Genomic DNA, 67,698 nt, shown 5'->3' with positions numbered 1-67,698 from the left:
CTGGAGTCGGCGGTATGCGCACCCAGTTACTTCTGCAGTGGCTATAGGCAACCAGAAACAGAACGATCTTACTGTGAGGCAACACTCATAAATGAAACCCCAGTTACTTCTGCAGTAGCTATAGGCAAACAGAATGATCTTACTGTGAGGCAATACTCATAAACAAGGCCCCACTTACTTCTGCAGTAACTATAGGCAAGCAGTACGATCTTACTGTGAGGCAACACTCATAAATGAGACCCCAGTTACTTCTGCAGTGGCTATAGGCAAGCAGTACGATCTTACTGGGAGGCAACACTCATAAATGAGGCCCCAGTTACTTCTGCAGTAGCTATAAGAAACCAGAACAATCTTACTGTGAGGCAATACTCATAAATGATAACCAAGTTAATTCTACAGTGGCTATAGGCAACCAGAACGATCTTACTGTGAGGCAACACTCATAAATGAGGTCCCGGGTACTTCTGCAGTGTCTATAGGCAACCAAAACGATCTTACTGTGAGGCAATGCTCATAAATGAGGCCCCAGTTACTTCTGCAGTGGCTATAGGTAACCAGAAACAGAACGATTTTACTGTGAGGCAACACTTATAAATGATACCCCAGTTACTTCTGCAGTAGCTATAGGGAAGCAGTACGATCGTACTGTGAGGTAACACTCATAAATGAGGCCCCAGTTACTTCTGCAGTAGCTATAGGCAACCAGAACGGTCTTACTGTGAGGCAACACTCATAAATGAGGTCCCGGTTACTTCTGCAGTGTCTATAGGCAACCAGAACGATCTTACTGTGAGGCAATGTTCATAAATGAGGCCCCAGTTACTTCTGCAGTAGCTATAGGCAACCAGAACGGTCTTACTGTGAGGCAACACTCATAAATGAGGTCCCGGTTACTTCTGCAGTGTCTATAGGCAACCAGAACGATCTTACTGTGAGGCAATGTTCATAAATGAGGCCCCAGTTACTCCTGCAGTTGCTATAGGCAACCAGAACGATCTTACTGGGAGGCAATTCTCATAAATGAGGCCCTAGTTTCTTCTGCAGTGGCTATAGACAACCAGAATGATCTTACTGTGAGGTAACACTCATAAATGAGGCCCCAGTTACTTCCGCAGTGGCTATAGGCAACTAGAATGATTTTACTGTGAGGCAACACTCATAAATGAGATCCCAGTTACTCCTGCAGTGGCTATAGGCAACCAGAACAATCTTACTGTGAGGCAATACTCATAAATGATGCCCCAGATACTTCTGCAGTGGCTGTAGGTAACCATAATGATCTTACTGGAAGGCAATATCCTTAATTGAGGCCCCAGTTACTCCTGCAGTGGCTATAGGCAACTGGAATGATCTTACTGTGAGGTAACACTCATAAATGAGATCCCAGTTACTCCTGCAGTGGCTATAGGCAACCAGAACAATCTTACTGTGAGGCAATACTCATAAATGATGCCCCAGATACTTCTGCAGTGGCTGTAGGTAACCATAATGATCTTACTGGAAGGCAATATCCTTAATTGAGGCCCCAGTTACTCCTGCAGTGGCTATAGGCAACTGGAATGATCTTACTGTGAGGTAACACTCAAAAATGAGGCCCTAGTTACTCCTGCAGTAGCTATAGGCAACCAGAACGGTTTTACTGTGAGGCAACACTCATAAATGATGTACTATATAGTGGATATATATTTTTTTTTAAGTGAATTGCTCTTAACTAGAATCTCCAGATTGTCAGGACTGGATTGTAGCTGTGTAATCAGCTAATTAGTAACAGGATGGGGAAATCTGCTTTAGGGAATTGCTTTTAAAGCAATTTCCTCGTCTATGATTGTTATTCACTCTCAGGAGCTATTCCCTGCGGATTCCCCTCTCATAGTCAATACAAATGGGTTAAAGGGTAACTAAACTTCTAAATAAGTCTCATATGTTCAGTAGTATTTATCAGCGGGGGTCCAGATCCCGAGACCCCCACCAATCACTCAGATCAGGGGGCAGTATCACTCCGCTAATCCTAAATTGTGTCCAGCAGGGAGTCCAAACCCAATGACTTTCTATTGCCCTCTCTCTGCTGAAGAATGAGCTGAGATATTCCGCCCCTAGTTTTTGCAGGGAGCTCAGGATCCGGACCCCCCACCGAAAAACCAGAAAGAACATAGAGATACAATGTATCAAGCGTTATTTAAAAGTCTAATTTTAAATTCAATTTAAATAAATAATAATAATAAATTTAAATTTAATTAATAAATATTAATAATAAAAAATAAATAATATTAAATTTAAATAAATAATAATAAATAATAAAAAATGTAAATAATAATAAAAATAAAAAATAATATGTAAATAATAAATAATAAATAAATAATACATTTAAATGTAAATAATAAATAATAGTAATAGTAAAAGTAAAAATAATGAAAAATAAATAATAAATGTAAATGTAAATAATAAAAAAATAAATAATAATAAAAAATGTAAATGTAAATAATAATAAATAATAATAAATTTAAATTTAAATAAATAATAATAATAAATAATATTAATAAATGTAAATAATAATTAATAATAATAAATGTAAATAATAATAAATAAATAAATAATAAATGTAAATAATAATAAATAATAGTAATAATAATAATGAAAAATAAATAATAATAAATGTAAATGTAAATAATAATAATACAACTAAATAATAATAATAAAAAATGTAAATGTAAATAAATAATAATGATAAATAAATAAATGTAAATAATAATAATAATTAATAATAATAAATTTCAATTTAATAATAATAAATAATAATAATAAATTTAATTACATCTTAAAGGGACAGAAAAACAATCAATCTGACTAAGCTGCAATTCCAGACTCAACCTGTGATCAGAGGTGGCGCTTTTTTAGAAAAAAAAATGTTGTTTTTTCTTTTTTTAAATGGAATGGAATGGAAATGGCCATATGTGGGGTCCGGCTTCCAGCTCTGAATGATCCATAACAGCAGTGATTCACCGCATTAATACCCAGAGTCCTGCGCTCTGCACAGAATGTATACAGCGTCTTCAGATGTTTACTTTTCCCTATACCGGGAATCGTCCTGCGCCTGTGACACGAGCACATTGCATGGGTTCAGGAGATTCCAAAAGACATAACATAGAGTTGTGAGACTCGCCCGGGCGGGGGGGGGGGGGGGGAGGACGAGTGATGCCTCCTAATCCCAAACACGAGGCATAAAACCAACTGCAGGATCCTAATCCGAGGAGACAGTCCGAAATCCCAAATACTGGAGGGGGAGGGCCTCCGAAAAAGTATGTAGGCAGAGGAATCATCGATCCCATGGGCCCACCACAGATAAAGCAGAAGAATCATCAATCCCATGGGTCTACCACTGCTACAGCAGAGGAATCATCGATCCCATGGGCCCACCACTGATATGGCAGAGGAACCATTGATCTCATGGGCCCCCACTGCCATGGCAGAGGAATCATCTTTGCCATGGGCCCACCACTGCTACGGCAGAGGAATCCTCATACCCATGGATCAACAACTGCTACGGCAGAGGAATCATCTTTCCCATGGGCCCACCACTGCTACGGCAGAGGAATCATCGATCTCATGGGTCTACCACTGCTACGGCAGAGGAATCATCGATCTCATGGGTCTACCACTGCTACGGCAGAGGAATCATCAATCCCATGGGTCTACCACTGCTACGGCAGAGGAATCATCTTTCCCATGGGCCCACCACTGCTACGGCAGAGGAATCATCGATCTCATGGGCCCACCACTGCTACGGCAGAGGAATCATCGATCTCATGGGTCTACCACTGCTACGGCAGAGGAATCATCGATCTCATGGGTCTACCACTGCTACGGCAGAGGAATCATCGATCTCATGGGTCTACCACTGCTACGGCAGAGGAATCATCGATCCCATGAGCCCACCACTGCTACGGCAGAGGAATCATCAATCCCATGGACCAACAACTGCTACAGCAGAGGAATCATCGATCCCATGAGCCCACCACAGATAAAGCAGAAGAATCATTAATCCCATGGGTCTACCATTGCTATGGCAGAGGAATCATCGATCCCATGGACCCATCACTGCTACGGCAGAGAAATCATTGATCCCAAGGGCCCACCACTGGTACGGCAGAGGAATCATCAATCTCATGGGCCCACCAGTCCTACGGCAGAGGAATCCTCATATCCATGGACCAACAACTGCTACAGCAGTGGAACCATTGATCCCATGGTCCCATCACTGCTACAGCAGAGGAATCATCAATCCCATGGGCTGGCTCACCACTGGACAGCAGAACATGCAAAAGTGCTTGACTTTACAAGCAGTATCTAATGACACTTCTGTATGAAGATGGAAATAACACTTTAAGACATCTCAAATATAACGATATTTTCTACAGAACCAATGAAGATTTTAGATGGAGAGCGAGGGTCAGAAGCCCTTGTGCCGCCAGCTAGGCCCCGGAGCAGTCACGAGGCGGCCATGGCTTCAGTTACGCCCTTGGCTCCCGCTCAGGTTTCCAATAAATGTCCAAAATTTATGTTTCAGAAATCCTGCCAACACGGCACAAAATCACAAAGAAAACAGCCCGAGCGCAGGGAGGGATTGACTCCAGGCTGATGATTTTTTGGACAGTCACCCTTTCTTGGCACAGACGTCCTGCTGACCGTGCTTGTCCGTCAGTCATCTCATTACTGTGCCAGCCGTGGGCGAACACCGTACACCACGGCCTCACAGGAGGTTATATATACATTGTGCTACGTTATATATCCCCCCCAAAAAAACTTGAGTAGCCCATTCTTCAGGTGAGACTGTGCGGAGCAACCAGAGGAGACCATTACTTCTCCTTCCCTGGAGGCTTCAGTGGAAAAAATGACTAGTTGGGCTCTGTTAACACCTGATGGGACAATCTACAGTGATAGTGTCATGGGTGTGTCAGACAGTCATGTGATTTCTGGCAATAGAAGGTCACAGCGTTTGGCTATGCAAAATTCATTGTATTAGGTAGCTTTCTTATTGGGTTTTCTTCTCTTCCCCTTTAGGACCCAGCAGAGCTCTCCTTCCACCTAGCTGCTGATTATCAGTATTCCCTTTGTGCTTAAATACTCCCATCTTCCTTGGACTGGTGCTGGTGATATTATTCTGTTCCTTCACAAGCTCTGGTTGCAAGCAGGTGGCTTGTACTCCTCTGTGGTGAAACTTTGCTGAACTTCTCCCTGAGTCATCTAATAATAAGTAGTGCATGCTTTTTCCCCCTGTATGTCCTCCTTGTGTCTTCTTTAGTGTGTAGAGGGGTTGACGAAGAGTTCATCCCACCCATTCCCTTCTTAGGGCCCAGCATTAGGGATACCTAGGGTCAGGTATCCGACTCGGCACATAGGTGCGGAACCTATCTAGGGTGGTGAGGAACTCCAGGGATCAACAGTAGGTTCGGTCAGGGGGAACCATCCCCCCCCCTTCCCTAGACTCAGGGTTTCCCTTAAGTTTTGCTACTCGCTTGGTACTTCCCCATACCTAGCGTGACAGATAGTGATGCTGTAAAAAATGCTGAAATTCCCCCCAAAAATTCCCGTAAGGATCCACTAACATAAATACTAGTTGTCAACTTTCTAGCGGGCCTGTTCGGTTGGGTAGAATATCCGATCATTGCCATGTCCGTGTAAGAAACTCCAAGGGGTTTCAGAAGGCTACATGGGCATTTAACCAAACCCTTCCAGAAGTTGAGGAAATCTCATTTTTTTGGGGGATTGACCCGGTTATTTTGAAGAGTTGATGAGTATGTACGTCAATTAGTCTTGGGCTAGTAAACCACCTCCTTGGTAAGGGAACCAGACCAGGGTAAGACATTTTATTGGCTGTGCTCCCTGGGAATAACCTCTTCAAAGATGAAGAAAACGAGGTCCCTAGTGCCCCCTATTGGGGCTGACACCCTCAAGTCAAGAGACTTGACCCACGACCAAGTCATAGTCTTCTTCAAAAGGAAAATACTTCCATTTGCAAGAAGCTGTTTAATACTCCATGACTATCATCGACGACTTGTTGGCCAGATGAGGTCGTCTTTGATGTAGGTCTTCTCATTGAGGAGAACGTCAACTTGAGAGCTTTCTCTCTTCCTATTCGAAGAGCCTATTTCCATAATTCTCTACCAGGGAGCATTTCCAGGCTTATAAACCTCTTCGACAAGGAGGATCATTATCCCTAGACCTCCATCATGGCTTTACTCCACCAACCAATGTCCTACTTTGCAGTGGTGAGGTTCAGGAACCCTGAACAGCCGTCTCCAAATGGAGATATTTTTCTTTTAAAGAAGGTGTGGGTTTGTAGTGATGGCAGGTCCACCTCTTTTGGGTCTTAAATGGATCCCTTAAATATTTGTTCCCAAGCTAGTGAATATATATTAATGGTAAAATCACTCCCATACCGATGTGGACCATATATTGGCAGCCATATTGTGTAATTTCACCCCAACGACTCTCACATATGTTGACATTAAGGAGCAAAATTACCAACAACCTTAAATACGCAGACGATACAACATCGATGGCAACAAGCGTAGATGGAATGAAGGACGTTATATGGATGGAAAGCTCAAACATGGGATTCCTACTCAATACAAAAAAGACAAAGATATTGACTACTGCCAGGTACGACCGCGACATATTGAGATGGATGACGACAAACTAGAAGATATAAAGGACTTCAACCTGCTCAAGATCACTGAAAGACGACACCGGAGGTCAGTAGGAGAATAGCTGTGGGCAAACTAACGATGAAGTCACTCGACAAGGTCCTCAAATCGAAGAAAATTTCACTTGTGACGAAGACACGACTCGGACATAGTCTGGTCTTGGCTCGTACATAGTTTGGTCTTGGCATGTACATAGTCTGGTCTGGGCTCATACATAGTCTAGTCGCGGCTTGTACATTGTCTGGCCTCAGCTCGTACATAGTCTTGTCTCAGCTCATACGTAGAATTAGAAACAAGGCACTCTCAAATGGTGATACAAATGAAGAATTAATTCCATAAGTCTTAAAGCAACATGTGACGTTTCGGCCAGGTGGCCTTCATCAGACAATTTGTTATTAATACTGTCAGGGTAATGGTAAAGGCAGGGGTATCCACCGCTATGCTGGTACCCCTGCCTTTACCATTACCCTGACAGTCTTAATAACAAGTGTCTGATGAAGGCCACCTGGCCGAAACGTCACATGTTGCTTTAAGACTAATGGAATAAATTCTTCGTTTGTATCACCACTTGAGAGTGCCTTGTGTCTAATTCTCTGGACATATGGTGTGGAAACCTATAAGTGCACCTCAACATCTCTTGGAGTAGACCCTGGTAGATCTATCTAGGTGGAGAAGACTCTGATGGACCTATCTAGGCGGAGAAGACCCTGGTGGACCTATCTAGGTTGAAAAGACCCTGGTGGACCTATCTAGGTGGAAAAGACCCTGGTGGAACTATCTAGGTGGAAAAGACCCTGGTGGACCTATCTAGGTGGAAAAGACGCTGGTGGACCTATCTAGGTGGAAAAGACCCTGGTGGACCTATCTAGGTGGAAAAGACCCTGGTGGACCTATCTAGGTGGAAAAGACCCTGGTGTACCTATCTAGGTGGAAAAGACCCTGGTGGACCTATCTAGGTGGAAAAGACCCTGGTGGACCTATCTAGGTGGAAAAGACCCTGGTGGACCTATCTAGGTGGAAAAAACCCTGGTGGACCTATCTAGGTGGAAAAGAACCTGGTGGACCTCTCTAGGTAGAAAAGACCCTGGTGGACCTATCTAGATGGAAAATACCCTGGTGGACCTATCTAGGTGGAAAAGACCCTAGTGGACCTATCTAGGTGGAAAAGACCCTGGTGGACCTATCTAGGTGGAAAAGACCCTGGTGGACCTATCTAGGTGGAAAAGACCCTGGTGGACCTATCTAGGTGGAAGAGACCCTGGTGGACCTATCTAGGTGGAAAAGACCCTGGTGGACCTATCTAGGCGGAGAAGACCCTGTTGGACTATCTAGGCTGCACAAGATTGATCTTCCTAGAGAGTGTTCATCCATCGACTCACCATGACTGAAGATTTAGCTGAAGAATGTTAAATAATAACAATTAGACTCTTACTTCTTTGACTATATGGTTCTTTTAAAAGGTTGTCCACATCTTTTATTTTCAGGAGTGCACAGCTCCTCTGCCTCCCAGATCCCTGCTTGTTGTGCTCCTTCCTGTTGATTAATATTTTGGACCATCAGCAAGGTCTGAATTGTGCACTCTCCAAAGCTGCTAACAGAGGTAACGTTACCTCTGCAGCATCCGTGGAGATGAAGGGCAATGAAGCTGGGTGGAATTCAGGATCCAGGACAGCTTCAGAGCAGCACTTACAAGCTCTATAGTAAAGAGCTTGTAAGCGCTTCTCTCCTTGTCTTGGAAAGTGGCTGGAAACATAGGCACTGAGCAGTACAGTATAGAAATATAATAAAATTCCTCCGTTCTTGACACCAGAGAGGATTTTTAATAAGAAGTTAAGAGAATGCGGCCTGGTTTCTGGTGTCGCCGCTGTTGTTTCTAGCTTTAGTCATAGGCTCCGCTGATAAAAGGGGTTATTTCTGGATCCTCCTGGGACCCCCACAGCCTGAAAACAGAAAAAGGAAATGAAGGCTGTAACAGAGCACGCTGAGAGGGGAAGACACCCGGGGACAGGCAGAGAGGGGAGGAAAGGACTGACACACGGACCGCGAGACTTCTCCAGTGGAAAAGTTCTGTCCCAGTTTGGAGCAAAGTGAAATGGGAATTGGGAGAATAGAGGGAAAGAAGCCAGAGGACAGCCGAGCGCTGATTACAGGGGGCCGATACTGCGAACATGTCTCCCCCTCCAGGATCACAGGGCAGGGGGATGTGCCCAGAAACAATTTCACATGACTATTTATAGCCTCCACCAAAAAGAAAAACTTCACTCATTACACAAAGGAATCGCAGAAATGTTCACACATAATGGAGCGGGACGGGAGGGCGGGGGCCCGCAGCACCCGGGAGGGCGGGGGCCCGCAGCACCCAGCAAGCAGCAACCACCGGGAGCTGCACTCTATAGATCTGACTTCGTGCTCAATTTTTCCCTATATGCAGCAATCATTCTAAAGAAGCAGAGCTGCAGTATAAAGCATAAGGGACATTCAATCTGCCCTCAGTAACAGTGCCCCCCACACTTTCATAGTGCCCTCAGTAACAGTGCCCCCCACACTTTCATACTGCCCTCAGTAATAGTGCCCCCCACACTTTCATACTGCCCTCAGTAATAGTGCCCCCCTCACTTTCATACTGCCCTCAGTAACAGTGCCCCCCACACTTTCATACTGCCCTCAGTAATAGTGCCTCCCACACTTTCATAGTGCCCTCAGTAATAGTGCCCCCCTCACTTTCATACTGCCCTCAGTAATAGTGCCCCCCACACTTTCATACTGCCCTCAGTAACAGTGCCCCCCACACTTTCATACTGCCCTCAGTAATAGTGCCCCCCACACTTTCATAGTGCCCTCAGTAATAGTGCCCCCCACACTCTCATACTGCCCTCAGTAATAGTGCCCCCTCACTTTCATACTGCCCTCAGTAATAGTGCCCCCACACTTTCATAGTGCCCTCAGTAATAGTGCCCCCCACACTCTCATACTGCCCTCAGTAATAGTGCCCCCCACACTTTCATAGTGCCCTCAGTAATAGTGCCCCCCACACTTCCATAGTGCCCTCAGTAATAGTGCCCCCCACACTTTCATAGTGCCCTCAGTAATAGTGCCCCCACACTTTCATAGTGCCCTCAGTAATAGTGCCCCCACACTTTCATAGTGCCCTCACTAATAGTGCCCCCCACACTTTCATACTACCCTCAGTAATAGTGCCCCCCACACTTTCATACTGCCCTCAGTAATAGTGCCCCCCTCACTTTCATACTGCCCTCAGTAACAGTGCCCCCCACACTTTCATACTGCCCTCAGTAATAGTGCCCCCCACACTTTCATAGTGCCCTCAGTAATAGTGCCCCCCACACTTTCATACTGCCCTCAGTAACAGTGCCCCCCACACTTTCATACTGCCCTCAGTAATAGTGCCCCCCACACTTTCATAGTGCCCTCAGTAATAGTGCCCCCCACACTCTCATACTGCCCTCAGTAATAGTGCCCCCTCACTTTCATACTGCCCTCAGTAATAGTGCCCCCCACACTTTCATAGTGCCCTCAGTAATAGTGCCCCCCACACTTCCATAGTGCCCTCAGTAATAGTGCCCCCCACACTTTCATAGTGCCCTCAGTAATAGTGCCCCCACACTTTCATAGTGCCCTCAGTAATAGTGCCCCCCACACTTTCATACTGCCCTCAGTAATAGTGCCCCCCTCACTTTCATAGTGCACTTAGTAATAGTGCCCCCCACACTTTCATACTACCCTCAGTAATAGTGCCCCCCACACTTTCATACTGCCCTCAGTAATAGTGCCCCCCTCACTTTCATACTGCCCTCAGTAATAGTGCCCCCCACACTTTCATACTGCCCTCAGTAATAGTGCCCCCCTCACTTTCATAGTGCACTTAGTAATAGTGCCCCCCACACTTTCATACTGCCCTCAGTAATAGTGCCCCCCACACTTTCATACTGCCCTCAGTAATAGTGCCCCCCTCACTTTCATACTGCCCTCAGTAATAGTGCCCCCCACACTTTCATACTGCCCTCAGTAATAGTGCCCCCCACACTTTCATACTGCCCTCAGTAATAGTGCCCCTCACACTTTCATAGTGCCCTCAGTAATAGTGCCCCTCACACTTTCATAACTCCCTCAGTAATAGTGCCCCCCTCACTTTCATACTGCCTCAGTAATAGTGCCCCCCTCACTTTCATAGTGCCCTCAGTAATAGTGCCCCCCACACTTTCATTAGTGCCCTCAGTAATAATGCCCCCTCACTTTCATAGTGTCCTCAGTAATAGTGCCCCCCACACTTCCATAGTGCCCTCAGTAATAGCGCCCCCCACACTTTCATAGTGCCCTCGGTAATAGTGCCCCCACACTTTCATAGTGCCCTCAGTAATAGTGCCCCCACACTTTCATAGTGCCCTCAGTAATAGTGCCCCCCACACTTTCATACTACCCTCAGTAACAGTGCCCCCCTCACTTTCATACTACCCTCAGTAATAGTGCCCCCCACACTTTCATACTTCCCTCAGTAATAGTGCCCCCCACACTTTCATAGTGCCCTCAGTAATAGTGCCCCCCACACTTTCATAGTGCCCTCAGTAATAGTGCCCCCCACACTTTCATAGTGCCCTCAGTAATAGTGCCCCCACACTTCCATAGTGCCCTCAGTAATAGTGCCCCCCACACTTTCATAGTGCCCTCAGTAATAGTGCCCCCCACACTTTCATACTGCCCTCAGTAATAGTGCCCCCCACACTTTCATACTGCCTCAGTAATAATGCCCCCTCACTTTCATACTGCCCTCAGTAATAGTGCCCCCCACACTTTCATAGTGCCCTCAGTAATAGTGCCCCCACACTTTTATACTGCCCTCAGTAATAGTGCCCCCCACACTTTCATACTGCCTCAGTAATAATGCCCCCTCACTTTCATACTGCCCTCAGTAATAGTGCCCCCCACACTTTCATAGTGCCCTCAGTAATAGTGCCCCCACACTTTTATACTGCCCTCAGTAATAGTGCCCCCCTCACTTTCATAGTGCCCTCAGTAATAGTGCCCCCCACACTTTCATAGTGCCCTCAGGAATAGTGCCCCCCAAACTTTCATAGTGCCCTCAGTAATAGTGCCCCCCTCACTTTCATAGTGCCCTCAGGAATAGTGCCCCCCAAACTTTCATAGTGCCCTCAGTAATAGTGCCCCCCACACTTTCATAGTGCTGTCAGTAATAGTGCCCCCCACACTTTCATAGTGCCCTCAGTAATAGTGACCCCCACACTTTCATAGTGCCCTCAGTAATAGTGCCCCCCTCACTTTCATAGCGCCCTCAGTAATAGTGCCCCCCACACTTTCATACTGCCCTCAGTAATAGTGCCCCCCACACTTTCATACTGCCCTCAGTAATAGTGCCCCCCACACTTTCATACTGCCCTCAGTAATAGTGCCCCCCACACTTTTATACTGCCCTCAGTAATAGTGCCCCCCACACTTTCATAGTGCCCTCAGTAATAGTGCCCCCACACTTTCATACTGCCCTCAGTAATAGTGCCCCCCTCACTTTCATAGTGCCCTCAGTAATAGTGCCCCCCTCACTTTCATAGCGCCCTCAGTAATAGTGCCCCCCACACTTTCATACTGCCCTCAGTAATAGTGCCCCCCACACTTTCATACTGCCCTCAGTAATAGTGCCCCCCACACTTTCATACTGCCCTCAGTAATAGTGCCCCCCTCACTTTCATAGTGCCCTCAGTAATAGTGCCCCCCACACTTTCATAACTCCCTCAGTAATAGTGCCCCCCACACTTTCATAGTGCCCTCAGTAATAGTGCCCCCCACACTTTCATAGTGCCCTCAGTAATAGTGCCCCCCACACTTTCATAGTGCCCTCAGTAATAGTGCCCCCCACACTTTCATAACTCCCTCAGTAATAGTGCCCCCCACACTTTCATACTGCCCTCAGTAATAGTGCCCCCCACACTTTCATAGTGCCGTCAGTAATAGTGCCCCCCACACTTTCATAGTGCCCTCAGTAATAGTGCCCCCCACACTTTCATACTGCCCTCAGTAATAGTGCCCCCCACACTTTCATACTGCCCTCAGTAATAGTGCCCCCCTCACTTTCATAGTGCCCTCAGTAATAGTGCCCCCCACACTTTCATACTGCCCTCAGTAATAGTGCCCCCCTCACTTTCATAGTGCACTTAGTAATAGTGCCCCCCACACTTTCATACTGCCCTCAGTAATAGTGCCCCCCACACTTTCATACTGCCCTCAGTAATAGTGCCCCCCTCACTTTCATACTGCCCTCAGTAATAGTGCCCCCCACACTTTCATACTGCCCTCAGTAATAGTGCCCCCCACACTTTCATACTGCCCTCAGTAATAGTGCCCCTCACACTTTCATAGTGCCCTCAGTAATAGTGCCCCTCACACTTTCATAACTCCCTCAGTAATAGTGCCCCCCTCACTTTCATACTGCCTCAGTAATAGTGCCCCCCTCACTTTCATAGTGCCCTCAGTAATAGTGCCCCCCACACTTTCATTAGTGCCCTCAGTAATAATGCCCCCTCACTTTCATAGTGTCCTCAGTAATAGTGCCCCCCACACTTCCATAGTGCCCTCAGTAATAGCGCCCCCCACACTTTCATAGTGCCCTCAGTAATAGTGCCCCCACACTTTCATAGTGCCCTCAGTAATAGTGCCCCCACACTTTCATAGTGCCCTCAGTAATAGTGCCCCCCACACTTTCATACTACCCTCAGTAACAGTGCCCCCCTCACTTTCATACTACCCTCAGTAATAGTGCCCCCCACACTTTCATACTACCCTCAGTAATAGTGCCCCCCACACTTTCATAGTGCCCTCAGTAATAGTGCCCCCCACACTTTCATAGTGCCCTCAGTAATAGTGCCCCCCACACTTTCATAGTGCCCTCAGTAATAGTGCCCCCACACTTCCATAGTGCCCTCAGTAATAGTGCCCCCCACACTTTCATAGTGCCCTCAGTAATAGTGCCCCCCTCACTTTCATACTGCCCTCAGTAATAGTGCCCCCCACACTTTCATACTGCCTCAGTAATAATGCCCCCTCACTTTCATACTGCCCTCAGTAATAGTGCCCCCCACACTTTCATAGTGCCCTCAGTAATAGTGCCCCCACACTTTTATACTGCCCTCAGTAATAGTGCCCCCCACACTTTCATAGTGCCCTCAGTAATAGTGCCCCCACACTTTTATACTGCCCTCAGTAATAGTGCCCCCTCACTTTCATACTGCCCTCAGTAATAATGCCCCCTCACTTTCATACTGCCCTCAGTAATAGTGCCCCCACACTTTTATACTGCCCTCAGTAATAGTGCCCCCCACACTTTCATACTGCCTCAGTAATAATGCCCCCTCACTTTCATACTGCCCTCAGTAATAGTGCCCCCCACACTTTCATAGTGCCCTCAGTAATAGTGCCCCCACACTTTTATACTGCCCTCAGTAATAGTGCCCCCCTCACTTTCATAGTGCCCTCAGTAATAGTGCCCCCCACACTTTCATAGTGCCCTCAGGAATAGTGCCCCCCAAACTTTCATAGTGCCCTCAGTAATAGTGCCCCCCTCACTTTCATAGTGCCCTCAGGAATAGTGCCCCCCAAACTTTCATAGTGCCCTCAGTAATAGTGCCCCCCACACTTTCATAGTGCTGTCAGTAATAGTGCCCCCCACACTTTCATAGTGCCCTCAGTAATAGTGACCCCCACACTTTCATAGTGCCCTCAGTAATAGTGCCCCCCTCACTTTCATAGCGCCCTCAGTAATAGTGCCCCCCACACTTTCATACTGCCCTCAGTAATAGTGCCCCCCACACTTTCATACTGCCCTCAGTAATAGTGCCCCCCACACTTTCATACTGCCCACAGTAATAGTGCCCCCCTCACTTTCATAGTGCCCTCAGTAATAGTGCCCCCCACACTTTCATACTGCCCTCAGTAATAGTGCCCCCCTCACTTTCATAGTGCCCTCAGTAATAGTGCCCCCCACACTTTCATAACTCCCTCAGTAATAGTGCCCCCCACACTTTCATAGTGCCCTCAGTAATAGTGCCCCCCACACTTTCATAGTGCCCTCAGTAATAGTGCCCCCCACACTTTCATAGTGCCCTCAGTAATAGTGCCCCCCACACTTTCATAACTCCCTCAGTAATAGTGCCCCCCACACTTTCATACTGCCCTCAGTAATAGTGCCCCCCACACTTTCATCGTGCCGTCAGTAATAGTGCCCCCACACTTTCATAGTGCCCTCAGTAATAGAGCCCCCCACACTTTCATAGCTTCCTCAGTAATAGTGCCCCCCACACTTTCATACTGCCCTCAGTAACAGTGCCCCCCACACTTTCATACTGCCCTCAGTAATAGTGCCCCCCACACTTTCATACTGCCCTCAGTAATAGTGCCCCCCTCACTTTCATAGTGCACTTAGTAATAGTGCCCCCCACACTTTCATACTGCCCTCAGTAATAGTGCCCCCCACACTTTCATACTGCCCTCAGTAATAGTGCCCCCCTCACTTTCATACTGCCCTCAGTAATAGTGCCCCTCACACTTTCATACTGCCCTCAGTAATAGTGCCCCCCACACTTTCATACTGCCCTCAGTAATAGTGCCCCCCTCACTTTCATACTGCCCTCAGTAATAGTGCCCCCCACACTTTCATACTGCCCTCAGTAATAGTGCCCCCCACACTTTCATACTGCCCTCAGTAATAGTGCCCCCCTCACTTTCATAGTGCACTTAGTAATAGTGCCCCCCACACTTTCATACTGCCCTCAGTAATAGTGCCCCCCACACTTTCATACTGCCCTCAGTAATAGTGCCCCCCTCACTTTCATACTGCCCTCAGTAATAGTGCCCCCCACACTTTCATACTGCCCTCAGTAATAGTGCCCCCCACACTTTCATACTGCCCTCAGTAATAGTGCCCCTCACACTTTCATAGTGCCCTCAGTAATAGTGCCCCTCACACTTTCATAACTCCCTCAGTAATAGTGCCCCCCTCACTTTCATACTGCCTCAGTAATAGTGCCCCCCTCACTTTCATAGTGCCCTCAGTAATAGTGCCCCCCACACTTTCATTAGTGCCCTCAGTAATAATGCCCCCTCACTTTCATAGTGTCCTCAGTAATAGTGCCCCCCACACTTCCATAGTGCCCTCAGTAATAGCGCCCCCCACACTTTCATAGTGCCCTCAGTAATAGTGCCCCCACACTTTCATAGTGCCCTCAGTAATAGTGCCCCCACACTTTCATAGTGCCCTCAGTAATAGTGCCCCCCACACTTTCATACTACCCTCAGTAACAGTGCCCCCCTCACTTTCATACTACCCTCAGTAATAGTGCCCCCCACACTTTCATACTACCCTCAGTAATAGTGCCCCCCACACTTTCATAGTGCCCTCAGTAATAGTGCCCCCCACACTTTCATAGTGCCCTCAGTAATAGTGCCCCCCACACTTTCATAGTGCCCTCAGTAATAGTGCCCCCACACTTCCATAGTGCCCTCAGTAATAGTGCCCCCCACACTTTCATAGTGCCCTCAGTAATAGTGCCCCCCTCACTTTCATACTGCCCTCAGTAATAGTGCCCCCCACACTTTCATACTGCCTCAGTAATAATGCCCCCTCACTTTCATACTGCCCTCAGTAATAGTGCCCCCCACACTTTCATAGTGCCCTCAGTAATAGTGCCCCCACACTTTTATACTGCCCTCAGTAATAGTGCCCCCCACACTTTCATAGTGCCCTCAGTAATAGTGCCCCCACACTTTTATACTGCCCTCAGTAATAGTGCCCCCTCACTTTCATACTGCCCTCAGTAATAATGCCCCCTCACTTTCATACTGCCCTCAGTAATAGTGCCCCCACACTTTTATACTGCCCTCAGTAATAGTGCCCCCCACACTTTCATACTGCCTCAGTAATAATGCCCCCTCACTTTCATACTGCCCTCAGTAATAGTGCCCCCCACACTTTCATAGTGCCCTCAGTAATAGTGCCCCCACACTTTTATACTGCCCTCAGTAATAGTGCCCCCCTCACTTTCATAGTGCCCTCAGTAATAGTGCCCCCCACACTTTCATACTACCCTCAGTAATAGTGCCCCCCACACTTTCATAGTGCCCTCAGGAATAGTGCCCCCCAAACTTTCATAGTGCCCTCAGTAATAGTGCCCCCCTCACTTTCATAGTGCCCTCAGGAATAGTGCCCCCCAAACTTTCATAGTGCCCTCAGTAATAGTGCCCCCCACACTTTCATAGTGCTGTCAGTAATAGTGCCCCCCACACTTTCATAGTGCCCTCAGTAATAGTGACCCCCACACTTTCATAGTGCCCTCAGTAATAGTGCCCCCCTCACTTTCATAGCGCCCTCAGTAATAGTGCCCCCCACACTTTCATACTGCCCTCAGTAATAGTGCCCCCCACACTTTCATACTGCCCTCAGTAATAGTGCCCCCCACACTTTCATACTGCCCTCAGTAATAGTGCCCCCCTCACTTTCATAGTGCCCTCAGTAATAGTGCCCCCCACACTTTCATACTGCCCTCAGTAATAGTGCCCCCCTCACTTTCATAGTGCCCTCAGTAATAGTGCCCCCCACACTTTCATAACTCCCTCAGTAATAGTGCCCCCCACACTTTCATAGTGCCCTCAGTAATAGTGCCCCCCACACTTTCATAGTGCCCTCAGTAATAGTGCCCCCCACACTTTCATAGTGCCCTCAGTAATAGTGCCCCCCACACTTTCATAACTCCCTCAGTAATAGTGCCCCCCACACTTTCATACTGCCCTCAGTAATAGTGCCCCCCACACTTTCATAGTGCCGTCAGTAATAGTGCCCCCCACACTTTCATAGTGCCCTCAGTAATAGTGCCCCCCACACTTTCATACTGCCCTCAGTAATAGTGCCCCCCACACTTTCATAGTGCCCTCAGTAATAGTGCCCCCCACACTTTCATACTGCCCTCAGTAATAGTGCCCCCCACACTTTCATAGTGCCGTCAGTAATAGTGCCCCCCTCACTTTCATAGTGCCCTCAGTAATAGTGCCCCCCACACTTTCATAGTGCCCTCAGTAATAGTGCCCCCCACACTTTCATAGTGCCCTCAGTAATAGTGCCCCCCACACTTTCATAGTGCCCTCAGTAATAGCGCCTCCACACTTTCATAGTGCCCTCAGTAATAGTGCCCCCCACACTTTCATACTGCCCTCAGTAATAGTGCCCCCCTCACTTTCATACTGCCCTCAGTAATAGTGCCCCCCACACTTTCATACTGCCCTCAGTAATAGTGCCCCCCACACTTTCATACTGCCCTCAGTAATAGTGCCCCCCACACTCTCATACTGCCCTCAGTAATAGTGCCCCCCACACTTTCATACTGCCCTCAGTAATAGTGCGCCCACACTTTCATAGTGCCCTCAGTAATAGTGCGCCCACACTTTCATAGTGCCCTCAGTAATAGAGCCCCCCACACTTTCATAGTGCTCTCAGGAATAGTGCCCCCCACACTTTCATAGCTTCCTCAGTAATAGTGCCCCCTCACTTTCATAGTGTCCTCAGTAATAGTGGCCCCACCTCAGTATTGTTGTTCCTTTAGTAAGTGCCCCAAGTTTAGTTACCCCTTTTGATAACTAATATTATGTAATAAAAAACATTCTCACTAACTAAATAATAGTAAATTGATAAATATTATAAAAAATAAATAATTCTCAATACATAATGACAAATACTATAAGTAATAAGTGATATATAAAATAAATAATTGTAAAGAAAGAAAAAAATAATATTAATTAAATATATAGCAAATAAAAAAAATCTCAATAAATAATAGTAAATAAATAAATAATAAATCATATATAAAATAAAGAATTCTCAATAAATAAATAATGGTAAATAAATAATATATAAAATAAATAATTCTCAATATATCATGACAAATAAATAAGTGATCGATAAAATAAATAATTGTAAAGAAAGAAAAAAATAATATTAATTAAATTCTATATCAAATGAAAAAAATCTCAAGAAATAATAGTAAATAAATAATAAATCATATATAAAATAAAGAATTCTCAATAAATAAGTAATGGTAAATAAATAATATGTAAAATTAATAATTCTCAATATATCATGACAAATAAATAATAAGTGATGTATAAAATAAATAATTGTAGAGAAAGAAAAAAATAATATTAATTAAATTATGTATCAAATAAAAAAAATCTCAATAAATAATAGTAAATAAATAAATAAATCAATAAATTCATAAATAATAAATCATACGGTATATAAAATAAAGAATTCTCAATAAATAAATAATGGTAAAGAAATAGTAAATAATATATAAAATAAATAATTCTCAATATATCATGACAAATAAATAATAAGTGATAGATAAAATATTAATAGTAAAGAAAGAAAAAAAAATAATAGTAATTAAATTCTATATCAAATAAAAAAAATCTCAATAAATAATAGTAAATAAATAAATAAATAATAAATCATATATAAAATAAAGAATTCTCAATAAATAAGTAATGGTAAATAAATAAATAATATGTAAAATAAATAATTCTCAATATATCATGACAAATAAATAAAAAGTGATATATAAAATAAATAATTGTAGAGAAAGAAAAAAATAATATTAATTAAATTATGTATCAAATAAAAAAAATCTCAATAAATAATAGTAAATAAATAAATAAATAAATAATAAATCATATATAAAATAAAGAATTCTCAATAAATAAGTAATGGTAAATAAATAATAAATAATATGTAAAATAAATAATTCTCAATATATCATGACAAATAAATAATAAGTGATATATAAAATAAATAATTGTAGAGAAAGAAAAAAATAATATTAATTAAATTATGTATCAAATAAAAAAATTCAATAAATAATAGTAAATAAATAAATAAATCAATAAATTAATAAATAATAAATCATATATAAAATAAAGAATTCTCAATAAATAAATAATGGTAAATAAATAATAAATTATATATAAAATAGATAATTTTCAATAAATAAATAATAAAAAAAAAATAATAATTTAGTTAGTATCATGAGCTACTAACGGGTAACAGAAGCTATACATACAGTAGACAGTTTTTCTACTGCGGCTGACTAATATAATTATGGTATACAGCGCAGTCAGAAGTGCAGTGTATTCTGTATCGCCCTCTGGTGGTGATATAATAGAATGCATTCTCGTTATGTCACTTTTTTTTTCTTTTTCACCACTTTCCGGCATGACCCATGTTACTCAGTGTTATTTCCTGTTCTTGAATTTAACTTCTTTTGTCTTCTTGCACCATCATGCTGATTCTACCTATAATTATTGTGTTTATTGTTTTTAAGTTTCACAGCATCTTAAACTTGCAAATCTGCTCTAATCCAGAAAAAAGAGGGCGGTAGTTACTCCATAAGACTGTGTTCACATGTGATGAAAGCGTCGACCCACAGGCTTAGACAGGTTTGCAAGAGTTAATCTTTGCTGGTCTGCTTGTTAGTCTCCTTTGATCACATGCTGTATGGGAGCCAGTCACATTTGCTCCCCTCCTATATATGCTGGCTGGACTATTCCATTAATGCCGGCTATAGCTTCTCTATACTGGTCTAGTGAGGTGTTGTAATCCAGACTTAATAGTGGCTGTTTGGCATTATTGCTGTGGTGTCTTTTTGTTGCTGCTTCCTGCTCTTGCTTTTCTCCTTAGTCTCTAATTGTTTATTCTTGTCTGTTTGCAGTGTGTCTGAGTTTTGATTTTCCCCTGCCTGTCTTCTTGAGGAGTCATCAGATTGGTGGGGTCCTTACTCATTGGTGAAAAAAAGCCAAAAAAGTGCATATATGTATCATTAATATTTACAAGCCCAGACATTCTATTTTGTATTTGAAACTAAAGAATAGCAAAATAGCAGCTATCTGTCACATGCACATTAGCAGCAATGATCCAGCCTGTATTTTGCACTGAAGCATCTAATGAGCTTGTGCAAAGGTCAGTGTGAAGGCAGAGGTGTGCAGGGTCAGGCGTGATATCTCATTGATATATATCTATATATATATATATATATATATATATATACCCTCCTCACAAATAAATGATACAAAGTCGTGGATGTGGGAGTCCAGATGTCACATCAACAACTATCCAGCATCCACCATTGATGAGTCTCTTCTGTGCACCCCTTTAATGCAATGCAGCCTTCAGTAGATATATACTGCCATCTAGTGGTCATGCTGCAGATTGCATTTTACTGTTTTCTCAAAGTTGCCTTTTTGAAGAATATCTCTTCATTCTGAGAAGGGATTGTCCATTTAGGACAACCCCTTTAATACTATGGACGTCAGCGCCATCATCAGGTGGATGAACACTTTATCTGGAGGTCTACAATACTCACTGAGACATGAGGAAGAAGTTACCGGTTGGGTTTATTAGTTCTTTCTTTATTATCTTCTTAAATTTGCAAATTTCACTTCCTTTTTTCAGAACCTATTGTTATATACAAGACACAAAGTTGTTTTTTTTTTTGCTAAAGTTTTGTTCTGTTCCAGATCTCTTCTGTATCCTGAGGTCATACAGGTAAATTCCGGCTTCCTGCAGCCGCCACTAGAGGGAGCTCACTGCATACTGTTATCATTGAGGTTCTGTATACGTATGTGTGTAGGGAGCGCCCTCTTGTGGAGGATGCAGGTGGCTCTGATTGTTTAATTTAAAGGATACCTTCCAATTTTAGAAACTTTTCACAAAGTCATAGTGACATGTTAGAAGGGTTTTTTTAGTGGGGGTCCGGGTGCTGAGACCCCCATTGATTGCTAAAAAGGAGATGAAGGGTTTGTAGTTCCTCATCATTGTGTTTATAGTATGTGCATATGTACAGTATATGTGTAATATGTGTATGTACATTATGTGTGTAAGTACAGTATGTGTGTGTAGAGTATGTGTATAGATAGGTACAGTATGTGTGTACAGTATGTGTATGGGTGTGTATATATAGTATGTGTGTATGTACAGTATGTGTGTATATATAGTATGTGTGTGTATATATAGTATGTGTGTGTATGTACAGTATGTGTGTATATATAGTATGTGTGTGTATATATAGTATGTGTGTGTATATATAGTATGTGTGTGTATATATAGTATGTGTGTGTATGTACAGTATGTGTGTATATATAGTATGTGTGTGTATATATAGTATGTGTGTATATATAGTAGGTGTGTATAGTATGTGCATATGTACAGTATATGTGTAATATGTGTATGTACAGTATGTGTGTATATATAGTATGTGTGTATGTACAGTATGTGTGTATATATAGTATGTGTGTGTATATAGTATGTGTGTGTATATATAGTATGTGTGTATATATAGTATGTGTGTGTATATAGTATGTGTGTGTATATATAGTAGGTGTGTATAGTATGTGCATATGTACAGTATATGTGTAATATGCGTATGTACATTATGTGTGTATGTATAGTATGTGTGTATATATAGTATGTGTGTATGTACAGTATGTGTGTATATATAGTAGGTGTGTATAGTATGTACATATGTACAGTATATGTGTAATATGCGTGTGTACATTATGTGTGTATATATAGTATGTGTGTATGTATAGTATGTGTGTATGTACAGTATGTGTGTGTGTGCCTCCAGGTACGTACATAGTCTGCATATATGTGTTCTATGTATGACTGTGTATACAGTAAATGTTCTGTTCTGGAAGGCTTAAATTGTACAATATTGTGGCATTATTTGTGTGTATAATCTGGTAACATTGTTTAGGTGTACAGTTTGGCAGCATTATTTAGGTCAATAGTCTGGTAACATTGTTTAGGTGTACAGTTTGGCAACATTATTTAGGTCTATAGTCTGGTAAAATCTTTTAGGTGTACAGTTTGGCAGCATTATTTAGGTGTGTAGTCTGCTAAAATTATTAAGGTGTACAGTTTGGCAGCATTACTTAGGTCTGTAGTTTAGTAACATTGTTTAGGTGTACTGTTTGACAGTATTACTTTGGTGTATATTGTGGCAACTTGTTTAGTGTACAGTTTGTCAGCATTCTTTAGGTGTGTAATCTAGTAACATCTTTTAGATGTACAGTTTGGCAGCATTAGTTAGGTGTATCGTCTGGTAACATTGTTTGGGTGTACAGTTTGGCAGCATTATGTAGGTGTGTAATCTAGTAACATAGTTTAGATGTTCAGTTTGGCAGCATTAGTTAGGTGTATCGTCTGGTAACATTGTTTGGGTGTACAGTTTGGCAGCATGGTTTAGCTTTGCAGTCTGGCACCATTGCTTATTCTCACAGGTCATTGACATCCTTTAGTCTGATACCTTTGTTCAGATACAGAGTTTGGTGTCACTGTTTAGGTGTGCAGTTTTTGGTGGTATAATTTAGATGCACAGTTTGGCAGCATTGTTTAGGTGTTTAGTGTTTTAATATTATTTAGGAGCACGGTTTATCATCATTATTTTGATATGCAGTCTGACAACATTATTTAGGTGCACTGTTTGGCGGCATTGTATTAGATATATAGTAAAGGACATGATTCCTTATACAAAGACAGGTTGAAACACCAGGACCAGAGAAAATGCAAAATGGGGGCGAGTGCCTAGGTGCGGAATACTGAACAACAGCCACGTACACTCCTGACATTGCCTGCTTGGCTATACACCTGCCTATAGATAAGCGTTTGACATTTTCGCGGTCCAGTATGACAACACTTTTTATGTGCACAGTTTGGCAGCATTATTTATTTGCTTAGTTTGGCAGCACTGAAGTTGGGTTTCTTTTATTTATGGTCATCTAATAATATAAAGGGGCCTATTTTTGACAATATTTCTTTATTCTGCCCCTCGTTATTTGGGGTTGGGCATATATTTAGGTATAGCATACATTTTTTGGTCTATTTTCTTTGAAGCAGTGGAGCTGATCTCCTGCGCACATCCTGCTGCCTCCCCCTGATCACATAGAAATAACAGAGGACAGCAGAGGACTGGAGCAGACCGCAAGGGTGACACATCGGAGAAGATGTCGCTAAACGCCCTGCGCTTCACGTGCACCACACCTAAAGTCATGGTCTTTATACTCCTCTCAGGTATGTGGAAAATATAACTGTTATTAACTGATATAGGATAAGAGGACAGGGACCTTCAGAGGATTGGAGGGCATGAACAGGGACCTTCAGAGGATTGGAGGACAGGAACAGGGACCATCAGAGGATTGGAGGACAGGAACAGGAACCTTCCGAAGATTGGAGGACAGGAACAGGGACCTTCAGAGGATTGGAGGACAGGAACAGGGACCTTCAGAGGATTGGAGGACAGGAACAGGGACCTTCAGAGGATTAGAGGACAGGAACTGGGACCATCAGAGGATTGGAGGATGGGAACAAGGACCATCAGAGGATTGGAGGACAGGAACAGGGACCGTCAGAGGATTAGAGGACAGGAACTGGGACCATCAGAGGATTGGAGGATGGGAACAAGGACCATCAGAGGATTGGAGGACAGGACAAGGGACCATCAGAGGATTTGAGGACAGGACAAGGGACCATCAGAGGATAGGAGGACAGGAACAGGGACCATCAGGGGATAGGAGGACAGGAACAGGGATCATCAGAGGATTGGAAGACGGGAACAGGGACCATCAGAGGATTGGAGGACAGGAACAGGGACATTAGAGGATTGGAGGACAGGGACTATCAGAGGATTGGAGGACGTGAACAGGGACCATTAGAGGATTGGAGGACAGGAACAGGGACCATCCGAGGATTGGAGGACAGAACAAGGGACCATCAGAGGATTGGAGGACAGGACAAGGGACCATCCGAGGATTGGAGGACAGGAACATGGACCATCAGAGGATTGGAGGACAGGAACAGAGACCATCAAAGTATAGGATAAGAACAGGGACCAACAGAAGATAGGAGGACAAGAACAGGAATCATCAGAGGATAGGACAGAAACTAGAGGATAGGAGGACAGGAACAGGGATCATCAGAGGATAGGAAGATAGGAATAGGGCCATCAAAGGATAGGACAGGAACAGAGATTATCAGAGGATAGGACAGGAATACAGACCATCAGAGGATAGGACAGGAACATGGACCATCAGAGGATAGGAGGACAGGAACAGGGATCATCAGAGGATAGGAAGATAGGAACAGGGCCATCAAAGCATAGGACAGTAACAGGGACCATCAGGGATAGGACAGGAACAGGGACCATTAGAGGATTGGAGGACAGGACAAGGGACCATCAGAGGATTGGAGGACAGGAACACGGACCATCAGAGGATTGGAGGACAGGACAAGGGACCATCAGAGGATTGGAGGACAGGACAAAGGGCCATCAGAGGATTGGAGGACAGGAACAGGGACCATCAAAGGATTGGAGGCCAGGAACAGGGACCATCAGAGGATTAGAAAATAGGGACCATCAGAGGATTTGAGGACAGGAACAGGAATCATCAGAGGATAGGAAGACAGAAACTAGAGGATAGGAGGACAGGAACAGGGACCATCAGAGGATAGGAAGATAGGAACAGGGCCATCAAAGTATAGGACAGGAACAGGGACCATCAGAGGATAGGACAGGAACATAGACCAACAAAGGATAGGACAGGAACACAGGCCATCAGAGGATAGGAGGACAGGAACATGGATCATCAAAGGATAGAAGGACAAGAACAGGAACCATCAGAGGATAGAAGAACAGGGACATAGACCTTCAAAGAACAAGAGGCAAGGAACAGGGACTATCAGAGGATTGAAGGACAGGAACAGGGCCATCAGAAGATAGGACAGGAACAGGGAACATCACAGGATTGAAAGACAGGAACAGGGACCAAAAAATGATTATATAGTTAAAAGTGTCTCCCGACTCCTGAAGACGATGGTGCAGACTTGATCTTGATATCACAGGGTTATAATACTTTAGATAATATCTTCTTTGTTGAGAATCTAATGGAAAGAGGAACCGGAAGCACCTGCCACCAGTGTTTATCATGTGCACCTCCCTAGAGAGCAGAAAATAAGACAGAAGAAGAACTTAGCGAGACCTCGTTTCATGCATGAATGTTTTGAATATTTTTTACCTAAAACTTGGGTGATGTGAAAACTTCTTTCAATCCATCTCTTAATAAAAGTTTGTAAATAACTCATCTGAAATAGTCATTATATTTTATAAATGTTCCTGGTTTGAATTTCCATAGAGTAACGGTGGCCTTCCATGACCAAAACACTGATTTTGGCAGGGGTTGACTATCCAATGTGCAATTTTTTCCCAACAACCGGTGTCCGGAGAAAGAATCTTGGATGTTCTTTCAATAGATGATTGACCAATGTAGCTGATACTGAAGCTTCATGCATCGTTCTTTCCCCAGGTTGATGCCAACCCCTTGCTTTTCCACTTTGCTGCTGAATTTTCCTCCTCGTCCTCCATGAGCCTTAACGTTTTTTTTATTTTTTGGTCCATAGAGTTGTACCAAGACTTCTCCAGTATAAGCTGCCATTTATATCACCCCCATTTTGGGTTCCATATAACCCTCTCACCTCTTTTGATCCAATTCTGTGGGAGGCAAAGTGACCAAAAACCAGCAATTCTGGCACATAATTGTTTTTGTCTTCCACTGTATGGGAAAAGTTCCTTAACATTTTATTAAGTCAGCCAGTTACACACGCTGCAATACCAAAATTGTATGTTTTTTTTTATGTTTAGATTTTTTTGGGGGGGTACAATCATGGGGTCCTAAAGTGACTCCCAGCTGCCATTCTCCAGTAAAAGTTGTCATTCATATCACCCCCATTTTGGGTTCCATATAACCCTCTCATCTCTTTTGATCCAATTCTGTGGGAGGCAAAGTGACCAAAAACCAGCAATTCTGGCACATAATTGTTTTTGTCTTCCACTGTATGGGAAAAGTTCCTTAACATTTTATTAAGTCAGCCAGTTACACACGCTGCAATACCAAAATTGTATGTTTTTTTTTATGTTTAGATTTTTTTGGGGGGGTACAATCATGGGGTCCTAAAGTGACTCCCAGCTGCCATTCTCCAGTAAAAGTTGTCATTCATATCATCACCATTTTGGGTTCCATATAACCCTCTCATCTCTTTTGATCCCATTCTGTGGGAGGCAAAGTGACCAAAAAACAGCAATTCTGGCACATAATTTTTTTGTCTTCCACCGTATGGGAAAAATTCTTTCAAATTTTATTAAGTCAGCCCGTTACGCAAGGCGCAATACCAAAATCTTATGTTTTTTTTTATTTTTAGATTTTTTTGGGGGGGTACAATCATGGGGTCCTAAAGTGACTCCCAGCTGCCATTCTCCAATATAAGCTGTCATTCATATCATCAACATTTTCGGTTCCATATAACCCTCTCATCTCTTTTGATCCCATTCTGTGGGAGGCAAAGTGACCGAAAAACAGCAATTCTGGCACATAATTGTTTTTGTCTTCCACTGTATGGGAAAAATTCCTTAACATTTTATTAAGTCAGCCAGTTACACACGCTGCAATACCAAAATTGTATGGTTTTTTTTATGTTTAGATTTTTTTGGGGGGTACAATCATGGGGTCCTAAAGTGACTCCCAGCTGCCATTCTCCAGTATAAGTTGTCATTCATATCATCCCCATTTTGGGTTCCATATAACCCTCTCATCTCTTTTGATCCCATTCTGTGGGAGGCAAAGTGACCAAAAAACAGCAATTCTGGCACATAATTTTTTTTGTCTTCCACCGTATGGGATAAATTCTTTAAAATTGTATTAAGTCAGGCTGTTACGCAAACTGCAATACTGTCATGTCTCCCCCCGGAGCCCACCTCTGCGACTTCTGCTCCGATCACCAGGTGACGCTGTGTTACCACAGTGGATGGTGATGGGAGAGGAGTCGGTGCCAGTGGCTCTGCTGAGTGCAGGCTCCACTCATCCACTAGGCTGGGTTTCCCTGGGACCTGCAATACCACTGGCTGACTGTAGGTGGCGTGTGTCTTCCAGCTGAAGTTTACCATCATTCAGCTACAGCCAATGGGAAGACACCACACCTTTCTTATTCCCCCTCCTGTCATCTGACCACTGCTAGAGAGTTCTGTACTCCTGGTTCATGTGCTGTTTGTATTTTGATTCCTGTGTGCTGACCTTTGCTTGTTTTTTGACTACCCTCCTGCCTGTCATTTTTGTACTTTGCTGCTAGTTCCGGATTTGACCTCTGCTTTGTCTCCTCACTACAGCCAATGGGAAGACACCACACCTTTCTTATTCCCCCTCCTGTCATCTGACCACTGCTAGAGAGTTCTGTACTCCTGGTTCATGTGCTGTTTGTATTTTGATTCCTGTGCGCTGACCTTTGCTTGTTTTTTGACTATCCTCCTGCCTGTCGTTTTTGTACTTTGCTGCTAGTTCCGGATTTGACCTCTGCTTTGTCTCCTCACTACGTCCTTGCCTGCCGATTCTGTTCCTGTTTAGCATTTTCTGTTTATTGACCCTGCCTGACCACCACGGACTAAAGCCTACCACAGGTGGTGATCTCTGGGGCTCTGTGTAATACCAAATCCCTGTATAGGGATTAAAGGGTTGCAGAGTTCTTGGGGTCCTGCTTTGTGAGTGGCTTTTCTCTAGACTCCCCTTACAGCCAGTCTGTGTCTGTGGCTCCAGGCAGGTGGTACAAATTCCAAAATATTATCTTTTTTTAATTTTTAGATTTTTTTGGGGAGGTACAGCCATGGGGTCTTACAGTAGCCCCCAGCTGCCATGACATTCCAAACTCAGGATATGGGGGAGGGGTGAGGTTGGTGGGCATTGTAAGTACTAGGTTCACTTGCCCGAGTTTGCCAAGCACTGCTTGTGCACACAACCATTAGCTCATATAGACCTCCCGTTATGGAGGCAAATTTTTTTCTCGGATGCCATAATGGTTACATAGAGTGTCTAGTGTTCCTTAATATAGATATACTGTATATGTATCCATCTTTTTCGGCAGTTCCATGCTGGGGTCTGGACATGCAGTGGGTGCCCACCTCGATATCTGTATTCCATGGAGAGGACACTACGATTCCATGCAAGTTCCTTTCAAAGCAAAATGAGGTTGTCTCGGTCTCCTGGGTTCAGATCTACAGAGCGGTGAACGAGACGAACAACATGTCATTCCTGGAAACTATGCAGAAGGTCTTGCCATCTACCGAACCGATCCTGACTGTCCGCAACGCCAAAAAAAACGATAGCGGACTCTACCTGTGCAAAGTCACTGCGGGATCTAAGACCCATAAGTCTTGTGGAACCTACCTAAGAGTGAGGGGTGAGTAGTGGGCAAAAGACAACGCGTGGCAGCAGGTTGCTTTCTGAATTCCAGTAATAATGAATGGATGGAGCGGCGCATGCGCACCCAAACCTCTAGTCTTCTATATTGGGGCAGCACTGTCACGTTTCAGCACTGGGGACCACTATCTTGACTATATCCCATATCACTGGTGGACACAGACCAAAATGGGCCCCTAGACCAATAACTCATCATAACGCACAATCTCACCTACTTTGGAGGCAGAAATTGTCCCCCTTACCTCTTTAGCCCCTCTGCGGCTGCACTAGTGATATGTCCGCCCCTGTCCCATAGTGTAAATATGGTTAACGTCCCGTAACTGGACCCATTTTACATTTCAGAACCTCCTGTTTACCTGTTCTTCAATATTGCGGAAGCTACAAAAAACAGACTCATCACCGCTGAGGGGATCATACTGCTCCTCTGTGCTATTATCCCCGGGACCTTCCTCCTGTATAAGGTGAGCACATCATTACGGCTTTTGATTACTATCTGAAATTGTAGCTATTGGTCTTGATTTAAAGGGCAGCTGTTATCGGAAAGCTCCTTGGGTTTTCAGCAGGCTCATTATCATCAGAGGCAGGATTGCAGTAAGACGTAAAAACCTCTATCAATTAGAATAGGTGATGTCACAGCTCCCCGTTCCTTCACAATGACCTTTGCACACGCACATTAAGTGTTCATTGTGGCTAATGTTCATGTGCATTTCCTGAAACAACAGGAAATTAGAGTTTAAGTGGTCAGTGTGAGAATTTTAGGATTTTTAACTTTTGGTATGGAAATTAACATTGTCAAAAAGTTAAAAAAAAAAAAGTACAGGAACAGGGACCATCAAAGGATAGGATAAGAACAGGGACCAACAGAGGATAGGAGGACAGGAACAGGAATCATCAGAGGCTAAGATAAGAACAGGGACCAACAGAGGATTGGAGGACAGGAACAGGAATCATCAGAGGCTAAGATAAGAACAGGGACCAACAGAGGATAGGAGGACAGGAACAGGAATCATCAGAGGCTAAGATAAGAACAGGGACCAACAGAGGATAGGAGGACAGGAACAGGAATCATCAGAGGCTAAGATAAGAACAGGGACCAACAGAGGATAGGAGGTCAGGAACAGGAATCATCAGAGGCTAAGATAAGAACAGGGACCAACAGAGGATAGGAGGACAGGAATAGGAATCATCAGATGATCGGAGGACAAAAGCTAGAGGATAGGAGGACGGGGACAGGGACCATCAAAGTATAGGAAGATAGGAACAGGGCCATCAAAGGATAGGACAGGAACACAGACCATCAAAGGATAGGACATGAACAGGGACTATCAGTGGATAGGAGTACAGGAACAGGAACCATCAAAGGATAGGATGACAGGACAAGGGACCATCAGAGGATAGGAGAACAGGGACCACACAAAAACCTAAATAATAGGTCATTTAAACCCAATGCAGCAATAATTTTTCCCCTTTTCTCGTACTTGGGGGACTGTTGAGGTTCCTCCATACATATGAAAACATACGTGTCTCAATATTGAACATTTTTGGTCTCGAGAAGAAGTTATTAACGGGGACAATTTTGGGCACAATCATGGTAAACATCCAAAACTGAAGTTTCACGATCCAATGAACTTAAGAAATGGGACCTAAGCCTTTAATGAGACGAGGGTTAGATTTTAGACTTCTTCAGGCTTTATTTAGACAGCAGAGCACTTCTCAGGGGTGGGACTAGATGTTTCGAAGCCTGTGATAGGTCTCCCTCTTACTATGTGCATTTAAAATTCTGGTGTCATCTTTTGTGGCCAATGTTCCCCTTCCCCTCATCTTTAGCTGCACACAAGTGTGTCCTAATTGAGGAGAGCCAAAAAGCAGCCAATTATGCAGATAAAATACTGAAGGGAACCATCACTCATGGAGCACATAGCATTTATATATAATTTTGGGACCATACCTGAAGCCCTCAGACTTTCCATATACTTTCGCATCAAGTTCCAGATTAAAAGTGCACCTAAAACCTTATTTATTTAGAACAGAATTGATCTCCTTCCCCTTCTGGCAGCTGACAGTTTAGTCTCTTCCTACTTTCCTTGTAGCTGTTCTGCCCTACAATTTTACAGGCTTTGCTCCTTCCCTGACAAGTAGGTCATGAAGCTATTGTATTGGCTACTCTGCAGTGAATAGAGGGTCACCATGTAAAGACTTGGTTGATAGTAACTGAGCATTTGTCACCATCAGCATTTTAGCAATTTAGGTGTACATGCAAAATGCTAAACACACGGAACATCAGTTAAGTAAACCAGGGTTTACAAATGTTATTAATATGAATATAAATCAGCAACTAAAACAAAATATTTAAAACTAAAATATGAACTTTAAAAATGACTTTTTACTAGATTTATATTAAAAAATTACATTCAATCCCTTTTTATAATTAATTTATTAAGAAAAATCTGTCAAATCCTAATCTGACACACTCCAAATACTGTTGTCTACATAACATGAAACAAAATTCAGAAAAAACTATTCACAAAAACATTGGTGTGTTTTGGGGCGTATCTTGCCCCCATCGCTGTCCCTCTCCTCTGCTGTATACCATATGCCATTTAGAATAATAGTGTCTTCTAATGTGGCAGAGGGCCTATTTGGTTTTAGGCTCTAGGGCCTGTAAGGGAGGGCTACCTCTTCACCCCATTATGGATACCCCCTAACTTGAAATCTTAACCCTTAAGTTGTTGTAAGCTTGCTATTAGATTTTATTTTGTTTTGAACTGTACAATACAGTAAAATCCCCATGAATAATCCTTGGTTGGCAGGGCTTGGAGGTGACTGCTACCACTTCTCCCCATTATGGATACCCCCCAACTTGAAATATTAACCCTTTTATTGTATTTTGCACCATATGCCACAGTAAAATCCCCATGAATGATTCTTAGTTTTCAGTCCATGTAGCTGCCGTAAAGCATATGTTTAAATGCTGTTAAAAACCGTTCAGGGGAGATGACAAAAAATAAAAGAAAACATTTCATCATCAGAAAATAACAACATATAAAAGAAAAATAAAGGTTGTAACTTGAGGTGTGTTTTGCCCCCATCACTGTCCTTCTCCTTTGGTGTATACCATATGCCTTTTATAATACTGGTGTCTTTTAATGTGGCAGAAGGTTTATTTGGTTTTAGGTTCCAGGACCTGGAGGGGACTGCTACCTTATGAACCCATTAAAGATATCCCCTAACTTGAGATCATAACCCTTAAGTTGTTGTGAGCTTGCTATTTTATTGTGTTTTTCACCAATAACCACAATCTAATCCTTATGAATGATCCTTGGTAGGCAAAATTGTTTTCGGTCCATGTAGCTGCCCCAAAGCATATGTTTAAATGCAGATAAAAAAAAGTGAAAAAAAAATGAAATAGAACATTTTATCATCAGAAAATAAAAACATAAAAAAAGAATAAAAGTTGTAACTTGGGGTGTATTTTGCCCCATCGCTGTCCCTCTCCTTTGCTGTATACCAAATGGCATTTATAATACTGGTGTCTTCTAAAGTGGCAGAGGGTCTATTTGGTTTTAGGCTCCAGGGCCTGGAGGTGACTGCTACCTTTTTTTCCCATTATGGATACCCCCCTAACTTGAGATCTTAACCCTTAAGTTGTTGTGAGCTTGCTATCCTATTTTATTTTATTGTGTTTTGCACCATACACCACAGTCATAAGTTTAAGTACTGTTAAATAAAGTTCAGTGAAGACAGCAAAAATTAAAAGAAACATTTTATCATCAGAAGATAAAAACAGATAAAAAAGAGTAAAAAGTGTAACTTGGGGTGTATTTTGTCCCATCGCTGTCCCTCTTCTTTGCTGTTTACCATGTGCCATTTATGATACTGGTGTCTTCTAATGTGGCAGAGGGTCTGTTTGGTTTTAGGCTCCAGGGTCTGGAGGTGAATGCTATCTCTTCACTCCATTATGGATACCCCCTAACTTGAGATCTTAACCCTTAAGTTGTTTTGAGCTTTCTATTCTATTTTCTTGTATTTTGCACCATACTCCACAGTCAAATCCCTTGGTTGGCAAACTTGGTTTTGATCCATGTAGCTGTCCTAAGGCATATGTTTAAAAATTAAATGCAGATTAAAAAAAAAGCTCAGGGAAGATGGCAAAAAATAAAATAGAACGATTTATCATCAGAAAATAAAAACATTTAAAAGACGAATAAAAGGTATAACTTGGGGTGTATTTTGCCCCCATCGCTGTCCCTCTCCTCTGCTTTATACCATATGCCATTTATGATACTGGTGTCTTCTAATGTGGCAGAGGGTCTGTTTAGTTTTAGGCTCCAGGGCCTGGAGGCGAATGCTATCTCTTCTCCCCATTATGGATACCCCCCTAACTTGAGATCTTAACCCTTAAGTTGTTTTGAGCTTTATATTCTCTTTTATTGTTTTTGCACTATACACCACAGTCGTATGTTTAAATACTGTTAAATAAAGTTCAGTGAAGACAGCAAAAATTAAAATGGATACCCCCCTAACTTGAGATCTTAACCCTTAAGTTGTTTTGAGCTTTCTATTCTATTTTATTGTATTTTTCACCATACACCACAGTCAAATCCCCATGAATGATCCTTGGTTGGCAAAGTTGGTTTTGATCAATGTAGCTGCCCTAAGGCATATGTTTAAATGTAGATAAAAAAAAAAGCTCAGGGAAGATGGCAAAAAAATAAAATAGTACATTTTATCATCAGAAAATAAAAGCATTTAAAAGAAGAATAAAAGTTATAACTTGGGGTATATTTTGCCCCCATCGCTGTCCCCAAGTAATATAATTGACACATTCCCTGTAACAAATTGATAGGAAGGGACGGCTTCTGTTTATGGGGGATTTTGTCTCAGGTGATACTCTATTGTTCTATGTTACATTATATGAGAAAAATTAAACATGTCCCCCAATGTTAAGAATATTCTTCCCATTCATGTCTTGTAGCGATGTCATCAAGCTGAGGCGCACAAGCGTTTATGGGAATCCTACTCCACGTCAGGCAAAGCCATCTCTAATGATTACACGTCCCTGACTGCTGTAGAGCTGTTGACAATCCAAGGGGCCCATAAAGCAATGTAGAGCAGCGCAGGAGCATTATAGCGGCATTATCGGCTTTTTACCCAATACCCTTCATCACTTAACAGATTGCATAGAAGACTTAAGCCAGAAGTCGGGAACCACCAAAAGGTCTGTAAGGAGCAGCCTGGTTTATAAAATCCAGATTTTCTTACTCTGGAGGACCCAATATGTTAGAGCATTACATGGGCAATACATAGATTTCAGTGGGACCTATGTAATTCCTTTTTTATCCTGCGGAGGTGCTATAGGATATGCACTTGCTCTAGATTCCGGCATAGTCGATCACTGGGGAGACACATTGTGATTAGATCATTGTTGTAGATTTTTTCTTTCAAAAAGATCTCCTGGTCCAAAAAATATAAAGATTCCCAAATCTTTTGAAACAGTCATACAACAGAAAAACCTGATTTAAACCGTAGGTCATTTTCTAACGACACATTTTAAAGGGAAGCATTAATCCGAAAAGTCATTAAGAATAAGTTTTTGTGTTACATGCATATCTTTATAAAAAAAAAATAAATGTGTAATCTTGCAATTTTCACACTGGCTACTGAAGCTATATTAGATATATACTTATTGCCCTTTCAGGAAAAGTTTTCAGCAGGCTGATTATCATCAGAGGTAGGATTACAATGACTGATAACACCTCCATATACTGCTGATAACACAAAATCCACCAATCACAATACGTGATGTCACAGCTCACCTCCCCCCTCCTGCACAATGACTAGTAACATCTCTATACACTGCTTATAATACAAAATCCACCAATAACTATAAGTGATGTCACAGCCCACCTCCCCCCTCCTGTACAATGACTGATATCACTTCTATATATAGTAGATAACACAGGATCCACCAATCACTATAGGGGATGTCACAGCTCACCTCCCCCTCCTGTACAATGACTGATATCACCGCTATACACAGTAGATAACACAGGATCCACAATCGCTATAGGTGATGTCACAGCTCACCTCCTCCTCCTGTACAATGACTAACACCTCTATATACAGCTGATAACACAGGATCTACCATTCACAATAGGTGATGTCACAGCTCACCTCCTCCCCTTCCTGTACAATGACTGATAACACCTCTATATACAATAGATAACACAGGATCCACCATTCACAATAGGTGATGTCACAGCTCACCTTCTCCCCTCCTGTGCAATGACTTATAGCACCTCTATATACAGCTGATAACACAGGATCCACTATTCACAACATGTGATATCACAGCTCACCTTCTCCTGTACAATGACTGATACATCTATATACAGTTTAAAACACAGGATCCACTATACACACTGGATGTCACAGCTCACTCTCTCCTCCTCCTGTATAATGACTGATAACACCTCTATATACAGTGACAACACAGGACCACTATTCCCAATAGATGATGTCACAGCTCACCTCCTCCTCCTGTACAATGACTGATAACAGCTCTATATACAGTAGAAAACACAGCATCCACCATTCACAAGTGATATCACAGCTCACCTCCTCCTCCTCCTGTACAATGACTGATAACACCTCAATATACAGCAGATAACACAGAATCCACCATTCACAGTAGGTGCTATCACAGCTCACCTTCTACTCCTCCTGTACAATGACTGACAACACCTCTATATACAATACATTACAAAGGATCCATCAGTCACAGTAGATAACACAGGATCCACCATTCACAATAGATGATATCACAGCTCACCTCCACCTCCTCCTGTACAATGACTGTTAGCACCTCCATACTTAGCTAATAACACAGGATCCAATAAACACACTAGGAGATGTCACAGCCGACCCTGCTCCATCACAATGACATTTGCACACGCTCATTAGATGCTTCAATACAAAAGATCCCAAGTAAAGCTATCAGTCAAGGGACATACTAATGTAATATAAGATTGAATGGCATCTACCTTGTACCAATATACAGTGAAATTAAAAGTTAGTATGAAAAGCAGACAAGAGTGATATGAAACAAAATGGCCAGTAGATGGCACCGCAGTACAGTCATAGTCATGGTTATAGTAACAGAATGATCTATGCAAACTAAAACCATATTGTAATACAGAGAGGTAACAAGATATAATAACAAAATACCAGGGCTGTGCATCGGTGCCACTTTCCTGCGTTTCGCCGGGAGTGCCTTCTTCTGGGGCACTGGCATCAAGCACATATGAGGATGGAATAGTGCACAAAGGGGACAAAGACAACAAAAAAAGAAGTCTAAAAAAGCTCCCTATGCTCATTTTTCTGTATACAAAAATAGAGTCATTGCTGCTAATGTGCGTGTGCTGTTTCCTGAAACAACAGGCAGTTATGTCTAAAAAAAAGCCCCCGGTGGCCAGTTTGAGAATTGCAGGATTTAACATTTTTATTTTTTGTTATCTCAGTTATGATATGGAAAAAAAAATTCCAAAAAATGTTTAAAATAAACATGAAACATAAAGACTTGATTTGATAAGTAGGTAATTTTCCTATGACTAAGGTTCCTTGCTCGTGTGATTATACAGTATATACCTTTATTGCTTCTTTTACATTTACGCATCGCTATTTTTTTTTAGATGTCTATACTTGTATCCAATGTCCAAGAAATAAAAACTGTTTTCTTTGTGTGAGTAAAATTATAAAAATAAAACTTGATTTTGTCCATAGTGTCTCACTGTGTCATTTCCAGCAAATATAAGCAACAATATCATTAGTTTCATCAAAACTTTTGCTACAATTGCAATTCTCTCACTGGCCACTGCTTATCCTTTTTGGGAGAGTTTTCAGCAGACTCCTTATCATCAGAGACAGGATTAGAGTGACAGGTAACACAGGATCCAGCAATCTCAATAGGTGATGTCATAATTGATCCTGCTCATCCCTCCCTTAGTAGTGACCTTTGCACACGCTCATTACATGCTTCAGTGGAAAAAATTGTTGCTGCTAATGTGCATGTAATATATATATATATATATATATATATATATAAAAGCTTGAACTGTGTTTAAAAAATACGATGATGTCACATCTGAGCCTGCACGCCTCTCCCTTCACACTGACCTTTGCACACGCTCATTAAATGCTTCAGTGAAGAGATTGTTGCTGCTAATGTGCATGTGAGATATATATATATATATATATATATATATATATATATATATACACACACGGTCCTCTCTCCTCCTGTACAAGTCTGTTTTGTACTGTTAATGATTGTTGTGCTAGTTTTTATGTATACCCTTTGTCACTTGTAAAGCGCCATGGAGTTAATGGCGCTATAATAATAGATAATATATATATATATATATATATATATATATATATATATATATATATATATATATATATAAAATCTTGACCTGTTTTTTAAAAAAAAAAAGTTGATGTCACATCTGGCCCCCGCACACCTCTCCCTTCACACAGACCTTTGCACACGCTCATTAGATGCTTCAGTGCAAAATACAGACTGGTTCGATGCTGCTAATGTGTATCGTATAGCTATATATCTTCTTGATCTATATTAAAAAGCTTTATATATACAATTTTTTTTACATTTTTTATTTTTTTAATACAGATCAAAAAAAATTATTGGGCAAAGCTGCTATATCAAGTACAGTCACAATTGAAATATAGGTGTATATGGGCGCTGTAAACAATGAAGGGGGAATGGTACTCATAGGATTGCCGTGGCTCCCTTTAAATAGCTGTTCAATGGCGGTGTCCAGATTTGAACCCCCTTCTTTTCAATATTAAGGGATGCATTATCTTAAAAATTCCCTTAAAGGGAATCTGTCAGCATCATTTTGCTATGTAATCTGAGAGCAGAATGATGTAGAGAAAGAGATCCTGCTTCCTGCGATGTCATTTACTGGGTTGTGTGTTGCTGTTTCAATACAATCAGTGTTTTATCACCAGAAAATTATCATTACAAGACTAGGCGTCACGTGCCTCCTGGCCCAACCACGTTCCCAACTGACTCCTTATTTGACTCATTGTGATCAGAGGGCAGCATGATGTCTGATTCCTGCAGAGTCACTTACTGGGTTGTGTGTTGCTGTTTCAATACAATCAGTGTTTTATCACCAGAAAATTATCACTACAAGACTAGGCGTCACGTGCCTCCTGGCCCAACCACGTTCCCAACTGACTCCTTATTTGACTCATTGTGATCAGAGGGCAGCATGATGTCTGATTCCTGCAGAGTCACTTACTGGGTTGTGTGTTGCTGTTTCAATACAATCAGTGTTTTATCACCAGAAAATGATCACTACAAGACTAGGCGTCACATGCCTCCTGGCCCAACCACATTCCCAACTGACTCCTTATTTGACTCATTGTGATCAGAGGGCAGCATGATGTCTGATTCCTGCAGAGTCACTTACTGGGTTGTATGTTACTGTTTTAATACAATCAGTGTTTTATCACCAGGAGATTATCACTACAAGACTAGGTCTTATTTGACTCATTGTGATCAGAGTGCAGCATGATGTCTGATTCCTACAATATCACTTACTGAGTTGTGTTTTGCTGTTTCACTACAATCAGTCTTTTATCACCAGTAGATTATCACTACTGGACTAGGTGTCTCATGCCTCTTGGTCCAATCATGTCCCCAATTTACTTCTTATTTGACTCTTTGTGATCAGAGTGCAGCATGATGTCTGATTCCTGCAATATCACTTACTGAGTTGTGTTTTGCTGTTTGACTACAATCAGTGTTTTATCACCAGTAGATTATCACTACTGGACTAGGCATCTCGTACCTCTTGGTGCAACCACGTCCCCAATTGACTCCTTTATTGACTCATTGTGATCAAAGTGCAGCATGATGTAGTAGAAGAGACCCTGATTACTATGATATCACTTACTGAGTTGTGTGTTGCTGTTTCACTACAATCAGTGTTTTATCAGCAGGAGATTATCACTACTGGACTAGGTATCTCTTGCCTCCTGGCCCAAACACATCTTCAGTTTACTACTTATTTGACTCATTATGATCTGAAAGCAGCATGATGTAGTGGAAGAGACCTGATACCTGCAATGTGTCACTTATTGGGTTGTGTGTTGCTGTTTCAATGCAATCAGTGTTTTATCACCAGGAGATTATCACTACTGGACTAGGTGTCTCATGCCTCTTGGCTTAACCATGTCGCCAACTGAATCCTTATTTGACTCACTGTGATATGAGAGCAGCATGATGCTAATTCCTGCGATGTCACTTACTGAGTTGTGTGTTGCTGTTGCACTACAATCAGTGTTTTATCAGTAGGAGACTATCATTGCAGGACTAGGTGTCTTGTGTGTTCTGGTCCAACCACGTCCTCAGTTGACTCTTTATTTGACTCTTTGTGATCTGAGAGCAGGATTATATTGTGGAAGAGACCCTGATTCCTGCAAAGTTACTTACTGAGTTTTGTGTTGCTGTTTCACTACAATCAATGTTTTGTCACCAGGAGATTATCACTACTGGACTAGGTGTCTCGTGTCTCCTGGTCCAACCATGTACTTATTAACTCCTTATTTGACTCATTGTGATTTCAGAGCAGCATGATGTAGTGGAAGAGACCATGATTTCTGTGATTTGTCACTACAATTAGTGTTTTATCAGTAGGAGATTATCACTACAGGTCTCGGCGTCTCGTGCCTCCTGGCCCAAATATGTCCCCAGTTGACTAATTATTTGACTCTGTGATCTGAGAGCAACATGATACTAATTCCTTCAATGTCACTACTGGGTTGTGTGTTGTTGTTTCACTACAATCAGTGTTTTATCACCAGTAGATTATCACTACTGGACTAGGTGTCTCATGCCTCCTGGTCCATCCGCATCCCCATTTGACTCCTTATTTGACTCAGCATGATGAAGTAGAAGAGACCCTGATTCCTGTGATGTCACTTACTTGGTTGTATGTTGCTGTTTCACTACAATCAGTGTTTTATTACCAGGAGATTATCACTACTGGACTAGGTGTCTCATGCCTCCTCTTCTAACCGCATTCCCATTTGACTCCTTATTTGACTCAGCATGATGAAGTAGAAGAGACCCTGATTCCTGTGATGTCACTTACTTGGTTGTATGTTGCTGTTTCACTACAATCAGTGTTTTATTACCAGGAGATTATCACTACTGGACTAGGTGTCTCATGCCTCCTCTTCTAACCGCATTCCCATTTGACTCCTTATTTGACTCAGCATGATGAAGTAGAAGAGACCCTGATTCCTGTGATGTCACTTACTGAGTTGTGTTTTGCTGTTTCGCCACAATCAGTGTTTTATCACCAGGAGATTATCAACCTTGTCCTCAATTGACTCCTCATTCGACTCTTTGTCTTGCATGTTCTGCCAACAGAAACGTTGGGAAAATCTGAACTCAATGTCTTTGAAAGAAGATGAAGGAGAAAATATTTATGAGGTAAGACTGGGGGATTGGTTGTAATTATTGGATGGATGAATCAAGACTGAAAATCTGGGGCCCGATGATTTTCTGGACAAACACGAAGCTTGGGGATTCGCGTCGGTAGGGGGCCAATGGGTCCAAATTGCAGGTTATCTCAATTGAACTGCAATACCACTTACGTCCTGTAGCCAGGGGGGCGCTGTTTTTGTAAGAAGGCACATTTTATTAATTGTAAACAACTCCTTTAAGAAAATGCTCTGAACAAAGCTTAATTTTTTAAAAAGACTAAGCTAAAGACATAAAAGAACTAACACCAGGGCTGGTAGTCATTTGCTAATAAATTAGTTTTTGCCGTACGCGGCATATTTAGCCCATGCGGCGGCCGGATGGAACGTTGAATGCAACGGTTTTTTGTCTGCGGCGAAAAAATGCATCCGGCGTGATTTGGCGCGATTTACAATGCATGCCTATGGACGCCGGATGCGGATATCATGTGACCAAAGGTCCCTTAATTGCAGGAGTCTAAAAGAACTGATGAATTCATGGAAACCCCATTAGTGATGATTTCTCTGTTTTTTTTAAAGGGACTTAACCTGGAAGACTGTTCCTTGTATGAAGACATCTCCCGTGGTCTACAAGCCACCTATGAAGATGTGGGCACCTTCCGAGCAGCAGACATTCAACTGGAGAAACCTTGATATCGGTATTAGAGGAATCCGTGCCACATGCGATAAAACAACCAAAAACTGGATGAACGGGAACCATCCGAATAGTTGTGTTTTTACCCACAAAATTACAGTCGCCACAAACGATGGATCTTCTCGTCACCTTTTGTATCAGTCGACTTCTTAGATGCTCTTGTACAGCTCTGTCTTTTTGGACGTATTTGTAAAATATACAGCAATGTCTATATAATCTTATCATAGCGGATTGACCCAACATGGCCGCTTTCTGCACCAAATCTGCAACTCTCGGCAGAAAAAAAAAAACGCTTGTTTTTGCCACTTTTCCGGTGCAGTTTTGATGCTTTTTTTTGCAGCGTTTTTGGTGCTTTTTTATGCTTTTTTTTGCACCGTGTTTGGTGCTTTTTTATGCTTTTTTTTGCACCGTTTTTGGTGCTTTTTTGCACCGTTTTTGGTGCTTTTTTGCAGTGTGTTTGGTGCCTTTTTAGGCTATGTGCGCACTTACCGGATTTTGCCGCGGATTTTCCGCGGATTTGCTGCATGTTTCGCTGCAGAAAATGTTCATAACATCTCTGCAGTGAATCACCAGCAAATCCTATGGAGAAAAAAAATCCTGTGCGCACTAGGCAGAATTTGACAGCTGCATGTTTTGCTGCGGAAATCCCGCAGCAAAAACAAGTGCATGTCACTTCTTTTCCGCAGGTAGCTGCGGGTTTTCCCTAATCTAATGTAAAAATCACGCAGGGAACAGCTTGCGGAAAAACCGCACCAAATCCACACCAATTCCGCACCAAATCCGCAACAAAACGCGACAATCCGCATGCAAATTTTGGTGCGGAATTTGGTGCGGATTTTTTCCGCAGGTGATAACATCTTTGTGAGCCTGCGGAATTTACGCAAGGAAATTTCATTTCCCAGTGCGCACATAGCCTTATGCTTTTTTTGCATGTTTGGTGCTTTTTTTATGCTTTTTTTGCAGCATTTTGGGTGCTTTTTTATGCTTTTTTTCAGCATTTTTGGTGCTTTTTTGCAGCGTTTTTGGTGCTTTTTTATGCTTTTTATGCAGCGTTTTTGGTGCTTTTTTATACTTTTTATGCAGCGTTTTTGGTGCTTTTTATGCTTTTTTTGCAGCGTGTTTGGTGCTTTTTTGATGCTTTTTTTGCAGCATTTTCTATGCATTCTGCTGCAAAACACTGAAAGAATTGACACGCTGCAGATTTATTTCTGCACCAAATTTGCACGAGAAAAAAAGAAAACAAGTGCACAAAACATCAGGATTCTCAATGACTTTGCTGGCATAAGGATTTGCATGTAGTGTTGTGAAAAACCTGCACCAAAAAACGCACTGTGTGCTCATACCCTCCATAAGTGAGGAAAAATCTGAACCAAAAACATATGTAAAAAAAACATGACAAAAATGCACATACTGTATTTTTTGGATTATAAGACGCACTTTTCCTCCCAAAAAATTGAGAGGAAAATGAGGGGTGCGTCTTATAAGCTGAATGTAGCTTACCGGGAGGTGGAGAGGGGTCACAGGAGACAGGGGCGATGCTGCGGGTGGAAAAGGCAAAGGCCATCCTGAACATTTCAGCAGTGCAGGCTTCAAATAATGGCGCCCGGAGTCGGCACATGTGCAGAGTGAGCTCAATATCTCATCTGTGCATGCGCCGCCTCCGGCCCATTGATCTCCCAGCAGCGGACTTAAGGAAAATGGTGCCTAGAAGTGGCGCGTGCGCAGATGGTGCTTTCTACTCAGGATCTCATCTGCGCACGCACTGCGTCCGGCCCATTGATCTCCCACCAGTGGACTTAAGGAAAATGGACGAAATCTCGGCTCGTTATTAAGACAATAGCTCAATCTGTGCATGCGCCAAATCTGGGCGCCATTTCTTTGAAGCCCGCACCGCCAATAGTTTTTGAATGTTCCTGCTTCACAGCATCCAAGACACCTGCCGCACCACCCTGCTCCACCATCGCTCCTGTGTCCTGTGACCCCGCTGTCGCCCCCCCGGTAAGACACCACCGGATTATAAGACGGACGCCATATTTTTTTTAGCTTTTTTTGCCCTCTAATTTTGGGGTGCGTCTTATAATCCAGTGCGTCTTATAAAATGAAAAATACGGTATTTTACACAGAGTTGCAGAAATGGTGCAGAAATTACTTAACGTGTGCACATAGCCTTAGTGTTTATACACTTTCTCAAAACTTTCTATGGGGGACATGCTTCAAAGGATTTTCCTGTTTTCTGTAAATAAATCTTATACTTTGGGTTCCAATTTTCCGCCATGAATAAGATCTCCACTTGCCGTTGGAGAAGGACGTTGACCTCATGGGTGCACTCACTTTTCATGAAAGGGTTGGAGCGATTTAGGTATGTGATTATTTTCCGATCATCACGATATTTTGGGGGAGAAAACTCCCTTTAAGTGTTTTGCCGTATCTCCGTGAATAGTGATAAGTAACAAAACAGTTTTTTGCTGAAACTTTATTGAGATTTACTAAAAACATTTTTTTATATATATACCAAAAATATATTTGAACACAGATTTATAATTGATGAAAAAATAAGGTGGATTTTTTTTTTTCGGTTTCCACTTTTATGTTTTAGTTTTGATCGTAGCATCTATGAATGGCTCCGTTTTGAGCCAGAAGCCAAAGGTATCCGGCGTCGTAAGTGACGTGCTTGAAGCTGGCAGCTAACTGTATACGACTCCAGGATGTGCCGGTTGGGTTCTGGGCAGAGATACCTTCCCTGGAAGAAAGAGGATTGTCAGCGTTACGGATATGGAACAACTCAATCCAATAAAACACAGAAATATCCAAAGGGGTGTTACGCCATGAAGATACGTCGTCAATATACCTGACTCTATCGGGCAGCCAGGCTGCCCTTGGGGGTTTCACACCATAAAACATATTTGTGGGACCATTGGGAACCTCCATGGTCCTCCTATTCTCCACTCCAATCTATAAAAATTGCCTATTTCTTTCATCAGTGGTGATTTGAGAACAGGAGTCTTGGGTTTCCTTGAAAATTGGCCATTGCGGGAAGACAATTTTCAAGGAAACCCGTTACTAGACTGATGCTGTCTGAATCTTGGGCAGCACGAAACGCGGCCTGGCTCTCTGAAATGTTCTGGAAATAAACCTTGAAGATATGGGGACAGTTGAGGGAACCGAGACTAGGTCGGTGTCTCCTCCAGCCGGCTTCTTCTAGCAGATGATTGCCAGGTCTCTCCCTATGTAAACACAAAGGAGAGACCTATCAATCATTTCTAGCAGCACTGGTGATGGTTCTTCACAGTAGATCTTCAATGTATATTTTCAAGATCCAAAGTCAATATACCTGACTCAATCATGCAGTCTGGTTGCCCTTGGTTTGGGCACCAAGGGGTTTCAGGCCCTTAACATAAGATAAAACATATTTGTGGGACCAGCTGGCATCTCTATGGTCCTCCTATTCTCCACTCTAGTCTATAAAACTTGCCCATTCCTTTGATCAGTGGAGATTTGAGAACAGCAGTCTTGGCTTCCTTTGAAAATTGGCCATTGCGGGAAGACAATTTTCAAGGAAACCCGTTACTAGACTGATGCTGTCTGAATCTTGGGCAGCAGGAAATGCAGCCTGGCTCTCTGAAATGTTCTGAAAATAAACTTTGAAGATATAGGGACAGTTGAGGGAACTGAGACTAGGCCAGTGACGCCTCCGGCCGGCTTCCTTTAGCAGATGATTGACAGGTCTCTCCTTATGTACACATGAGGAAGAGACCTGTCAATCAGTTCTATCAACGCTTGGAAGAGCCGGCCAAGGACGACGATGGAACAACTCTTTACTCTGGATCTTCAAAGTATATTTTGAAGATCCGACATCAATATACCTGACTCAATTGTGCAGCCAGTTTGCCCATGGTTTGGGCACTAAGGGGGTTTTGCGCCATTAACATAGGATAAAACATATTTGAGGGACCAGTGGGCAACTCCATAGTCCTCCTATTCTCCACTCCAATCTATAAAAAATTCCCATTCTTTTGATCAGTGGAGATTTGAGAACAGGAGTCTTTGGTTCCCTTGAAAATTGGCCATTGCGGGAAGACAATTTTAAAGGGAACCTCTTGGGAACACGAAACACAGCCAAGCTCTCTCAAATGTTCTGAAAATAAATTTTGAAGATTCGGGGACAGTTGTGGGAGCTGAGACTAGTCAGGTGCCTCCTCCGGCTGGGTTCTTCCAGCAGGTAATTGATAGATCTCTCCCTATCTACCGCAACGGAGAGACCTGTCAATCACTTCTAGCAGCGCTGGGAAGAGCCGGCCAAGGAAGCCAATTGAACAACTCTTTACTCTGGATCTTCAAAGTATATTTTGAAGATCTTGCATCAATATTCCTGACTCAATGGTGCAAACCCATGGTTTGGTCACTAAGAGGGTTTCACGCCATTAGCATAGGATAAAACATATTTGTGGGACCAGTGCACAACTCCATGGTCCTCCTATTCTCCACTCCAGTCTATAAAAATTGCTCATTCCTTTGATCACTGGAGGTTTGAGAACAGGAGTCTTGGGTTCCCTTGAAAATTGGCCATTGCGAGAAGACAATTTTAAAGGAAACCTATTAGTAGACTAATGCTGTCTGAATCTTGGGCAGCACGAAACACAGTGTGGCTCTCTGAAATGTTCTGAAAATAAACTTTGAAGATTTAGGGACAGTTGAGGGAACCGAGACTAGTCCGGTGCCTCCTCCAGCCAGCTTCTTCTGGCAGGTGATTGATAGGTCACTCCTTATGTACACACAAGCAAGAGGCTTGTCAATCACTTCCAGCAGCGCTGGAAGAGCCGGCCAAGGACGACGATGGAACAACTCTTTACTCTGGATCTTCAAAGTATATTTTGAAGATCTTAAGTCAATATACCTGACTTAATCGTGCAGCCAGGTTGCTCATGGTTTAGGCAACAAGGGGGTTTCACACCATAAAACATACTTGTGGACCATTGGGAACCTCCATGGTCCTCCTATTCTCCACTCTAATCTATAAAAATTGCCCATCTCTTTCATCAGTGGAGATTTGAGAACAGGAGTCTTGGGTTTCCTTGAAAATTGGCCATTGCAGGAAAACAGTTTTCAAGGAAACCTGTTAGTAGACTAATGCTGTCTGAATCTTGGGCAGCACGAAACGCGGCCTGGCTCTCTGAAATGTTCTGGAAATAAACTTTGAAGATATGGGGACAGTTGAGGGAACCGAGAATAGGCCGGAGACGCCTCCGGCCAGCTTCCTTTAGCAGATGATTGCCAGGTCTCTCCTAATGTACACACAAGGAAGAGACCTGTCAATCATTTCTAGCAGCGCTGGGAAGAGTCGTCCAATGACAGATCTTTACTGTAGATCTTCAATGTTTATTTTGAAATTCCAAAGTCAATATATCTGACTCAATCATTCAGTCTGGTTGCCCTTGGTTTGGGCACCAAGGGGTTTCAGGCTCTTAACATAGGATAAAACATATTTGTGGGACCAGTTGGCATCTCTATGGTCCTCCTATTCTCTACTCCAATCTATAAAAATTGTCCATTCCTTTGATAAGTGGAGATTTGAGAACAGGAGTCTTGGCTTCCCTTGAAAATTGGCCTTAGCGGGAAGACAATTTTCAAGGAAAACCTGTTAGTAGACTAATGCTGTCTGAATCTTGGGCAGCACGAAACGCAGCGTGGCTCTCTGAAATGTTCTGAAAATAAACTTTGAAGATATGGGGACAGTTGAGGGAACTGAGACAAAACCGGAGACGCCTGTGGCCGCCTTCTTCTAGCAGATGATTGCCAGGTCTCTCCTTAAGTACACACAAGGCAGAGACCTTTCAATCACGTCTAGCAGCACTGGGAAGAGGCAGCCAAGGATGGCGATGGAACAACTCTTTACTCTGGATCTTCAAAGTATATTTTGAAGATCCAAAGTCAATATACCTGACTCAATCATGCAGTCTGGCTGCCCTTGGTTTGGGCACCAAGGGGTTTCAGGCCCTTAACATAGGATAAAACATATTTGTGGGACCAGTTGGCATCTCTATGGTCCTCCTATTCTCTACTCCAATCTATAAAAATTATCCATTCCTTTGATAAGTGGAGATTTGAGAACAGGAGTCTTGGCTTCCCTTGAAAGTTGGCCATTGCGGGAAGACAATTTTCAAGGAAACCCGTTACTAGACTGATGCTGTCTGAATCTTGGCCAGCACGAAACGCAGCCTGGCTCTCTGAAATGTTCTGAAAATAAATTTGGAAGATTCGGGGACAGTTGAGTCAACTGAGACTAGTTCGACGCCTGTCCTGGCCGGCTTCTTCCAGCAGGTGATTGACAGGTCTCTCTGTATGTACACACAAGGAAGAGACCTGTCAATCACTTCTAGCAGTGCTGGGAAGAACCGGCCAAGAACAACCAAAGACAGATCTTCACTGTAGATCTTCAATGTATATTTTGAAGATCCAAAGTCAATATACCGAGGTTGCCCTTGGTTGGGCAAGTCCCTCTCTTACCTTCTGAATGGATTTCCTGCATCGTTGACACCAAAGACCGATCCATCAGTGCCGACCTCCAACTGGATGAGTCTGCCATTAACCTGCTGCCATTGAGTTCCTTCACATGCTTCGGGGCTGACATTTTGGCGGAAAAAGATATAGTTGGTGCTGTTAACGCCCCAGCAGCCAAAAGGTCCACAGCTGTAATATTTCAGGTTGCCATCCAGATTGGTAAACTGCACCATGGAAGCCTTTGAAGTTGTACAACTCTGCCTCAAGCAAAAGACGTTGTACAGAGCGTCCACTCCACCCAGGAACTGATCACCACCGGCGTCCACCTGCTTCAGGAGCCCTGAAGATGTCAACAATGGAAAGAAGCACGTTACGTAAGGGCTACAGGACAACTATGGTTTCTCATATATATGTATAAATATATATACACACGCCACTCACAAAAGGTTAGAGATAGTTGGCTTTTAAGTAAAATTTCAGGATGATCCTTAAATGTCCTCTGACCTTTTCAGGTGACCTTAATGTGACCTTCTCTAATCTTTGCCAACTGTTCAATGTTTCAGGACTTTTTGTACAACTTGCTGTTCTCTAAAGGCCGCTTTACACGCTACAATATATCTTACGATGTGTCGGCGGGGTCACGTTGTAAGTGACGCACATCCGGCATTGTAAGGTACATTGCAGTGTGTGACAGGTACGTGCGATTGCGATTGAACGGTAAAACGTTCATCTCATACACATCGTACCTTTCTCTAGAATTGTACGTCAGATTGTTCATCGTAACCGGGGTAGCGCACATCGCAGTGTGTGACACCCCGGGAACGATGAACAGATCTTACCTGCGTCCTGCGGCTCCCGCCGACAATGCGGAAGGAGGAGGTGGGCGGGATGTTTACGACCCGCTCAGCTCCGCCCCTCTGCATCTATTCGCCGGCTGCCGCGTGACGTCGATGTGATACCGAACGTCCCTCCCACTCCAGGAAGTCGACGTTCGCCGCCCACATCGAGGTTGTATGGAAGGTAAGTACGTGTGATGGGGGTCCTCCTCATCATGCTTTTCACATTTTGACATGATGAGACCAAGACGACACCTAAAGGGGGTATTACACGCAGCGATATCGCTAGCGTTGTCGCTGGTGAAAGCACCCGCCCCCGTCGTTTGTGCGTCACGGGCAAATCGCTGCCCGTGGCGCAGAAAATCATTAGGAGCCGTCACACATACTTACCTGCCTAGCGACGTCACTGTTGCCGGCAAACCGCCTCCTTTCTAAGGGGGCGGTTTGTGCGGCGTCACAGCGGCATCACTAAGCGGGCGCCCAATAGAAGTGGAGGGGCGGAGATGAGCGGATGTAACATCCCGCCCACGTCCTTCCTTCCTCATTGCCGGCGGCAGCAGGTAAGCTGTAGTTCGTCGTTCCCGGGGTGTCACACGTAGCGGTGTGCTGCCTTGGGAACGACGAACAACCTGCGTCCTCTACAATCAACGATTTTATGAAAATGAACGACGTGTCAACGATGGACGATAAGGTGAGTATTTTCCATCGTTAACGGTCGTTAGTGCGTGTCACACGCAACGACGTCGCTAACAATGCCGGATGTGCGTCACGGAATCCGTGACCCCGGCGATATATCGTTAAATACGTTGTTGCGTGTAACGGGGCCTTAACAGTTGAGCAGCAGTACTGCGCCATTGCGAGGCTTCAAGCAAGATGTTCTCAGATGGAAGTGGTCACTGAACTTGTAGCGTCACAGAGTGTCATCAGCAGGTTGTACAAAGATACACAGAGACTGGAAGAATCACAAGAGGAAAAGAAGTGGACGTCCTTTGGCCACATCCCACATTGATGAATTCCTGATTGCAAACAATGCCCTTTGGGATCAAATGAGGAATGCCACACAACTCCAGGCACATTTAAGGAAGGTGAAAGGCACCCAAATGTCACATCAGACCATTTGGGACAGTTTACATTAGCGTGGTCTGCATGCTTCACAACCTGTAAGGGTAACTGACCACACCACCAGTCACAGGCGCAATCTATGCTGGATGAGGGATCACTGGCCTCAGTGCTGTTCATGGATGAAAGGCAATTTATGCTGAGTGAGAGCGCACTGCATCCACCACTGTAGTCACCAGATGAGAATTGGTGTTACAGTGTGGGATGGTGTATCAAGTCAGTACAAAATGGCCCTACGCTATGTGAATGGTATGGTCTCTCTGTATCTCTTTTGCAACCTGCTGATGATACTCTGTGACACTCTAAGTTCCTTCCGTCTCAGAACATTCTGATTTAAGCCTCACAATGGCGCGGTCCTGCTGATGAATTGTTAGGTGCAAACTGTGAACAGCATGATGAGGAGCATGGTTTACCACCAATTCTAATAGTACCCCGAAGTTTATTGGACAATTCATGGATCAAACACCTGTTGTGAATTTTACCTTAACCTCCTGGTTAGAGAACAGCAAGTTGTGCAAAAAGTCCCGAAACACTGAACAGTTGGACATGAGCATCCAAAATTGTAGAGAAGGTCACATTAAGATCACCTAAAAAGGAGCTTGTGTACCACAGTCAAGATCCTCCGGATCAGTATTTACATACTTTCATTCACATTCCGATTAGACATGCGCTGTCTCGCTTAATGCTAGTAAATTGAGCGAGGCCGAGTGTGTCTAGTCGACACATGACCACTTGTTCTGGCCACTGTTATGGGAATGTGGTGCGCCCACTGTGAGGATTGAAAAGTCTGCAATCACATAGAGCGACTGCAGACTTTCATTCCAATGCTGGACAACACCAGGGGTAGCGATGCAGATAAGTTGAACACTTACATTGGTTTCCCAAGAAGATTGAAGGAGATCCCGGTAGGGGGACACTTCTTGATCTTCTTGTTAAGAGGCCCTTTTAACAACTAGGAATGGTCTAAAGGTAAGAACTGCGTTAAGCTGTATGACCCACCAAACTGGATGCAGGGATAGAAGGTTCCTCAAATCATTGATTCTAAACCCCAAAGTTGCCACTTTTCACTTTCCCTGTTGCCTAAAGTTGATGATTATACTGAGACGAGCCGGTCATCTAGTACAGATAGGTCAACTCTTCTCTGAAAGATGATGGAGAAAAGAAGTCTGACGGGTTTCATGTTTCACGTCCCGTTCTTTTTGTTCCCTAGTGATATAAGCTAAGTGTGACGAGTTTCATGTTTCAGGTTCTGGTTCTTTTATTCCCTAGTGTTATAAGCTAAGTCCGACGAGTTTCATATTTCATGGCCTGGTCCTTTTGTCCCCTAGTGATATAAGCTAGGTCTGATGGGTTTCATATCTTGGTCTTTTTGTTCCCTAGAGAAATAGGCTAGGTCTGATGCGTTTCATGTTTCATGTCTTGGTCCTTTAGTTCTCTAGTGATATCAACCAAGTCTGACGGGTGTCATGTTTCACGTCTTGGTCCTTTAGTTCCCTAGTGATATAAGCCAATTCTGACGGGTGTCATGTTTCACGTCTTAAGCTGGTGTCACACTAAGCGACAGCGACAACGACGTCGCTGTTACGTCACCATTTTCGGTGACGTAACAGCGACCTTGTAAGTCGCTGTTATGATCGCTGCTTAGCTGTCAAACACAGCAGAAGCAGCGATCATAACGTCGCTGTGCTACATGTGCAGAGAGCAGGCTCCTTGCTCTCCTAGGTACAGTACACAACGGGTTAATTAACCCGATGTGTGCTGCAGCTACATGTCACAGTGCAGAGAGCAGGGAGCCGCGCACACTGCTTAGCGCTGGCTCCTTGCTACAGTATACATCGGGTTAATTACCCGATGCATACTGCAGCCACATGTCACAGTGCAGGAGCCGGCGCTGGCAGCAAGAGCGGAGGCTGGTAACCAGCGTAAACATCGGGTAACCAGGGAAAGGTCTTCCCTTGGTTACCTGATGTTTACGCTGGTTACAGCTTACCGCAGCTGCCAGTGCCGGCTCCTAATCGCTTCATTTCGTCGCTCTCTCGCTGTCACACACAGCGATGTGTGTGTCACAGCAGGAGAGTGACGACCAAAAAATGAAGCTGGACATTCAGCAACGACCGGCGACCTCACAGCAGGGGCCAGGTCGTTGCTGGATGTCACACACAGCGACAGCGACGGGACGTCGCTGCAACGTCACAGAAAATGGTGACGTAGCAGCGACGTCGTTGTCGTCGTCGTTATGTGTGACACCAGCTTTACTCCTTTAGTTCCCTAGTGATATAAGCCAATTCTGACGGGTGTCATGTTTCACGTCCTGATTCTTTTGTTCCCTAGTGATATAAGCTATCTCCAACTTTAGGTGTCTTCACAATGGACCAAGCCCCTAACTTACCTGTGACAGACCACCACATATTGTTTCGAAGTTTGAAGACATTAGTGGCATTATTCACTCCCCAAACTCCGGCGGGTCCCACCGACACATGTACGAGCTGCCCGGGAAACTGTTGCCAGTTGTTATTAGCATAGAAGAAGACGTTTCCATCATTGTTCACGCCATAGACTTGTCCTGCACCGGCATCGATCTGTTTTAGTGTTCCAGATATTAGAAAACACTGATATTCTACAAGAAACAAAAAAACAAAAATTAAGACATTTTCTATAATATATGTATATATATATATATATATATATATATATATATATATATATATTTTTACATTATATATATATATATATATATATATATATATATATATATACACACACACACACACACTCTATATATACAGTGGAGATATATATCTATCTATATATATATATATATATATATATATATATATCTCCACTGTCTATATAGTGTGTGTGTGTGTGTATATATATATATATATATATATATATATAAATATATATATAAATATATATACAGTATGCAGAGATATATATATATATAGTGTGTATATGTATATATATATATATATATATATATATATATATAGTGTTGTGCATGTCATGTGTATATGTACAGTATATATCTATATATATCTATATATATATATATAAATATATATATATATATATACACACACACACACACACACACACAGTATATATATATATATATATATATATATATATATATATATATATATATAATGTGGTGTAATGTCATGTATGTGACATCAAATGGGGTCGTATTTATGTTTTTAGGAAGGGACTAAAGTAAATTTGTGCAAAATATTAAAAAAGTCATAATTGATGAATCAATGTTGAAAAAAATAATCTCAAAAACCCACATAAATGATGACGAAGATATAAAATAGACTTTAAGAAAGGCTCGAACAAATAGAAGAATAAGGGTAAGTTCACAAAAATAGCAACTTGAATGAGATTTCAAAAACTGTTTTTTTTCCCCTGACGTTTTTTGAGTTGTCTGAGTTTTTTTTTTTTTAATCTATAGCTTAATTTTTTGTTTTCACCCATTTTAACAATTGGGATAAAAACGCAAGTAAAAAATAGAAAAAAATGAGTATATCGTATTTCCTGCCACAACTTTTTGTGAAGAAAAAAAAGCTGCAAAAATGAATGTGTGAACACACCCAAAGATGTAAAGGAAAAACAGGTGGAAAACACCAAAATCCAGATATCAAAAGGCACAAATGCAAAAATGATATATAAAAATAGTGACAAATATCGATACCAAGATTATATTATAAAAATCTCAAAAACATATTGATATAACATTTATTTTCCCAACGGTTGATCCTCCTGTCAAAGTCAATTGATGGTCTACCACTATTAATGGGTTGTCCAATGGACCAGAATATAGTGTCAGCTTCAGTCTACTAATATTTTCCCAACGGTTGATCCTCCAAACACTTTGAAGTCAATCGATGGTCTACCACCACCATTAATGGGTTGTCCAATTGACCAGAATATAGTGTCAGCTTCAGTCTACTAATATTTTCCCAACGGTTGATCCTCCAAACACTTTGAAGTCAATCGATGGTCTACCACCACCATTAATGGAGAACATAGTGTCAGCTTCAGTCTATTAATATTTTCCCAACGGTTGATCCTCCCATCACCTTATAGTCAATCGATGGTCTACCACAACCATTAATGGAGAACATAGTGTTAGCATCAGCCTACTAATATTTCCCAAAGGTTGATCCAACACTTTAAAGTCAATTGATGGTCTACCACCACCATTAATGGAGAACATAGTGTCAGCTTCAGTCTACTAACACATTCCCAACAGTTGATCCTCCCAAGACATTAAAGCCAATCGATGGTCTACCACCACCATTAATGGAGAACATAGTGTCAGCTTCAGTCTATTAAAGAATAAAGGACCCGTATACAGGTTTATTCAAATAGAACTAATTGGTGGAGGTTGGGGTCAAACTAGTTGATGAAGAGCCTTCTACAGTTGTAGAAAGATGGCACCCTTTACCAAAAAGTTCGAGACACCAATGGAGACATATACAGATGGGGAGAACCCCCTTCCCTCTTCCACCAGTTTGGCTACAAGCTGTTGGAATCGACATAAGAAAAATCTAAAAAAGTACAGACATTCCCCCAAAAATTATGGAATAAAAGTCAAAAACTGATAATGTCCCCCCCTATAAATCTAGGTAATTTCTACTTCTATAGATATCAAAGATGGAGGTAGATATAGGGTAAATGGAGAAGATCTTACTGGCATCAATGACAGAGACTCCTACGCACAAGAGGATCAGGCTGAGGATGAAGCTCATGGTGACCAGAGATGGAGTCAAGGAATGTCCTGAGCTACAAAACTCCATTCTATTTATACAGGATCCCTCCTTACACAGCAGACCCCTCATTATTGGTCAGGAGGACAGGGAAGGAGATAACCATCTTTTTGATTGTGTCCTTTGTGTTTTCTAAGTAAGTTTATTCCAGAACAGAAAAAAATATACCAACCAACACACATTTTGGAGCTTCAAATATTAGACCAGTTCTTGGGTATATTTGACCTTCTGATTCCAAAAATTGTCTCAGTTTTCCCTTATCAGCTCAAGTTTTTGAGATACAAGGCATATGTTATTTACCACTCCTCACTTTGCTCACTCCTCAAAGGATTTGGCTGATGGGGGCCATCCTACGACTCATGGTTGGAAAAGATGTCAATCGTGTATGTCCGGTTTCAGACCACTGATCGTGTTGTTCTCCCTGAGGTTACGTGTCAGCCGGTGGCTTTCTCATAAAGAACACAGAAGTGTTGGGCCAAATGAGCACTGCTGTGTATGGGAGAATTGGCTGAGACTGCTGTTGACCGAATGATCAGATGGAGTTTGGTTCGGTTGACAGCCATCTAAAGTGTATGGACAGCTTAAGATTTCCAAGAGTGGGATCTGCTAGGACAATCCCAGGGAAACTTCCAACAATAATCTGCCATCATGTGTGCATCCTATCTTCTTTGGAATCTGGCTTCCATTGTTTTTATGTCTTGGTGAAATCTTTCATCTTGCTCTTTGATTAAAGATGTTGTCCACCACTTTATTGATGGCCTCACCTTAGGATAGGTCATCAATGTCTAATCTGCCAGGGTTCGACACCTGGAACCCCCACTGATCAGCTGGTCTCGGTGCATGCAGTCAAAAATTCTCAGTTATGGAGCTGCCCCGTCAACCGATAGGAACTAAAGCTGATGGGATCTAACCAATGTTCTATTCCTAATCAGGCCATAACCCTAGGAACAGGCTTAAAAACCTAGACACAAAGAATTTTTTTGGGGGGTGGGCTGTGTTAGTTATCTAAGAGTCAAATGTAGAGTTTCAAAAAAGCCCCCTTATACCATATACTTTATATATTACAGGTGGACAGTTCCTTTACATAGACAACTGGAGAGCGTAACGAGTTTTGGTTAAAAAAGGGTCAAGACAAGTCAAAAAAAGAAAAGGTCAACGTTGGACTATTCCACCTAAATAACGGTTTATTCCCACTATATCCTTTATTTCAACGCACTACATCTTTTATTTCCACACACTTAGTCCTATATTTACGTACTCTGCGCAACATAATTTTTACAATGGACACCTATGACTGATGGATGCCACCACACGGAAAGGAAGGAGCTTTGCCAAGGTATGCAAAGTGATGGTGTCACTACTACGTCACCCATGAGCCCAATAATGGCCTCCAGGCCTGGTACTGTATCTATTAAGGCCTTTTGGACCCTACTACTGGCCCAAGCCCTGGTCACCTGGCTTCATCTGTAAAAAACCACAAGCACAATTCTTCACTATTGTCCAAAAGCAAATTGGACATAATTTCACACAAAATTGGGCCGGACAAAATTGTTGTCCCCCTCAACTTAAAATTTGGCCATTTACCCTTTGGAATAGGTAACTGCAATCAATCGCTTCCTATAACCGTCCACAAGCTTCTTACTCCTCTCACCTGGAATTTTGGACTCTCCTTTATAAATTGTTCCAGGTCTCTCATATTTGAAGACGTCTTCTCTTCTCCCAACAGCAATTGTAAGATCTCTCCACAGGTGTCAATGGGATTTAGATCCGGACTCATTGCTGAGACTTTAGAACTCACAGGCGCTTTATTTCATCCATTTCTGGGGCTTCTGGAAGTGTTTGGGCTAATTGTCCTGTCGGAAGACTCATGTCCTAGTGCACAAACCCAGCTTTCTGGCACTGGGCAATACATTGCCACCCAAAATCCTTTGGGAATCTTCAGATTTCATGATGTTTTGCACCCAGTGCCAGAGGCAGCAGAACAACCTCAAAACATCTCTTAGCCTCCACCATGTGTGACTGTAGGTCCTGTGTTCTTTTCTTTTTAGGCCTCATTCTGTTTTGAGTAATAATGTGCTCTATCTTAGTCTCATCTGTCCACAAGACTCTTTCAGAGAAGGATTTTGGTTACTCATGTACATTTTGGCAAACTGCAGTTTTGCTTTTTTATGTCTCTGTGTCAGCAGTGAGGTCCTCATGGGTCTCCTCCATAGTGTTTAATTTCATTCAGATGTGGCTGGATCATTCGCGCTGACACTGATGCCCCTGAGCCTGCAGATCAGCTTCAATTTCTTGACTGGGGCGGCTTATCCACCATCCAGACTATTCTGTTTTAAAACCTTTCATCAATTTTTCTCTGCAGTCCACATCCAGGGAGATTAGGTACAGTGCCATGGGTTGTAAACTTCTAGATTATGTTGCGCACTGTAGACATAGTCAGGGATGGACATATCATTGATGGAACCTGTACGGCCGCACAGGGGCCTGAGAGGTAAAGGGGCCAATTTCTGCCATGAAAGCAGGTGGAATTGTGCATTATGATGAGATATTGGACTCTAAAGGGCACAAATATTGTTCTTGCATAGGGGGCCTCTTTTGTCTGTGTCTACCACTGGAGAAAGGAACATCAAGATCTCTGGAGATGGACTTGTAATCTTGAGATTATTGATGTTTTTCAACAAATTTGGTTCCCGAGCCCTCAGACAGCTCTCTTCTCTTCTTTCTGTTCTCCATGCTTAGTTTGGCACACAATGGAAAAACTGTATCAACTTCTCTACTTTTTATCTGGTTTCAGGTGTGATTTTCATATTGCCCACACCTGTTATTTGTCACAGGCGAGTTTAAACGAGCATCATCCCAATTTTTGGACAGGACCAACAATTTTGTCCTGCCTGTTTTGGGGGTTTTGTTTGAAATTATGTCCAATTTTTCTTCTTATCTCTTTTTTTATGTTGTTCCAATACACACAAATGAAATAAACGTGTATGACAAAACATTTAAGTGCAATAATTTTCTGGGAGAAGTACTTCATTTTTTGGAACAATTTCAAGGGTGCCAACACTTTCGGCCATGACTGTATTAGTAATAGCTATTTTATTTTAAGGCAATACTATAAAAATAAATTCACAAAAAGTTTTAAAAAATGTCTTAAAGGAAAACCTTATAAATAATAAGTGATCTATAATGTACCATGGCAGCCACCTGATTATATTACTGTTTTTTTCTGTATACTGTTGCATTTTCCCATTAGGATATTATGGTGAATTGTATCTATGGGAGTGACAAGAATGCAATGTCATAGTCTCCGAAGTGTCTGCGGGAGTCCGGGATCTATCAGATCTCCTTTGTCTTCAGTACGGGATAACGTTACCAAAGATATTGTTATCTCAAAGTTTCACAATCTTCCATCTAGAATGTCGGCTTTCTAAAATTTCAGGTTTTCCTTTTCATTCGTCTACTTGGGCTTTTTTTTTCACATGCCCAATGGTTATTTCCATTTTTTGGATAAAAGAAAGAGAAATTAAAAGATCCAGTATAGGATCCATTAATTTCAATGGGACAGAAATATCCCAAAATGTTTTTAACAGTGAAGTATATGGGAAATGGATCATAAAGGATAGTCATTTGCTATGGCATCCATTGATGTGTATGGGAAATGGATCATAAAGGATGGTCATTATTATTATTATTATCTGCTACAGCATCCATTGAAGTGTATGGGAAATGGATTATAAAGGACGGTCATCTGCTATGGCATCCATTGAAGTATATGGGAAATAGATCATAAAGGACGGTCATCTGCTTCAGTATCCATTGAAGTGTATAGGAAGTTGATCATAAAGGATTGTCATCTGCTATGGCATCCATTGAAATATATAGGAAATGAATCATAAAAGACAGTCATCTGCTACGGCATCCATTGAAGTGTATGGGAAATAGATCGTAAAGGACGGTCATCTGCTATGGCATCTATTGAAGTGTATGGGAAATGGATCATAAAAACGGTCATCTGCGACGGCATCCATTGAAGTGTATGGGAAATGGATCATAAAGGACGGTCATCTGCTAGAGGATACATTGAAGTGTATGGGAAATAGATCATAAAGGACGGTCATCTGCTACAGCATCCATTGAAGTGTATGGGAAATAGATCATAAAGAACGGTCATCTGCGATGGCATCCATTGAAGTGTATGGGAAATGGATCATAAAGGACGGTCATCTGTTACAGCATCCATTGAAGTGTATGGGAAATATATCATAAAGGACGGTCATCTGCTAGAGGATACATTGAAGTGTATGGGAAATAGATCATAAAGGACGGTCATCTGCTACAGCATCCATTGAAGTGTATGGGAAATGTATCATAAAGGAGGGTCATCTGCTATGGCTTCCATTAAAGTGTATGGGAAATGGATCATAAAAGATGGTCATCTGCTATAGCATCCATTGAAGTGTATGGGAAATGGATCATAAAGGAGGGTCATCTGCTACGGCTTCCATTAAAGTGTATGGGAAATGGATCATAAAAGATGGTCATCTGCTATGGCATCCATTGAAGTGTATGAGAAATGGATCAAAAAGGAGGGTCATCTGCTATGGCTTCCATTAAAGTGTATGGGAAATGGATCATAAAAGATGGTCATCTGCTAGAGCATCCATTGAAGTGTATGGGAAATGGATCATAAAGGAGGGTCATCTGCTACGGCTTCCATTAAAGTGTATGGGAAATGGATCATAAAAGATGGTCATCTGCTACGGCATCCATTGAAGTGTATGGGAAATGGATCATAAAGGATGGTCATCTGCTACGGTATCCATTGAAGTGTATGGGAAATTGATCATAAAGGATGGTCATGTGCTACAGCATTCATTGAAGTGTATGGGAAATGGATTATAAAGGACGGTCATCTGCTACAGCATCCATTGAAGTGTATGGGAAATGGATCATAAAGGACAGTCATCTGCTACAGCATCCATTGAAGTGTATGGGAAATGGATCATAAAGGACGGTCATTTGCTACGGCATCCATTGAAGTATATGGGAAATGGATCATAAAGGACGGTAATCTGCTATAGCATCCATTGAAGTGTATGGGAAATGGATCATAAAGGACGGTAATCTGCTATAGCATCCATTGAAGTGTATGGGAAATGGATCATAAAGGACGGTCATCTGCTACGGCATCCATTAACAGGTCTTTTTTTAAGTACGACACATGCCCAGAACAAAGAGGTATTTAGAGACACCTCTAGTTAAAATGGATCCTTTACAAATGGAACAAAAGATCCATTAATGGATGCTGTGACAGATGATCGTCCTTCATTATCCATTAAAAAATGGCTGCTTTAATGGATAACCTGTGAATAGCCCCCAAGAATATAATGTGTCCGTGGAAATAAATGCCAGCACATGAATGAGAAACACTGGCATGTGAATAAGGCCTGAGACTTCATCAAGACGGGCGTGTTACTGTTATCTGTAGTAACCACTCCGCTTTCCCTACTAACCATTTAGCTTTTCCTATCAAACCCAACCTTTTCCTAGTAAGCACTCAATTTTCCTTAGTAACCACCCAGTATTCCCTAGTAACCACTCAGTTTTCCATAGTAACCCCTTAGCGTTCCCTAGTAGCCACTCAGTTTTCTCTGGTAAGCACTCAGCTTTCCCTAGTAACCACTCAGCTTTCCATAGTAACCACTCAGCTTTCCCTAATGAACCACTCACTATTCCATAGTAACCACTCAGTTCTCCACAGTAACCATTCAGCATTCTTGAGTAGCCACTCAGTTGTCCCTGGTAACCACCCAGTTTTCCATAGCAACTATTTATTATTCCCTATCATTCCACTCAACTTTACCTAGTAACCATTCCGCTTTTCCTAGTAAAATCTCAATTTTTGCTAGTAACCACTCAGCTTTCCCTAGTAACCACTTAGCTTTCCCTAGTAACCACACAGATTTCCTAGTAACCACTCAGTTTACCATAGTAACCACTTAGTCTCTAGTAACCACTCAGCTTTCCATAGTAACCACTCAATTTTCCTTAATAACCACTCATTATTTCCTAGTAGCCACTCACTTTTTCCTGGTAACCACTCAGCTTTCCCTAACAACTACTCACTTCTCCATAGTCACCACTCACTTTTCTGTAGTAACCACTCAGTTTTCCATAGTCACCACTCACTTTTCCGTAGCAACCACTCAATTTTTCCTAGTCACCACTCACTTTTCCATAGCAACCACTCAGTTTTCCCTAGTCACCACTCACTTTTCCATAGTAACCATTCAGTTTTCCCTAGTCACCACTCACTTTTCCATAGTAACCATTCAGTTTTCCCTAGTCACCGCTTACTTTTCAATAGTAACCACTCAGTTTTCCCTAGTCACCACTCACTTTTCCGTAATAACCACTCAGTTTTCTCTAGTCACTTTTCCATAGTAACCAGTCAGTTTTCCATAGTACCTCTTTATCATTCCCTAGTAGCTTCTAATTTTTCCCTAGTAACCACTCAACTTTACCTACCACACACTCAGCTTTTCCTAGTAAAACCTCAATTTTTGCTAGTAACCACTCAATTTTCCATAGTAACTATTCAGTTTTCCCTACCAAACACAGCTTTCCCTAGTAACCACTTAGCTTTTTCTAGTAACCACACAGATTTCCTTAGTAACCACTCAGCTTACGATAGTAACCACTTAGCAGTCCCAAGTAGCCACTCAGCTTTCCCTAGTAACCACTCAGCTTTCCATAGTAACTACTCAGTTTTCCATAGCAACTATTTATCATTTGCCAGTAGCTTTGAATTCTTTCCTTGTAACTACTCAGCTTTCCATAGTAACCCCTGGTTATGGAAATCTATGGAAATCTGAGTGTTTGGTAGGGAAAGATGAGTGGTTACTAAAAACACACCAGAACCACCATCAGTAACTAAATACAACACCAGTACCGTTATCAGTACATGTATATGTCACTAAAGCCACCGTCAGTACATGATTACATCACCAGAGCCACCGTCAGTACATGAATACATCACCAGAACCACCGTCAGTACATGAATACATCACCAAGCTTAGTATAGAAATCAGTTGTAATGTCAAATCGGTCCCATCTACATTTGCATCTCATGAATGTACAATAGTTGTTATTATCAATAATCATCAGACTGGGGGCCATACAGGAACCACAGTACTGATGAGACGTAGTCAGTATCAACAAGTAAACAATTACATCCAGGTACCTTATAGGTAACATCTTCTCTGACTGAGGCATTTCTTTCTTTTCATCTCTTTCTTGTCCAGACGCCATGATGACTTTTCCCATCCACAGCTCTTCTCTGCAGACTTCCCTCTTCTCCGGTCTTCTGCAGCCCTTAAAAATAAGAATGTTATTAAAATGTCCTCAGCATATCAATATCTGTCCATATTATGACATAAATAAGCCTCCTATGGTATATGGCCTCCACACTGTCCGCCTTTATGATGACCCCACTGTCTGCCATTATCAGCTATGACTGCCACACTGTCCGCCCGTATGAACCACGGCCTATACCATGGCTGTCGCCTCTCCACTGTTTTCCCTTATACTCTTTATATTTCCACACTGTCCCTCGCCATGCTAACCTCTCTCCATACTGTGCCCCCATTTCACACTGCCCCCTCTCCATATCCATTCTGTGCTCCTTTACACACTATGCCATCATACTGCCCACCATGTTGTCCTCTCCAAACTATACCCCCTCCTCACACTGTCCCCATCACTATATGAAGGTCACAACAGCCAACCATACCATATGATATCCATAACAGCCCCTCGTATACACTATGATCTCCCCCATGACCTCACCCCACGTATGACTTCAAGGCCTGCCCCTTGTATGTCCCCATAACTTGCCCATGTATATACGCATGGCCTGCCCCTCATATGTTCCCATAGCGACTGACCCTCGTATGTCCTCATAGCTTGCCTAATGTATGTCCTCATGGCTTGCCCCTTACATGTCCCCATAGGCTGCCCCATGTATGTCCCCATGGCTTGCCCATTATATGGCCCCATAACCTGCTCCATGTACGTCCCCATGGCCTACCCCGCGTATGTCCCCATAGCCTGCCCCATGGCCTACCCCTCATATGTCCCCATAGCCTGCCGCATCTATGTCCCCATAGCCTGCCCCATGTATGTCCCCATGACCTGTCCCTCCTATGTCTCCATAGCCTGACCCATGTATGTCGCCATGGCCTGCCCCTCGCATGTCCTCATAGACTGGTCCCCATGGCTCGCCCCTTGTATGTCCCCATAGCCTGCTCCATGTATATCACCATGCCCTGCCTCTTGCATGTGCCTCTAGCCTACCCCATGTATGTCCTCATGGCCTGCCCCTCGTCTGTCCTCATAGCCTGCCCCATGTATGTCCCCATGGCCTGCCCCTTGTATGTCCCCATAGCCTGTCCCATTTATGTCCCCATTGCCTGCCCCTTGTATGTCCCTATAGCCTACCCCATGTATGTCCTCATGGTTTGCCCCTCGTATGTCCCCATAGTCTGCCCCATGTATGTCCCCATGGCCTGCCCTTTGTATGTCCCCATGGCCTGCCCCTTGTATGTCCCCATAGCATGTCCCATGTATGTCCACATGGCCTGTCCCATGTATGTCCACATGGCCTGTCCCATGTATGTCCACATGGCCTGCCCCTTGTATGTCCCTATAGCCTACCCCATGTATGTCTCCACAGCCAGCCTCTCATGTCTCCACAGCCAGCCTCTCATGTCTCCACAGACTGCCACTCTTGTCATATCTCCATTTATTGGCAAATATAAGAGAAAAACAAACAAACCCGTACTCATCTCATACAGTCTCCCCGCCCAGTGCAGCCTCCATCTCCTCTTCTATCAGGTACAGCAGTGGGCGCTAGATGGTGCGATGACATCACTGCATCGCGTCATCTGACGTCCCTTGCGTGCACCATCTCCAGCAGGGTGCCAGACTGGAGTAGCCTCTGTTCTGATGGAGTTCAGGGGACGCAGGAGTTAGCACCTTAGGTGGGCACCTACCCCTTATCTCGGTCCTGCTCTTTATCCACTGCAAATATAGGGACTAATAAAGCTGATTAAGCGGTAAGAGAGTGTCCATAACCCCCAATAAAGAACCAAGGTCTCAGCTGTAGACAGTGTGGACAAGGATTATATATACACTAGCTGTACTACCCGGCTTCACCAGGGTTAATAACTGTTGTTAACAAAATAGAATGTATTAACAAAAATGTATTCTGCACACAAAAACCACAAAACAAATAGATATAAATGTAATTATTAAAAGGCAAAAACTAAGCTAATAGAAGCATTTCACAACATATATTTCAACACCACAGATATTCCACAGAGATTTAACTAAATTGGCCAAGTAATGTGCTCCGTCTGTCTCTTTCCAGGTCTGTCTCTTTCCAGGTCTGCCTCTTTCCAGGTCTGCCTCTTTCCAGGTCTGCCTCTTTCCTCGTCTGCCTGTCCCTGTCTCTTTGTTTCTTTCCCCATCTGTCTCTTTCCCCGTCTGTCTCCCCATCTATTTCTCTGTGTCTTTTCCTGTCTGTCTCTTTCCATGTCTTCCTGTCTTTGTCTGTCTCTATTTCTCTGTCTCTTTCCCCGTCTGTCTCTATCAAGGTCTGTGTCTTTCCCCATCTATCTTTGTCTGTCTCTCTGGCTGTCTCCTCCTTCCCTGTCTTCCTGTCTCTGTCCCTGTCTGCATGTCTGTCTGTCTCTTTACCCATCTGTCTCTTTCCCCATCTGTCTCTTTACCCATCTGTCTCTTTCCCCATCTGTCTCTTTCCCCGTCTGTCTCTTTACCCATCTGTCTCTTTCCCCATCTGTCTCTTTCCCCATCTGTCTCTTTCCAGGTCTGTCTCTTTCCCCGTCTGTCTCTGTCTGTCTTTTTCACCGTCTGTCTCTATCTGTCTCTTTTCCTGTCTGTCTCCATCTCTCTGTCTGTCTCTCTCTATCCGTCTCCCCACCGACATCTTATTACCTCACATATAAGCTTCTTATACTATGAATGTCTTAATGAAGGCATGTTTTTTGGAGAGTAACTGTAAAGCGCGGGGTTACATTTTCCTGTCAAAACATAGTCTACGATGTTCCCTGGGTCACATGAGGTGCAAAATTTTGTGATTGTAAATGCGACGGTGCGGATACACTTTTTGTTTCACTTTTTCCCCATTATGTAGATAGGGGCAAAATTGATTGGTAAATTGGAACTCTCAGGGTTAAAATTTCGCCTCACAACATAGCCTATGACGCTTTTGGGGTCCAGAAGTGTGAGTGTGCAAAATGTTGTGTGGCTGTAGCTGCGACGATGCAGATGCCAATACCGGACACACATACACACACACACACACACACACACACACACACATAGATACATACACACATTCAGCTTTATATATTAGATATGGTTGCAACTGACCCTGTGCACAATCAGTTTCTTGGATTAATTGGAGTGCACCCCATTACATCACCCTACCATTAGGCCGAGGCTAGCTAAGTGCACCTGTGACGCCCTGGGCAAGCCAGGGGTCACAGGTCACTGCACCACCACACCCTACATCCCAGTCAGGAACACCAAGGCTACTAAAATCCTTGTTGCCTTCCTCCAGGGGCTGATGTTCACACCAGGGGGTGGGCCAGGCGGTTGGCTCCGCCCACCGAGTACACAGCCCTGGAGGCGAGAGGAACCAGGCAGAACAGTGAGGGAAGTGAAAGTAGAAGGAAGTGGTAGAGGAGCTAAGTGAAAGTGAAGTAGTAGTGGATCAAAGAAGAAAAGGAACAAAAGGGAGCGTAGAAAGGCCTGAAGTGAGTCCAGCTAAGTGCAGGTGTGTCGCCCTGGGCAAGCCAGGGGACACAGATAACAACACCACTACACCCCACACTCCAGGTAGGCACACCTGCTAACCAGAAATCCTTGTTGCCTCCCTCCAGAGGTTGATGATGCACACCAGGGGGTGGGCCAGGCGGTTGGCTCCGCCCACCAAGGAGCTCACAACTCTGGAGGCAGGAAGTAAACCAGGCAGAACTGTCAGGGACATGAAGGAGTGAACAGCAGATAGCCCGGGTAGGGCAAGAGTGCAGTCTAGCTGAGGGCTAGAGTAAACAACCAAGAAGTGAAAGTGGAGGAAAGAAAAGGAGTAAAGGAGGAAAGCAAGAAGTGGTGACAGCGCAAAGAGTGTGCAAAGCCTGAGAGCCTAGCTGTGTGTAGGGCTAGAACAGCAAGGTCAGCGACGGCGGTGACTGTCCGGAGTGGGACAGTTCGGAAGTTCCTGGAAGGACCCCGTTGGCTGTGTGCCCGGTGGTCTGGAGCAGTGTTCCGAAGGACAGTCAGCACCAGGGCAGGGGCCTCTCGGACCCCGGCAAGGCTAGGAGTCGCCCAATTTGCCGAATCCGTCAGTGACGGGGACGCAGATCCCCCAACAACAAAGTCCCGATTGACGGCAACAGCCCGACCATTAACGGGGGAGACACCGCCACCGCCAAGGCACCAGTTTCCCCAGGGCCAGCGCCTGCGGGCAAAGTGTAGAGCTCCTCCGGCCCAGATTGCAGTCGGGGAGCGGGTAACCGGAGGGAATCCACCGATACCATCAGACAACATAGGTGCAAGGAAGAGAGAAGTCACCGTCACCTACCGGGAGTGCAGGTGCAGCCGTCTGTGGGACCGTCCTACCAGCCGTTGGTTTACCGTACAAACTGTGTCCGTGTCAGGCTGAGTGAGTACCATAGTGCCGCAAGGCACAGCGCTGCCCCCGCGTCCCTGCGCCCTCCAGGCCCTACACTTTACATCTCTCCACCGGGCCCCGGGATCACCAACCCCTACCCACGGAGGGGCAACACAACACCTGGCTGCTCCCATCACCATCCCCGAGACCCCCACACCGAGCAGCGGTGGTGCAATCACCACAACCGTGGGTGGCGTCACGAACTATAACCCCAACAAACAACCCCCCTTTCACTCATGGGCGAGGAGTGCCGCTCGAGACACCCCGGGATCCGGCCCGCAGCTCGAGCCACCAGGAGCAACTGCCGGACCCGAGCAGAAGGGGTGAGCGCGGTGTGCTGACACCCTCCTCCCCGCCCGCGACAACTTGGCGTCACGAACAGGATCGAACCCATCCAGTTATCTGGAGGAAGTGCGCCTTATTCTGGACTGTCAGCGGTGATCCGCTGCAAAAATCTTAAAGTCACCATCTTTGCCGCCATTTTGGGCGCGAAAATCTCCCGCCCAGCACCTTCTTCCCCAAGCGTTGGGCGCGAAAAAGAGGCTCCGCCCCCCCGAGAACGCGGGCGGAAGTGAAGCTCCGGAGGACCGGAAGCGAAAGAGAAAGTTTAAAAGTTGCTGGAAGGACTGCTCCCGAGTACCAAGGGGGAGCAGTAGAAAGGAACCGCAGCTTATGTGACAAGGACTGTGGAAGCAGGGACGCCAGGACTCTGCCAGCATTTGGTTCCTGGAAGAGGCCGCCGCAGCGATGCACCGAGCCGTTACCCCTGTTACCGGTAGCGGAGCCGCAGCGCCTGTTGGGGAGGACCCAGACCTGGGGTCCCCAGGCCTCACCTTTGTCACCACCCTGCCACCGGCCCCGGCAGTCCGCCCGGCCGCAACGGCAGCGAAGTACCGGTCCCGTTGACCGATCTGCAACCGCTTCTGGACTGGGGTCAAGGGGTGCTGCCTGGGCTTTAGGGGCAGCACCAAGGCTAGGTTGTTTGGGTGGGTGACTAAAGGAACCGTTACCCTGTTATTATTAAAAGTGTTGGACTGTTACTGCAATGTTAAAGTGATGTGCATCCCGTTTTGGGAGGATTGAAAGTGCTTGATGTTTTATTTTTTTTTCAGTTTAATAAAATGTCGGTGCCTAGCCGGCCCGAGGACGGGCCGTGTTTTACCAAGGGGGTGTGTGACGCCCTGGCACAGCCAGGTTGTCACATAAAGAGTTAATCCTCCTTGGTAATCTGATCTCACACGGTGCAGCATGACAAAGCACAGCCCCGAGTGTAAGGGAAAAGCAGAGCAGAGGGGAGGGGCTGGAGCAGACAGAGTGTGGAGAGCAGACAGGACGGAGGTCTGAAGTGGAGCTCCCGGCTGGGAGTGAAGGGTTCTCCAAGAGGGCCGGGGCAGGCCGTAGTGAGGAAGGGGCCAGAACAGGTAGCCGGAGCCGGGCAGTGGCC

General features: G+C 43.4%; 2 protein-coding genes across 2 annotated transcripts; one reads left to right on the top strand and one right to left on the bottom strand.

The window, feature by feature from the left end:
• Positions 1-23,754: 23,754 nt before the first annotated feature.
• CD79A (CD79a molecule) lies at positions 23,755-42,294 on the top strand. Its single transcript, XM_075327749.1, has 5 exons — positions 23,755-23,838; positions 28,729-29,043; positions 29,406-29,524; positions 40,528-40,590; positions 41,160-42,294. Exons 1-5 carry the CDS (start codon positions 23,772-23,774, stop codon positions 41,271-41,273), a joined length of 678 nt encoding a protein of 225 aa, XP_075183864.1. The 5' UTR covers positions 23,755-23,771; the 3' UTR covers positions 41,274-42,294.
• Positions 42,295-43,808: 1,514 nt separating this feature from the next.
• On the bottom strand, positions 43,809-54,481 carry LOC142255780 (fish-egg lectin-like). The gene is made up of 4 exons (XM_075327225.1): positions 54,424-54,481; positions 52,117-52,344; positions 47,779-48,112; positions 43,809-44,014 (listed from the first exon to the last, which is right to left on the bottom strand). The coding sequence occupies exons 1-4, from the start codon at positions 54,479-54,481 to the stop codon at positions 43,867-43,869; spliced, it is 768 nt and encodes a 255-aa protein (XP_075183340.1). The 3' UTR covers positions 43,809-43,866.
• Positions 54,482-67,698: the final 13,217 nt, after the last annotated feature.

The sequence above is a fragment of the Anomaloglossus baeobatrachus genome, chromosome 11, assembly GCF_048569485.1.
Source record: "Anomaloglossus baeobatrachus isolate aAnoBae1 chromosome 11, aAnoBae1.hap1, whole genome shotgun sequence".
Taxonomy (NCBI): domain Eukaryota; kingdom Metazoa; phylum Chordata; class Amphibia; order Anura; family Aromobatidae; genus Anomaloglossus; species Anomaloglossus baeobatrachus.
The sequence above is the reverse complement of the archived record's forward strand: the minus strand, read 5'-3'. Positions and strand labels throughout refer to the sequence as shown.

Bases quoted from the DNA above. Each gene is read 5' to 3' on its own strand.
- CD79A (XM_075327749.1), top strand. From the start codon at position 23,772: ATGTCGCTAAACGCCCTGCGCTTCACGTGCACCACACCTAAAGTCATG. The intron at 29,525-40,527 runs GTGAGCACATCA...TTCTGCCAACAG, and splicing joins GGACCTTCCTCCTGTATAAG to AAACGTTGGGAAAATCTGAA. The intron at 40,591-41,159 runs GTAAGACTGGGG...TTTTTTTTAAAG, and splicing joins AAGGAGAAAATATTTATGAG to GGACTTAACCTGGAAGACTG.
- LOC142255780 (XM_075327225.1), bottom strand. From the start codon at position 54,481: ATGAGCTTCATCCTCAGCCTGATCCTCTTGTGCGTAGGAGTCTCTGTC. The intron at 48,113-52,116 runs GTAAGTTAGGGG...TGACATCTTCAG, and splicing joins TATGTGGTGGTCTGTCACAG to GGCTCCTGAAGCAGGTGGAC. The intron at 44,015-47,778 runs GTAAGAGAGGGA...TCTTTCTTCCAG, and splicing joins GCAGGAAATCCATTCAGAAG to GGAAGGTATCTCTGCCCAGA.